General features: G+C 38.6%; 2 protein-coding genes and 1 pseudogene across 2 annotated transcripts; 1 reads left to right on the top strand and 2 right to left on the bottom strand.

Annotated features, from left to right (window-relative positions):
• The first annotated feature begins 34,156 nt into the window (after positions 1 to 34,156).
• On the top strand, positions 34,157 to 35,093 carry LOC124108024 (olfactory receptor 7D4-like; annotated as a pseudogene).
• A 7,510-nt stretch (positions 35,094 to 42,603) lies between these two features.
• Positions 42,604 to 43,551, bottom strand: LOC124108022 (olfactory receptor 7D4-like). Its single transcript, XM_046466382.1, has one exon. The coding sequence runs from the start codon at positions 43,549 to 43,551 to the stop codon at positions 42,604 to 42,606; it is 948 nt and encodes a 315-aa protein (XP_046322338.1).
• Positions 43,552 to 55,379: 11,828 nt separating this feature from the next.
• Positions 55,380 to 56,318, bottom strand: LOC124108023 (olfactory receptor 7D4-like). The gene has a single exon (XM_046466383.1). It carries the CDS (start codon positions 56,316 to 56,318, stop codon positions 55,380 to 55,382), a length of 939 nt encoding a protein of 312 aa, XP_046322339.1.
• Between the last annotated feature and the right edge of the window lie 1,443 nt (positions 56,319 to 57,761).

Here is a 57,761-nt window from a genome sequence, read left to right as displayed (position 1 = left end):
CTCTCAACACTCATCATCCTGGCCTTCAGCTCTGACTCTCGACTCCACACCCCCATGTACTTCTTCCTCTCCAACCTGTCCTTGGCTGACATCTGCTTCATCTCCACCACAGTCCCAAAGATGCTCATGAACATCCAAACTCACAGCAGAGCCATCTCCTATGTGGGCTGCCTGACACAGATGTCCATTTTTATCATTTTTGGATGTATGGGTGACATACTTCTGGACCGTGATGGCCTATGACTGGTTTGTGGCCATCCGTCACCCCCTGCAATACTCAGTCATCATGAACCCTCACCTGTGTGGCTTTTTAGTTTTGGTGTCTGTTTTGTTTAGCCTTTTGGAATCCCAGCTCCACAATTTGATTGTCTTACACTTTGTCTACTTTAAAGATGTGGAAATTTCTAATTTCTTTTGTGATGCTTCTCAAATACTGAATGTTTCTTGTTCTGATACCTTTACCAAAAATGCAATCATGTATTTTGTTGGTGCCATCTCAGGATTCCTTCCTCTCTCAGGGATCTTTTACTCATACTACAAATTTGTTTCCTCTGTTCTTAGAATCCCATCATCAAGTGGGAAGTACAAAGCCTTCTCCACCTGTGGGTCTCACCTGGCAGTTGTTTGTTTATTTTATGGAACAGTGGTTGGATTGTACATTGCTTCTACTGTATCACAATCGCCCAGAAAGATTTCTGTGTTCTCACTGATGTATGCTGTGGTCATTCCTATGCTGAATCCTTTTATCTACAGCCTGAGGAACAGGGACATTAATAATGCTCTGTGGAGGCTGCACAGCAGGACAGTGTAATTCCAGGCATGCAGCTTTCATTTGGAACATGTGTTGGAAAAAGCAGCAATGGTAAACATCTAGATTTCCATGTAAATTATACCTCATTGTGATAACATTATTTTTGTAGTTTGATGATTTTATTTCTTCATCATGTTTCTTAGTAGAATCATGTTTTCCTGGGCTAGGAGAAGGAGGATGTGTTTTTTTTTAATGGGTACAAAGTTTCAGTTTGGGAAGATGAAAAATGTCTGGAGATTGTTGATGATGATGTTTGCATGAAAGAGTGGATGCAATTAATGCCACCCAACTCTGCACTTCAACATGAGTAAAAGGAAAAATCAGTAAAATAGAGGAAGGATAATGGGGGAGAGAAGAGGGGAGGGAAAGGGCTAGGACAGGGGACTAAAGTGGAACAAACAGATTTCATGCATGAATGATTTTGTCAAAATGAATTCAACTACTCTGTGTAATTATTATGCTCTAATCATTTTTAAAGTCAACACAATAAAAAGTGGAAAGTACACACAAGTATACTCTTGAGTATAGGAAGAGCCAAAAAATGACTGTAGATTTTCATTTCTCCCCTCCACTATTATGAGAAAGTCCTTTATACATTTCAATATTGTGGCTCAATTTGACAGATTGTGAATTCCTGAGCCCCCAAGCTCATATGATAGTAAAAAGGTAGATTTGACTGCTTCCTTGTAGTTTGAAGATTTCAGTCGACTGCACTCCATACCTGTGACTCTTCAACCATAGTTTTCTGTATCAGAAAGCTCCTGTCTGTCCCTATATTCAAGTCAATTGTTCAGATGGAGGCTGAGCCTTCATTAGGCACCTGTCATGGGGTGGATGTCAGAATCACAGTTCGTGTTTGTGGCCCAGCAGAGAAGTATCACAACTCATTCAGTGCCCAGTTGATGATGAATGGAGAAAGGCTGTAGGAACCATTGTTTTTAGTCATGAAGACTAACAGAAGTTTAGGCATTGAGATGGGAAGACACCAATATGCCAAGTTTCAGCTGTTATGAGTTGTGTGAATATGGGTACTTGGTTATGTTGGGGGTCCTAAAAATCTCATTTAATGTTTCCATTTCCTTCCACACTTGGAACACTATCCATGATGGCAGAGTATGGGTTCCTGTAAACTGTTTCCCAATTACTGTAAAAAGATTATGAAAATGAGGCCAAGGAGAAAGAGAAGAGTACCCACAATACTATGAACAGATAGTGAGGGATACCTAAATGTCAGTATCAGAAATGTGTTCTTTGTATCTTGCATCATTTCATCCACATAATCTAACATTTCGCTCTTATGTTATATTATAATCATCAAAACCATCATCATCATCATCATCATCATCATCATCATCATCATCATCCATGAAAGAAAGAAGCACCACATTTTTATGTAGCTAATACCAGGTAGTCTGCTAGAAAATAGAAAAGCCATTTTGGTGTGTCTGACTATAGATACAGGGCATGTTGACAGGAGAATACTGGAATGTTGCCCACTGGACAACCCAACCAGCAATTTCACTTGCCTCTTTCTCCATAAAGAAATCCCTTTCTCATTGTGTCCTTCCTTTTTGTGATTACTGGTACACCAAAAGGGACAAAAGTGGTTGGTACCTTCTGAGTCAACTATAGGAATGACAGAAATAGATTCCAGGCTAAGACCACAGACAGAGAAGATAAGCAATGAGCAGCACTCATTGCTCTTTCCACTACTCCAGGACAACCTCACTGTGGTCCACATACCCCTCCATTTTCACAACCAGCCCACTCAATATAAAAAAAAGACATTATAGGGAGGATTTTACAACATTCCTACTCAAAACTGGAATTTAGAATTTAGACATACCTGTGATTTAGAATTTTGGACCTTAGCTTTAAAATGTTGATACTTGAAAGCAATGAAAAAGTTTAGTGCATCACATGCAGAGTCTGAGAATTCGTTGTCAGAACTAAGAATAAACACAAAATCTAACAGGTGTCTAAGAATCCCTCCTCTTGAGCCTCTCAGAGGACCCAGACCTGCGGCCCATCCTCTTTGGACTGTTCATGTCCATGTACCTGGTCACAGTGCTTGGGAACCTGCTCATCATCCTGGCCGTCAGCTCTGACTCCCACCTCCACACCCCCATGTACTTTTTCCTCTCCAACCTATCCTTGGCTGACATTGGTGTCATCTCCACCACAGTCCCAAAGGTGACTGTGGACATACAAACTCACAGCAGACCCATCTCCAGATGTCTTTTTTATCAGTTTGGATGCATGGATGGTAGCCTTCTGACTGTTATGGCCTTTGCTCAGTGTGGCCAACTGCATTTCCAGCCTACTATGAATTCATGCCTCTGTGTTTTATTAATTTTAGGGTCACTTATTTTAAGCAGCATGAATGAATTGCACTATAATCTCCCTGGTTTTAACATGTGGAAATTTCTAATTTCTTCCACAACCCTTCTCAATTTTCAATCTTCCCAGTTCTGACATCTTTAGTGATAACTCTGTCCTGTGTTTTTTTTTTTTTTTTTTTTTTTTTTTGATGCCATCTCTGGATATCTTTCCCTTCTCCAAAAACTTTTCCTCCATTCAGATGATCCCATCATCAGAACAGAGGGGGAAAAAACCCTGAGGGTCTGAACTCTCCATTGTTCACTTATTTTATTTTATGGAACAGGCCTTGGAGTGTACTTTGATTTAGCTGTATTATGTTCTCCCAGAAAGGGTGAGATGACCTCAATGATATACACAGTGGTCACTCCCATGCTGAACCCCTTCATCTACAGCCTGAGGAACAGGGACATTTTAAGTGCCTGGAGGAGGCTGCACAGCAGGATGGTCTAATCTCAGGACTGGTGCATTCATTTGGAATGTAAGCTAGAAAACACAGCAGGGATGAATTTAAAACATGTAAATTCTGTCTATTTGGACCATTTTTTTATCATTTTATGGCTTTTCTTCCTTATCATATTTCATAGTAAAATGGTGGTTACCAGAGACATGAGGCATGAGGTGTGAAGAGTTTTTAAATGGATATAAAGTTTCAGTTTAGAAAAATGCAAAATTCTGGAAATGAATGATTGCTATGGTCTTATAATGATATGAATGTAATTAATGCCACTTAAGTGTGCATTTAGCAATGATTAAAATGGTAAGTTTTTGTTATGCATATTTACCACAATATAATTTAAATGAAAGTAGATGAATCATAATAAAAGAAATAAAACTTGTAAATAGGAAACATCCTTCTCCTAGGAAGATACCCAAAATATTTTTGGATGTACATTTTCTCTTCTGTTTCTTATTTCACTTGTATCAAGAAGTCCTTGGAGATTTAGAAAACATGGAATAATTTGACTAATTATGAGCCCTGTGCATGGAGCCCTAAGGTCATATAATAGTCAATAGTCATCCTATGTCTGCAGCTCTTCAGTTCAATGGCTCCAGTCCAGTTGGCTTCATAACAGTGACAGATCCTCCATGGTTTTCTGCACCAGGAAGCTCGTATCTATGACCGTATTCATATCAATCCTGAGCAGGGAGCCTGAGGCCTCTCTGGGTACCAGGCAGAGGAGGGGCATTGGATTTTCTTTGTCATGAATCAGCATAGACTCAGCACTACCCAGTAAGTGCTGGGGAGAGGATGGATGGTGGAAGGACTCTCTGTAGTCATCTTTTCCCAACATTAAGACAACATGACAGTGTGGGGTAGATAGATATGAAAATAAAAATATGCAGAATATCAGCTACTTTAACTTTGAAGTTTATGTACCTGACAGTGGGGGAGGCGCCAGAAAATCTCATTCAAACTTTTGATTTCCTTGCACACTGGTTCTATGCGTGGAAGTAGAAATTGGGTCCTGTGAACTTTTTCCTAAGCATTTCAAATGGTTTATGAAGGTGATGAGGGGGAAGAGATTGGCAATAATCGTATCATGAACGACAGTTTCCCAAAAGGGAGTCTCTATGTTTGGTGTAGCATGTTTCATTTCATGTACACAGTCTTCTGCAACTCAGAAGCTCCACCAACATTATTATTTTACCAAAATGGAAAGACAGTGATTTTATGTAACTTCATAATTTGTGTTTAGATGTAAAATGATGAAGCCATGATTAAATTGAGCTAAGTATCACAGACAACAATCATTTACCCAGAATACTCTTGGAAGGTTTTCCTTATAACAACCCACACAGCTATTTCAAATACCAAGAAAAATCCCCGATACTCACTGTGCTCTTCGAATTAAGGTTCCAGGTGGATCACACAGGTCAGCAGTGGTTGGCCCCAGCTGCCTCCATTATAGACAAGATGGCTGAGCTCACAGGCAAAGGTTAATGATATAAAACTAAAGTGTGGATTTTTTAACTCTTATCCCAAACCGCTGTCTTCTCTACTGGAGCCCACTGGAAATATCTCTCCTGTACAAGAGGAAATATCTTAGTAATTATGCAGGGGCTCATACTAGACGTACCTCGGGAATAGTTTTGAACAGTACATCTTAACCACAGTAAGTTGTGTTTGATGAGGACCAGTTTTTATTTAATCAGAAAATGTTCCTGATTAATAGAACACCTGGAATGCACATCAACTATTGGAATTCAAAAAACTGTCTGCCACCCACATATTATATGGAAATCCTGATTTGCATGATATGGACTCAGGCACAAGATTTTGGAAAGCTGGTCATAAAAATAAATTGACAAATTAATTGTTATCCCTCAGGTAATGGTGTGCATCAGCTAAGGCTTTTGAGGTTAAGGAATGTGCTTCACATGTTGATCTAAACTACTAAATTTCAGGGGCAATAATGTGTTGTATTTGGCTTGAATGAACATTGGGTTTTTTTTCAGGTAAGTCTTAAAGAAAAGTGCAAATGGATATTGAAATCAAAACTAACATGAAAATATTGACAAAAATATACCCACTGAATTTATGGAAGCAGTTTCTTTGGGGGAACAGGTACACAGAAAATGGAATCATGCAGAGATAGTAAGACCCACATTTCATACATAATAATTTAAATCCTTGTAAAATATTGGTTGTGGAGCACATATTACTAAATGTTTATTTTTAATATGGGTAGTAGTTATTGTTAATAGACATAGAAAATAATACTAATAGGGCATTTTCAGAATGCCACCAAATATTCTAAGGCTGTGATTTTCAACCCTGGTATAAGACAAAATGACCAAGATCTTCACTAGCTGATATTATAATCAAACTGATTTTAATCCAGTACCAGGGCATCTTGGTATTTCAAAAGATTCACAAGTAAATATTATAAATGAGACCAAAAACTGCTACTTCATGTGATTTAAAAAATATTTTAAAGCATTTCAAAATTAACACATAAGCTAGGAAATTATTTTCCCCAGTTTAGATGTGACTAAATGGTCCAGATGTGTTTAAATAATTTCCTAGAGTTTTCTGTTGTGTTTTTCCCAAATAAATGACAGTGTGACCTGACAAAGGAATGAATCTGAGCTGAGCTGCCTTCACATAGCTGATGTAGGAGAATTATAATCCATTTACCAGGAAATGTTGATATGAAAATCTACTAAATGGTATTAGAAGTATCATACTCAAACTTGGGTTCTCTGTGTTCCCTAAAGCTAAAGTCCTCAAACGTATGTAAAAGGGTTTATGATCAGAAGAACAAAGAAGCAGTGTACCTAAGCCACTATAAAGTGTTTAGAAAGCAAGGAATAGATTTCTTTAGTAGATATTTGAGGGAAGACATATAGAGTTGACACAAATAAACATATACACAACAAGAAAATTCAAAAGCGCTAATATTTCATTAGCAGTGGATCATTGATGGGGCAATGTGCCCTAAGGCTGATGATATTGGTTATGTACATTCACCTTAAACATATTAATCAAAATTAGAGTCCAACACAAATAATAATTCAAGCTATCTATTATATTAGTGTTGAAACACATACAAAATTTGAGTGAGGACTTCATTCACAGAGGAGGGGAAATAGAATGAACGAGAAGCAGAAAAACTCAGGGGAAATAAGTGGTTGCCGCGACCCCCTCGCCAGCAAGGAAGACACGACACAGGATTCTTCTTTCAGCAGTTTATTCAGGCCTTAACTCTAGTCTTCTCTCAAGCGCTCTCTCTAGCCGCACCCACACACAGCCTAATAAAGCTTGCTCAAGTCCAATCCAAAGCTGCCACGTGGGGTTTTCTCATTGGGTACTGAGGGACAGCGCGCCAACTCTCCCAAATAAGGAGTTGTTTACCAAGATCCACAACGGAGACCGGCACCATCTTCTAATGGTGGCAAAGGTCTACAACACAGCTCACCACAAGTAGTGCATAATATTCTCTGATATAAATGATTAGTGTACCAAAATAAGTAAAAAAAAGAAAGAAAAGGTGGAGGGAAGGAATTCCATGAAAATAGAAGAGGTATCAGAGAGTAGAGGAAGGGGATTGATGGGGAGAAAGGAAGGACTGGGAAAAGGAGGAGCCAGGGACTAAGCCAGACCAAGCTCTCCTTCCTGCATATGCGAATATACCACCATGAATCTCACTTTTCCTTATATCCACAAGACAAACATATGTGTGGTGTTTAAATATTCTAGGCTAATGTACTGGGTAACACTGTGTTCATGCTTGCATGTATTTATTGGTCTCCCTTTTCCAACACATTTTTCTTTTTCAAAAGGTGCCCAAGCAAAACTGAACTGAAAAATCTAACACGTGTCTCAGAATTCCATCTCAAGGAACTGTCAGAGGACCCAGAGCTGCATCCTGTCCTATTTGGACTGTTCCTGTCCATGTACCTGGTCACAGTGCTTGGGAACCTGCTCATCATCCTGGCCATCAACTCTGACTCTCCCCTCCACACCCCTATGTACCTCTTCCTCTCCAACCTGTCCTTGGCTGACATTGGTTTCATCTCCACCACGGTCCCAAACATGATTGTGGGCATCCAGACTCAGAGCAGAGTCACCTCCTATGTAGGCTGCCTGACACAGATGTCTTTTTTTCTCATTTTCGGGTACATGGATGATATGCTTCTGACTGTGATGGCCTATGACCGCTTTGTGGCCATCTGTCACCCCCTCCATTACCAAGTCATCATGAACCCTCCCCTCTGTGGCTTTTTAGTTCTGGTGTCTCCTTTGCTTAGCCTTTTGGAATCCCAGCTCCACAATTTGATTGCCTTATACTTTACCTACTTCAAAAATGTGGAAATTGCTAATTTCTTCTGTCAACCTTCTCAGATCCTTAGTCTTTTCTGTTTTGATACCTTTACTAAAAATATTGTCATGTATACTGTTGGTGCCATCTATGGCTTTCTTCCTTTTCTCTTAGTATAAAATTGTTTCCTCCATTCTGAGGATCCCATCCTCCAGTGGAAAGTACAAAGCCTTCTCCACCTGTGGTCTCACCTGGCAGTTGTTGGCTTATTTTATGGACCCACCATTGGAGTGTACCTTGCTTCAGCTGTATCAGACTCTCCTAGAAAGTTTGCTGTGTTCTCCGTGATGTACACTGTGGTCACCCACATGCTGAACCCCTTCATCTACAGCCTGAGGAACAAGGACATTAAAACTGTCCTGATGAAGCTACAGAGCAGGCCATTCTAGTCTCATTATCGCTTTCTTTCTTTCTGTAGTTCAGGTTGGAAAAACCAACCATATAGACCTACATTCTCCTTTATGTGACTCTAGGAGTGTGATGGCTTTCATTTCACTCCATGTTTCATATGTAGATATTGCTTCCTTTGGTTTGTGTTTAATTGAATTTTATGAGTATTGAGAAACATTTTTGTCATCATCAACCTTTGTAATTTCTGAACAACACTGGCCTCCAAATGAAATGTTAAACTCTCTTTCTTAGCCAGGGTCAGGGTGTGGCACCAGGATTAAACCCAGTGTCTTTTAACAAATTGCAGTTGTAAAAGATAAGCACTGAATTTTTAAATGATAACAAAAAAGGGGGAAAGGATTTTGCACTGTGTAAACACAAACGTGTTACCATCTGCCAGCATCCAGAGCAAAAGGATTCTTAGAGTCCAAATAAAATATTTGGAATTACATCAACCTTGAAATTAAATGATGATGATGCTGACAACCACCATGATAATAACAATGATATCTTCCCTTAATGAGTTCTTACCATCTTCAAAAGTGCCACAAGTAGGACTGGAGTTTTGGGCTCAGTGGTAGAAAGCTTGCCTGGCATATGTGAGGCCCTGGGTTTAATCCTCAGCACCACTCATAAGTAAATTAATTAAATAAAGGTCCATTGACAACTTAAAAAAAATAAAGTGTTACAACTATCATTAAAAATGAAAACATTAAGCCTTTAGATGAGTACCAAGTTCTAGCACACAGCTAATAAATTCAGGAACTGGTTAAAAAAATCAAATTTTCTGTTTGTAAAGCCCATAAATTGAATCTATTAAGGTGAGAATGAAAGTTTAAATAATCAGTTTTTAACAAGGCACTGAAGACTGTTTTAATCAATATATTCTACCACATCTTCTCAGCACCCTCTTGGTTAAGTGAGTCTTTTTCCCTCATAAATTTACAGTTGAATAAGTTAAATAGAATGTGTTTTCTACCATATTCAAAGTCACACTCTTTTTATTAGGTTACCTTTAAACACCTGAAATGTTTACTTTTAAAAATGTACTCTTTAAAGTGATAAGAGGAATGAATATCTTTTGATAGGAAACCCTTTGCCTGGTCTTTGACAAAATTATCTGCTATCAACCTGGCCCTGGAAGATAAGCACTGTGGTGGCCCTTAACTTGCTGCTGAAGAATCTGGGGGTTAGGAAGGATCCCTGAAGAAAGCCAGGTCAGGGAGCAAGATGGTGGCAAAGGTCTCCAGCCCTTGGCTCCCCATAGACACACGAGTATGAACAGCTGTGCCCTAAACTACCTTTGAGAGAGTAGTTGGGTCAGAGGATGTGACACCCATTCTGGGGGTAGTAATGAGTGGAGCTCTGAGATAGCAATGGCCTCAAGTTTTCAGGCAATATCTGGGGAGTTGAGGGTCTTCCAGTCCCAGATATTTCTGTGTGTGTGTGTGTGTGTGTGTGTGTGTGTGTGTGTTTCTCTTTTAAATTCAGGCATGGGTTGTTACAGTACTCTCAGACTTAAATTGAATTTCCTGAGATATTTCTACAATCTTTTCCCATCTTTAGATTTCTTAGGGCTTTCCAGTCCTGGACATTTTAATAAGGTGTTTCTGGTTTTATTTATTTATTTTTTGGTTTTGTTTTTGTATTTTTCCCTGATGGACAAAGTAGGACTTAAGTAAAGAGTGGTCTGTGGCAATCGTCCCTCCTCAGAGCTACCTGGCTGAGAGACCTCCATGTTGTGGAAGTGAAGTCAGTTCGTCCTTAACTGTTGTGAATAATGCTTTAACACATGCCTACTCAAGTTTCATATGGAGGGCAGGGTGCTTCTGGAGGACTGAGAGAGAATGTGAAGAAGGCCAGATGGCAGGTATTGAGAGGTGGATGGGGTGGAAGAATCTATTGGCTAAGACATTTAGAATGACTGTGCCATAGGACAAAAGAATGCTGTTTTTCACTTGAAGTCATTTCATAGAGGGTGACAGGGACAGGACACTCACATCACAGCCAAGGAAAAATTTACAGTATGTGGCATGTTAAACTGAGGGTGGTCATATTCATATAGGTAAAATGTGGCATGTAATTTGTTCTTATCCCAATTTCCTCCTATGATGACTACCTGAAGAAAAATTAAAACCAGAACTTCTTGCATTCTTTATTAGATATCTCCAATTTATAAAAAAGCATGTCTTCATTATTGTATATATTTACTTTTATAGAACTGTTTAAAATCTATATTTCATTCTATAACTCTTAATCTTGGGAGGAAATAATTCCATTCTTAATTATATTAAAAACAAATAAGCTCACATTTCTTCTCTCAAGAATTTATGGAGCATACTATAGAAAGTCAAGCAATCTAGGGAGGAATTGAAATACTGGATGTATGTCTATAAAATATAAATATTTAGTATTTTAATAGGATATTGTGATGGCTAATTTTATATATAAAATTGGTGGGCTATTGGTGTCTAGATTTTTGATTGATCATCATCTTGGGTATATGTGTCTGTACGTGTCTAATTATTTTAGTTGAGTTTATCATTTTAGTTGATAGACTCAGTAAAGCAGATTGCCTTGCCCCATATTGGTCTGTTTTCTGTTGCCATAACAAAATATCTGAGGCAGAGTAAGTTATACAGAAAAAAAAGATTTATTTAGCTAACACTTTTGAAGGCTGAACCTCTAAACAGTCTGGCACTGCCTGAAGTGAGAGCCTCAGGACAAATGGGATTACAATTGTGCAAACACCTGTGAGGCAGAGAACCCATGGCAGGGCAGGAAGCCAGAAAATGAGGAGGGGCTAATCGTATTCTTGTATAAGAAACCTGAAATATGATCCCACTTATCACATCTCACAGGGATATATTTAAAACAAGCTTTATTGCTTCAGCACATCTTGAAATGTTACAATTGTTGACAAATCTCAACATACATTTTTCCCTCTGTTACAATCACTCAGTGTTCAATTGAGAAATAAAAGTACATCTAATTATTATAATGGAGTGAATTGCATACGGGCAATGAGCTGGATAGTTACTACAGGACAAAGGCAAAAGGGGACACTGAGTCACAGAGACAGTAACTGAAGGAGCCTGTCAATCACTGAGGGCTCAGGAGCAGGAAGGTAGTGAGCACACCCTAGATCTCCAGCCTCATAACCCTCTGAAATGTAATGAGGTGTCAGAGCCAACAAACTGAAAAATGATGTGCCCATGAGGTAGAATTCCTAGGTCTAGGTGTTACTACTCATGGCTTCTCCCACATACATTCCATGGAGCAGCTCAGGTCCTGATGTAGACTTTTCAACTGTGGAACCTCCTTAGTGCATTTTTAATGTCCTTGTTACTCAGGCTGTAGATAAAGGGATTCAACTTGGGGGTGACAATTGTGTACATCACTGAGGAGGCCACACCTTTTCTGAGAGAATGTGAAACAGCTGACCCAAGGTACACCCCAACACTTGTTCCATAAAATAAGCCAACAACTGAGATGTGAGAGCCACAAGTGGAGAAGGCTTTGTACTTCCCCCCTGAGGATGGGATTCGCAGAATGGAGGAAACAATTTTGTAGTAAGAGAAGAGTATTACTGACATAGGGAAAAAACCAAATATGGCACCAAAAAAACATGTGACTAGGTTTTTGATGAAGGGTTCAGAATAGTCAAGATTAAGGATTTGAGCAGGTTCACAGCAGAAATTATAAATTTCCACACTATTGAAGTAAGCAAATTGCAAGACAATGAAATTATGTAACTGGGAGTCCAAAAGGCTAAGTAAAAAAGACACAAAATCAAGAAGCCACAGAGGCGAGGGTTCATGATTACTGGATAATGCAGGGGGTGAAAGATAGCCACAAACCAGTCATAGGCCATTACAGTCAGAAGCAGATCATCCATATATCCAAAAACAATGAGGCAAGACATCTGTGTCAGGCAGCTCACATAGGAGATGGCTCTGCACTGAGTTTGAATGTTCACCAGCATCTTTGGGACTGTAGTGGAAATTAAGCAGATGTCATCCAAGGACAGATTAGAAAGGAAGAAGTACATGGGGGTGTGGAGGTGGGTGTCAGAGCTGACAGCCAGGATGATAAGCAGGTTCCCAAGCACTGTGACCAGGTACATGGACAGGAACAGTCCAAAGAGGAGAGGCTGCAGGTCTGGGTCCTCTGAGAGTGCTATGAGATGGAATTCTGATATCTGTGTTAAATTTTGTGGTTCTGTATTGCTTGGGCACCTTTTGCAAAAAGAAAAAAAAGTAAAATTGTTGGGGGAAAAAAGAAGTAAATTAACACGCACCCAGTACTCCATATATATTTTGAACTCATATTCACAATTTAAGTGTTCACACTTCAGTTTTGTAAACCCTCAGTAATGTTTCTCAGTTGGGACAAACCCAAACTTTCAACTATCCCAATTCATGGTTTCTGTGTTATTCACTTTCTTGTTTGCACACCTACTTTGGAGAGACTTAAGTTGAACACTGAAAACCAAGAACATCAGTGATAACAAATCCATGCTCACATTGCAATATGACCTATTCTTTTGAGAAAATAATAGAGAAAAAGTAAGAGTTCCCACTTCCAGAAAAACAAACAAAAACCAACATCACTGTAAAGGAATTTAATAAGCATTGAAATTTACCTTATTCTTACCTTAAACCAAAGTGCAGTATCTATGTACTTGAAATGCACAATATTACAAAATCTACAAGAGTTAGACTGCATTATTATAATGCTATTAGAGTTGACATTTATAAATCAGAATACATAGTTATGTGCCAGTAACTCCCAGAAGGTTTTCTTCTTTGTTAGGTTTCTGATTTCCTTCCTTTATTCAAGTGCTCACTCAAATTTTGATAGTCTTTTAAGAAGTATTTAATATAAAAGTCTTATCTCTGATGGTAATGAGCTTCAACTTTACATAAATAGTGTTTGGTTAAATGCACATAATCTTATGATGTTTCTGACCAAATGTGATCTTAGTGTGGCACTGCACCAGTCAAGGATCAAAAAGTAACGAAATTTGAAGAAACACTTTTTAAATTATTTTATTTATTCTTAATTTTATATTTAATTTTAGTTTGTTTTTGTTAACTTCCTATAAACTCAGTAGTACATACGCTATTAAGACCACTCAAGGCTTTTTATACTTTTGAAATGCACTAGCTTATATCAACACCCAGATTCCAATCTTTCTGTGAAGTGCATACCTCTACTTCAGATGGGTTAGAAGACACACAGCATGACCCAAGGAAACGATGTCATTTAATTTGTCCATTTATTCTTAGGATAATTCTTTCAAAATCCTGTGCCTTTTTCCTTATTTAACAAGTTAGAATTCCCCCAAACAACGTGAATGGAGAATAATTGAATTACAAGCATAGATATATACTCGCTTTTACTATTAATCACCTACAGTTGTTACCCCTCCAAATTATCAGTCATTATACAATACATACCCTTATTCTTAATATGCACCATCAAAAATACTCCTGAATTCCCCATGAAAAAGGAAGAGAGGTATACGGAATAGGAGAAGGGGACTGAGGGGGAGGGAGGGAGGATAGGAAAGGGAAGAACAGTGGAATGAAACTGACCAAACTTTCTTATGTCCGTATATGAATATACGCTGTGAAGTTTGCCTTGATGTATATCCATATTGCATGAAATTTCAAAAAAAAAATAAGCATTTGGGAGAATAACCAATAGCTGAAGGAGAATTATAGGAAGGGAAGAGGGGAGAGAAGGGGAAGTATTGGAACAAGCTATATCCTGTGCTTGTGTAACTACATCAAAATGAACCCCCATATTATACAACTGTGAATAAAATCTTAATGTACTCCACAAAAATATTCTTGTCTTTTCCTCTTTAAAACTTATTATTGTATTTTTTAATCCATGTCAGTTTAATTTTATATGTGTTTTAAAGTAAGGTTTGAAGTTCATTTTTCCTACACATCTATTCAATTGTTCCAGAAGCATTAAATGCAAAGGAAAAAAATCTTTTCTCCATTGAATTTTATTGGTACCACCACTGAAAATGAATTGATCATACCTGTCTGGGTCTATTTTTTTTTAATTCCTGATTTCCATCTAGTAACAATTCTTCCAAGATAAATCAAAGAGAAATTTCATCCTGCATGGGTGATAATATTCCCATTTGGCTCCAATACGAGGGACCTTGCCATGGGATGGGAGGTAAAGAGTCAACACTCAGTCCCTCATCACTGACCTGATACTATATGAAGAATGAGGGTAACTTTCTCCACACCTCTTTTCTCGGTATGGAGAATAACACTCATCTCCAAAACACTCATGCTACATATCTAAGTTTGGAAACTAATACGTATTTAATCATCATGGGTTCTGTTCAAAAAGTGAAGAATTCAACAATTAAACAGTGAATTTGTGGATAAATACAACTGTCAAAGTTACTGAATCTTTGGAATGATGCAAAACTCCAACATAGGTCTTACCCCAAGACTTAAGGCTTACCTGGCCACTAATATTTATGCATATTTTTTTCTTATTTTATTGCATGAAAAGTCTCTGCCAGAATTTTTTATTGGTGCATTAAAGTTGTACATATTTATGGGATTTGTTGTTGCATATTTGTACATGCTCACAGAATAAATTTGCCCAATAAATGTCAATGCACCTAAATGGAATCATAGGGCCCAGGTGACCATGGCACAGACACAGACAATAGCTATTGTGACCTGTCTCTAGTTCTGTGGCACATTCTTAAAAGAGATGAAAGTGCAGGAAGGGAAATACAAGAACACTGGATCCACACTGAGTAGGCCAAGTACTGTGGACCAGAAAAGGGTCTCTTTAATATTTAACAGAGACTTTTCCCTTTTTATGTCCCCTTTTGTGCTAAACAAGGTATAGGTTCTGGGGAAATGGAAATCAGATTAATCATTCCTCTATAGATGTCGGCATGTATTTACACAAGAAAAATAAAAAGTCTTGTTACAAAAATAGGAAAACTGTACCATCAGGTCACAGAATCTTTTACTTAAGTGGTGTGATGATTTAACATTATCATTACTACCAATAATAACATGGAATTTTTATTTTTCCCAATTTTATGCATTCAGTACATATTAAACACACAGGGAGCATCAATTATCTGCTTGATCCTTACTCAACACAGTTGTCTCAAGTATAAATAAACTGAGTATCTGACAACCTTCTTTTTCATGGAAATAGTTTAAGCAACAGGATATAAAATTAAGTCCCCAGGCTCTGGGTAACATGGACTAATCTTTTTCATTGTTTCACGACCATCTGGAAGTTTTTAGCAGAGGTACAGAGGTCTCCATCAGAGGCTCATATCTGGTACCTATTTCAACTCTTTCCAGTTTCCTGAGTAATAATGAAGCCATTATTAATCTGACTCAAAGACTCCTTTATAGGTTAAGTGGTCTGATTATAAGAATGTGGGAAGATGTGGACAGCTGCAAGGTCATCCTGGAGTGGTAAAGAGAGCAGTCTGTGCTGAATGATGGTGTGTCTTTTCTTTCTATGATCTTTTCCTATGATCTCAGCCATTGTTCCCATAATCACTGCTTCTGGTGACACCTGCTGATCTGTTTTGTGACTTACCAGATACCCCCAAATGTAAGTGCACCCTGAGGGGCAGGTCTCATGCTGGAGTAACAGGCAAGTTAAATGATGGTTGACTTAAGGGTGCAACCTGTGAGGATTCTCCTTCCCAGAGTCCCTGTTCCATAACCAGACAGCTCAATTCCAACATAAACTCAGAGTTTATAAGCTAAAAGCCTAGCATGAGTTTCATAAAAATTCTGTTCTCTTATCTTCTCTGTAAAATGAACATGAGGTGCTTCTAATCTGAGAAGGACTATGCAGGAAAATGGAAATAATCTACATAGAATGTATAGCCCAGAGCCTGGCACTCAGGAAGCTATAAATAATGTTTCTTGCTACTATGAACACTATCCTCATCCTCCTCATCACCTTCATAAGCCTTTTAGAAAACTAAGGAAGCAGTTTAATGGGAGCTATCTTCTGCTATTGTGGAAGAGATGTTTATGGTAAATAGAAGAAGTTTGAGAGGAAAGTAAAACTTTGAATGAGATTTCTAGGACATTTGACACAACTGAGAACATAAACTTTACAGTCCTCACACCTAAGATTTTTTTTACATACATGACAATAGTGGAATATGATTTTTCACATCATTATTCTTCTATCTGGCTACCCCAAATGAATGTTTGCTGTGATTATGAGGAAACAATTCTTTGGACAGACCATCCTCCATCCTTTATCTCCTTCAGTACTTACTGCATCTCTGATGGATCATGGCAGAACCGTGAAAATCCAAGGTTCATCTATTCTCTGATACCCATTGAAGACTCCAGCTCCATCCACAGGATTGATGCCAGTGCAGTTTCACATAGGATTTCTCTGATGCCACCAATCATGGGAGGAGGCACAGGTATGGAGGCCACTGAACTTGGAAACATGAAGCTGAAGGGATGAAGGCACAGGCTCATTATTGATGGTTATAACGTTGGAGGCCCAATGCACAGAGCTGATTATTAGCCAAATTGGTCCAGTTTGTCACTAACACTAAGGACTTTCTCATAGTAATGGGGAAAATAGAAAGTAATATGTCCACAGAAGTTTGGAGGCTCTTCTTTCACACAGGAGGAAGCTCGTCTTTAAAAAAAATTAATTATTATTTTTAGGTTGTTATTTCCAGTTTTACTATGGTAAAATTAAAATTCCCAAACAATTTACAACTTTCACCATCATCTTGCACATGGTACAGTGGTATTAACTACCCTCACACTGTGGTGTATTCATCAACATCCATCTCCAGAAATTTCTCATCTTACCAAACAGAAACATTCTACCTATTGGAAAAAATTCCCCATTCACTGGGCATGGTGGCAAATGTCTATAATCCCAGTGGCTGGGGAGACTAAGGCAGGAGGATTGCAGTTCAAAGCCAGCTTCAGAAACTTAGGGAGGCCCTGTCTCCAAATAAAATATAAAAAGAGCTGGGGATGTGGCTCTGAATTTAAGCACCCCTGTGTTTAATCCCTGGAACTAAAAAATAATAATAAAATTCCCCATTCAGCTGCCCCAAAATTAGCTTCAAGTGTTCTACTATAAAATAAAATGATAAATTAAAATCATTATAGCACATATAAAAATAATGTGACCACAGAGGCAAGATATCAAGGTATAGATGTTTAGTTTTGCTGTCTTTTCTACCCTACAATTAAATTTTTTCTCAGGTCATTAGAGTGGACTAATGGGGCACAATTTTATTTGTAATCCTGTTAGTTAAAATAATAAATTATTACTCATCTGAAGTAGCTAATGCATGGACAGCCTACACACCACAATAACAGAAGAATGGATGGAGAAAACATGGTTGTTGTTATTATTAATAGTATTATTATTATTATTATTGGTATTATTCAGCTACAAAAAAAGAATGAAATTCTGTCATTTGTAGGAAACCGGGTGGAATGAGAAGTTATCACACTAGCAGAAATAAGTCAAATCCAGAAAGACAAACATTGTCTGTTTTCTGTAATCTGTGGAAACTTTAAAAATGACCTAAAAGAAGAGGGACTATCAGGGACTGGACCAAAGACCAGGGGCAAGGGAGGGAAGGGAGAATGGGAAAGATTAGAAGGGAAGGAGGATCCACACACAACATATGGATGTGTGGAAAAGTCACAGGTAAACCCATCAATATGAACAATCAACACAAGTTCATCAAAAAGCATGTGTGTATATTTATATACACACATATACATTTATGTGTGTGTATAGACATTAATATGTATGTATGTATGTATATACACACACACACACACACACATATTTCTAGCTTTAGTTACAATTACAGTAATAGCTATAGGTTGGATCTGAAATGTCCCCCAAAGGCTTTGTCCCCAAAGGTGATGCTGTGGAAGGTGGTGAAGAATTTAGGAGGTGGAACCTAGTTGAAGGAAGTAGGTCACTTGGAGTGAGTTGTATTTGAAGGACATAAGATATTCTTGGTCACTTTATCTTCTCTTCTCTTCTCTCTCTCTCTCTCTCTCTCTCTCTCTCTCTCTCTCTCTCTCTCCAGCTGCAACTCCACCCCCACACACACCCTCTCTGCCATGTTCTGCCTCACCATAGGCCCCAAATAGCAGCACAAAGAGACCATGAATTGTAACCTCTGAAACATAAGACACAATAAATCTTTCTTCATTTTACATAGTTTTCCTCAGGAGTTTTGTCACAGTGGTAGAAGGCTGACTAACGCACAGTGCTGAGGGCCCATTTGCTTCTTCTTTTCAACACTTTTCTTCTTAAAATGATATCCAAGTAATTCCCCATGGTGTATATATACCAAATTTTCTTTATCCATTGATCTGTTGAAGAGATGCTAAATACAACAAGGGGGGGAGGAAGAATAGAAGTTTAGTGGATTAGACAAAGGGGAATGAAAGGAAGGGAGGGGAATGGGAATAGAAAAGACAGTGGAGTGAATCAAGTAACTTTCCTATGTTCACGTATGAATATACCATCAGTGAAAGTCCACATCATTTATAAGCACAAGAATGGAATCCTAATTAGAATAAGTTCTGCTCCAATGTGTGTATAATATGTCAAAATACACTCTACTGTCATGAATATCTAAAAAGAACAAATAACAAAAGGTATCTGAGCAATATAGAATCACAAGATAGAAACATGGATGTAATACTTCCATCTTCTAGGTCTCCAAAAGATCACAAAGTGCAGCCCATCTTCTTCAAACTGTTGCTGACCATGTACCTGGTCACAGTGCTTGGGAACGTGCTCATCATCCTGGCCATCAGTTCTGACCCCAACCTCCACACCCCCATGTACTTCTTCCTCTCCAACCTGTCCTTGGCTGACATCAGTTTCATCTCCACCACAGTCCCAAAGATGATTGTGAACATCCAAATTCACATCAGAGTCATCTCCTATGTGGGCTGCCTGACTCAGATGTCCTCTGCCTGACTCAGATGTCCCTGTTCACTATTTTTGGAGGTATGGATGGTATGCTTCTGACTGTGATGGCTTATGACCCATTGTCCCTCTGTCTCCCCCTGCATAACCCAGTAATCATGCACCCTCACCTCTATGGCTTCTTAATATTAATGCCTTTTCTGGTTAACCTTTTGGACTGCCACCTGCACAGTTTGATCACCTTAAACTTTCCCTACTTTAAGGATGTGGAAATTGCTAATTCCTCTGTGACTCTTCTCAGCTCCTCAATATGGCTTGTTCTGATACTTTCACCAGTAATAAAGTCATGTGTTTTCTTGCTGCCATTTCTGGATTTTGTCCCATCTCAGGGATCCTTTTCTCTTACTATAAAATTATTTCCTCCATTCTGAGGATCCCATCCTCAGGGGGGAAGTACAGAGCCTTCTCCACCTGTGGGTCTCACCTGGCGGTTTGTCTATTTTATGGGACAGACCTTGAAGGGTACCTTGGATCAGCTGTCTCACATTCTCCTAGGAAGGGTGCAGTGGCCTCTGTGATGTACTCTGTGGTCACCCCCAGGCTGAACCACTTCATCTACAGCCTGAGGAACAGGGACATTAAAAGTGCCCTTTGGAGGCTGCTCAGGAAGACAATTTAATCTCAGGATCACAGCATTCACTTGGAAGACAGAATACAAAATGTTTAAAATCACCATCTAGACCTGAAAATTCTCCCTCCTTGGTCACATTACTCTTGTAGTTCAGTAGTCTTAATCCATCATTACGTTTCATCATAGAAGAGTGGTAGCCAGAATTGGGGGAGGGAGTATTGGGAAGTTTTTCAAATGTGTGAAAATTTTTAATTTAGGAATCAAAAAAAAAAAGTCTGGAAAGTGGATGATGGTGGTTGTTGTATAAAATGTAAATGCAATTAATAAAACTGAACTGTGTACTTGAAATGGTAGAAAAGTTCATATTATTTATTTTTTACCACAGTAAACAATGGAAATGGAATACAAGTGGACCTTTTTAAAAAAAAATGAAAGAAATTAAAATAGCACGCAGTCCACATGAACTTCCTCATGAGAAGAGGAAGAGCCCCAAACCTTTTGTGGACATTTCATTCTCTCTTCTTATTCCTCCACTAGGCAGTCCTGAGAGGACGGGATAACTTGGAACAATTTGGTGAGTTATAAGCTCTGTGCATGCAGTCTTCAGGTCAGGGTAGTCAATAGTCTGCCTATGCCTCCAGCTGTTCAGCTTGGTGGCTCTGTACGTGCACCTCCTCATTCCAAGGTTGTTCACATTCAGAAGCTCTTATCTAACACTGTATTCATATCAATCCTGAACATGGCGCCTGTGCCTTCATTGGGCAACTAGGAAGGAGGTGATGTTGGGTCTACACTCCTTAATAATGACTCAGCAGTTATGCAAGGTAACTCAGTAAATGCGGTGGGAGATGCTCAATGGAGGAAAATCAATCAAAATTGCTTATTGTTTTTTTTTAATTTAAAAAATTTGTTCTAATTATTTATACATGACAGTAGAATGAATTTTGACAAATTATACATGGATGGAGTAGAAGTTCTCATTCTTCAAGTTGTATATGATGTAGAGTTACACCAGTTGTGTAATCACATAGGCACATAGGGTAATAATGTCTGATTCATTCTACTATTGTTTCTATCTATATACTCCCTCCCCTCCCTTCATTCCTCCTCTCTGTCTAATCCAAAGTACCTCTGTTCTTCCCTAGTGTCTCCCCTTATTGGGAATTAGCATCTGCATATAGGAGAAAACATTTGGCCTTTGGTTCTTTGGGATTCGCTTATTTCATTTTACTTGATATTCTCCAGCTCCATCCATTTACCAGCACATGCCATCATTTTATTCTTCTTTAAGGCTGAGTAATATTACATTGTGTATATACCACATATTCTTTATCCATTCATCTGTTGAAGTGCACCTAGGTTGTTTCCATGATTCAGCTATTGTAACTTGAGCCTCCATAAACATTGATATGGGCATGTCACTGTCGTAGGCTGATTTTAAGTACTTTGGGTATAAACTGAGGAGAGGGATAACTGGGTCAAATGGTTGTTCCATTTTAAGTTTTTTAAAGAATCTCCATACTGCTTTACAGAGTGGTTGCACCAACTGGCAGTCCCACCAGCAATGTATGAGTGCCTTTTCCCTCACATCCTCATCAATGCTTACTATTGCTTGTATTCTTGATGATTGTCATTCTGACTGGAGTGAGATGGAATCTAATGTAGTTTTGACTTGCATTTCTCTAATTGCTAGAGATGTTGAGCATTTTTTTCATATATTTGCTCATAGATTGTATTTCTTCTTCTGTGAAGTGTCTATTCAGTTCCTTAGCACATTTTTCTATCGGGTCATTTGTGGGGTTTTTTTGGTGTTAAGAGATTACTGCTCTATCTGAGGTGCATGTAGTAAAGATTTTCTCCCATTCAATAGGCTCCCTGTTCATGTTATTGTTTCCTTTGCTGTGAAGAAACTTTTTAGTTTGATTCCATCACATTTGTTGATTAAGGGTTTTTTTGTTTGCTTGTTTGTTTGTTTTTGTTTTTGTTTTTTGTGATACCGGGGATTGAACTCAGGGGCACTCGGCCACTGAGCAACATCCCCAGCCCTATTTTGTATTTTATTTAGAGACAGGGTATCACTTAATTGCTTAACACCTCACTTTTACTGAGGCTGGTTTTGAACTTGAGATCATCCTGCCTCAGCCTCCTAAGACACTGGGATGAAATACAGGCATGGACCATTGCTCCAGGCTTGATTCTTGGTTTTACTTCTTGCACTTTAGGAGTCTTGTTAAGAAAGTCGGTTCCTAAGCCCACATGGTGAAGATTTGGGCCTATTTTTTTCTTCTATTAGGCACAGGGTCTTTGTTCTATTGCCTAAGTCTTGATCCACTTTGAGTTGAATTTTGTGCAGGGTGAGAGGGATTTAATTTCATTTTGCTACATGTGGATTTCCAGATTTCCCACAATCATTTGTTAAAGAGGCCATCTTTTCCCAAATGTATGTTTTGGTGCCTTTGTCTAGTATGAGAAAACTGTATTTATGTGGATTTGTCTCTGTCTTCTATTCTGTACCATTTTTGTCTACATATCAGTTTTGGTGTCAATACCATGACATTTTTGTTACTATGGCTCCGTAGTAAAATTTAAGTTCTGCTTAAATGCCTCCTTCTTCACCTTTCTTGCTAAGGATTGCTTTGGCTATTCTGAGTCTTGTATTTTTTCAAATGAATTTCATGATTGCTTTTTCTAGTTCTATGAAGAATGTCATTGGGATTTTAATAGAAATTGCATTAAATCTGCATAGGTCTTCTGATAGCATGACCATTTTTACAAAGTTAATTCTGCCTATCCAAGAGCATGGGAGATCTTTCCATCTTCTAACATTTTCCTCAGTTTCTTTCTCTAGTGTTCTATAGTTTCCATTGTAGAGGTCTTTCACCACTTTTGTTAGATTGATTCCCAAATATATTTTTTTGAGGCTACTGTGAATGGGGTGGTTTTCCTGATTCCTCTTTCAGCAGATTCATCACTGATGTATAGGAATGCATTTGATTTATGGGTGTTAATTTTGTTTACTCTTCATCAGGACAAACATTGCAGTTTGGGTAGCAAGATGGTAGGTTACTGATTTGCAGAAGTTCAGGTATGGGGACAGTGAAATCTATAATCTTGGAGGAAGTTTCATAAATCTCATTCAAAGTTTTGGTTCCCCTCCATGGATTCTCCATCCCAAAGACATCTTATTTATGTTAACATAACATAAAATCAGTCCCTCTAAATTGTTCCCTTAACTTCCAAAATAATACTGAAGGTCATGCTGAAGATGATGAGAATGAAAGTAACTGTAACATCACAAACCATAATTAAGACTTTCCTCATGCCTGGGCCTGAGCTGTTTTCTAAGTAGTGTGCATCATTTCATACGTACATTTTTTCCTATATCATGAGCACCTATGTTATTGCTATTTTACAGCAAAGTAAGGAGCATGATTTTTTTTTGTAACTTGTACCAGGTCATTATGCAGTGAGCAGGGAAGACCTGTTTTTTGTTTTGTTTTGTTTTTCAGCCTGTCTTATTAGAGACATGGCACATCTTTCCAAGAGAATCTTAGAGGTTTCTCTTCTTGATAACCACTTCCTCCCCCATCACTCTAGGAAGAGACCCACTAATCATGTGATCTTCCCTGTGGGCATCCTTGGATTAACCACAGACATGCTCTGTGTTTGGCACCGATTGCATCAACTGTATTAAGGACAGCTGGAATCACAGGCAAAAAAATCACAATCACAAAATGAATAGACACTAGGTCAGTATAGAATTCTCTTGCCCTCACTCCAGGGAATTCTTTCACCTGTCCACATCCAGTATCAGTATTATAAGGATCTGACTTAATCTCAGAAGTAGGCATAGGAGGCAAAGCAAGACGTTCACTGGTTGAGTGAGATTCACCAGCTTTCATCTCCCTATAGACACAACCAGTTGCATAGATAGTCACACAGCATATTACATTCCTAAGAGCTGGGGAAATCAAGTGAGAGTGCTTAGTGCCTACTTTTAGTATAAAAAATGAAAAGACATATAGAAGAAGTTAGGAGGCAACTAGCTGCCTATGTCATCCCTCTCCCAACTCCAAGCAGCCCAGTGCATACAGACATGCCTCCCATGGGGGAGGGAGGGAGAGTAAATGGCTTAGACTTGAAATCCAGTACCAGGCTTGTCATGGGACATCCAGTGCTAGGAAGAGCCCTGCTTCATTTACCATCATGCCAATAACCATGGAGTGAGCTGCTGAAATTCATGGACCAGGTGGCAAAGAGACTTCCATCAACATTGTTCCTCCAAGCTCAGGTGACAGAAGGGAGCAGGGGTCCATACAATGGGGAGCCAGGCACAGAAGTTGGTACAGGGCTTTGTCTTGGAGGTCAGCTCTGGTGATACCTAGCATCCAGTAAAAACGGAAGACCTGTACACAGGCTAGACCTCCCGGAGCCTCTGAACTGGACCCAGTATCAGGCAAAGATAAGTGAACCAGTGGGTCAGACTCAGTCTAGGCAGAATCATTTTCACCCTTGGATTGGGTCTGGGGCATACCTGCCCTCCTACCAACACTGTACAGGTCTCTGTAGCCATGAGACTGAAGTGTGACCAGTTTAACATCAGCCTAGTTGGCCAAGACACTGACTTCACCAACACAACGTCAATTTTAGGAAGCATAATGTGGTGTAAGACTGCCATCCTCTGGGTAGTAAGCACAAAGCTTTACCCTAATACTTGTACTACACTGGTAAACCTAACACAGTGTTAAGAGCTTTCAGGAAAATGTAACTTCACTAAACAGTCCAAATAAGGTGCCGGTCAGGTGTGGTGGTGCATGCCTATAATACCAGAGACTGGGGAGGCTGGGGCAGGAGGATCACAAAGTTCAAATTCAGCCTCAGGAAGGCAACTTAGGAAGGCTGTAGACAATTTAGCGAGACCCTGTCTCTAAATAAAACATAAAGCAGGCTGGAGATGTGGATCAGTGATTAAGCGACTCTGGGTTCAACCCCTGGTACTACTACTACTAATAATAATAAGAAGAAGAATAATAATGTGCCAGAAATCAACCACATAGCAATTAGTGTGGGAAAACTCTCAAGAGAATTTAAATAAAGGAAACTCAGAGAACTTGAAGAAAGTATGGAGAAATGATTGAATATTATCACAGAGAAACTTAACAAAGAGATTGAACAGTTTTTAAAAAAATCAAACAGAAATCCTTGATCTGAAAAATGTAGTTAGTGCCAGGCATGTAGTTAGTGCACACTTGTAATCCCACCAGCTTGGGAGGCTGAGACAGGAGGATCACAATTCAAAGCCAGCCTCAGCAACTTACCAAGGCCCTAAGCAACTTGGCAAGACTCTGACTCTAAATAAAATACAAAAAATGGCTGAGGATGTGCCACATGGTTAAGTATCCCTGTGTTCAATCCTCAGTATCAAAAAGAAGGAAGGAAGGAAGGAAGGAAGGAAGGAAGGAAGGAAGGAAGGAAGGAAGGAAGGAAGGAAAGAAGGAAGGAAGGAAGAGACAAGAAAAAGATACTTAGCAAAAATAAAAATGCAATAGAAAGCATCAATAGGAGTACAGATCAAAGAGAAGAAATACTTAGTAATCTTGAAGACAGGCCATGTGAAAATACAGTTGGAGGAGAAAACGAGATGAAGAAAAACTGTAGGAATTTTTAGACAGTATTAAGTGAGCAAATATTAAGGTTATTGAATTGGAAGAGTCTTGAAATACCAAAGGGGTAGAAATCATATACAAAGATAAAATAACAGAAATCTACCTGAAGCTAAAGAAGGATACACAGATCCAGGTCAAAGATCACCGGTCAGATTGAACTCAACCGAGTCTACCCTTTGAGACCTCTTATAATCAGGTTCTCAAAGGGCAAATCCCACCTGATCTCACCTACGTGTGGAATCCAGAAAAGTGGAAGTCACAGAAGCAGACAATTCCAACACACCTAGTGTCTAATATCCTAGCTGATAAAGAGTAGGTTGGTTATTAAATGGTGAGAGGCAGGAGCTAGAGAGTGTGCTCAGCTCAAAGCACAGGCAGGTACAAGATTCCAGGCAGAAAGGAGGAAGATGTTTACCAGGTGCATTTTTATAACACAGTGAACAGCAATGTATTACTGAATATTGGAAAGAGGATATTTATGTTCTCATCACAAAAAAACTAAAAGAATGTGATATGATAAATAAGTTAACATACCTAATATACCAATTTTATAAAATACATGTATTTCAAAAATCATGTTTATTTAATAAATATTTGCAATTTAATAATAAATAATTTAAAGTTAGAATATACTTTTAAAATAATTTAGGAGATTATGAAGAAAAATATTACCATGCATGCAGTTTTAAAATCCCTAAACTTTAATCTTTTTAAAGAATTTTTTAGTTGTGGATGGACCTTTATTTTATTTATTTAAATGCGGTGATGATAATCAAACCCAGTGCCTCACACATGCTAGGCAAGCACTCTACCACTGAGCCACCACACCAGCTCCTTGTGTTTTATTTTGTTATGGCATTGGGGGTTGAACCCATATGTCTATGTATACTGATATATTTCAGGGTTCACCAGTGAGCTTCACTCCTAGCCCTTTTTATTTTTATTTTGAAACAGGGTCTCATTAAGTTGCTTACCGCCTCACTAAGTTACTGAGACTGGCCTCAAACTTGTGATCCTCCTGCCTTAGCCTCCTGAGGCACTGGGATTTTAGGTTTGTGCCACCAGGCCCAGCTAAAATCTAATCTTTGTCAAGTGCTTTTACTATAGCTGAAATACCCAAAAATACATTTACAAATAGACTTGTCTTTTTATCATCCAGTTGCAAACCCAGAAGGAAATGTCAGTGTCCGTTATCACAAAAGATGATGCTAAGGGGCTGGGGTTATGGCTCTGTGGTAGAGTGCTTGCCCAGCACATATGAAGCACTGGGTTCAATCCCCAGGACCACATAAAAATGAAATAAAGATATTGTGCCTACCTGCAACTAAAAAACAAATATTAAAAAAGATGATGCTAAATAAAAACTTATTGTACTAAACTTGAAACACTTCACCCATAGGAAGCCTATTTACTATTTTCTCAGCCAAGTTAATCATAGTATCTAATATTCTAGCTGATAAAGAGTAGAAACAGCAAATAAATGAAGGGATGTCAAAGTGAGAAAAGCACAGGGACCTGCCACATGTGGTCACTATGGAAATGAGCAGGGAAACTCACCAGGACCCTAACTAGCAGGAAGGGAACTGAAAAATGATAAATGCACCCACCCTCAGAAAGTCTCAATGGAATTAAAGCATTTTACTTAAAGCTGAAATGCTTTAAAAAAGACATAGATTTAATTTACATGAAACAACTTGGTTGTTTCAAAGAACAACAATAAAATGAGATATAACAGTTAAAAATAAAGCTCATTCAAGATGATGAGAAAGGGAAGGTCACCTTGGTCAGTGGGTTAAGGACAAGACAACATAAGCTAGTCATGATTCTCCCAGGGATTTAAATCCTCTTCCTTTTCATAACAACTGTTTGCACTACTTAGCACATGAATAATTCTAACTCACATCAGTAGAAATCAAAAAGAATTTGATAGCTTTAGAGCCAGCAACAAATGTGTGTGTGTGTGTGTGTGTGTGTGTGTGTTTTAGAAGAGGGATGCACATTCTCAGACAGAAAAATAAAGATTCACCTTTAAAATTATACGCACTGTTGATTTTAAAATTATATGTAATGTTGATTTGACTGAACATGAAGCATTAGGAAATTAGAGCTTATAAACATGCAAAGAACTGTTGCCAAAAAACTTTCAGAAAAATACATAAGATGAACAAGCAAATGGAGATATAACTTTATGAAGTCAAATATGAGTACATCATTAGTTCTTTAGATGTGTAGGTGAGGTTTGAAAGCAAGAGCATCTCTGAGGACACAGATTTGTGTGGGTCTCTCCTCATCCATTTAACAAATCCTACAGTAGTTGCTCTGAACTTTCACTGTGGAGAAATAAGATTTACCTGGAGGGCTTACTAGACACAAAGAGCTTCCTGACCCTGGAGTTTCTGATTGCATAGATTGGGGTGGAGGCCAAGAATATGCACTCTAACAAGCTCCCAGGTGATTCTGACCCTGCTCATCTGGTGACAATGAGTTGAGATCCATTGTTTGCTGTGTCCCTAGAGCTTGAGTCTAGTTAAAGTTGTCCTGCATTGTTGACTTCTGCTGGTCCCCTAATCCCAATCCTGTTGGTTGCAGTACTCTTTCAGATGGCCCCATGGAAGCCCCTGCTGCCCTGGCTCTTCCACAAGGGTTTCCCAGAAGACGCAGGGAGACCGTCCATTCAGGGGATTCCCAGCCTCTCTTGTTAGGTTCAAAGACACTGAGCCCTGGGACTCTGGAAGCTGACTTAAACTTTTCAGGACCTTACAAAATCCTCAGAGCACCTCATCCAATTCACTGTTCTAACAGCTTCCTGGTCTTTATACAGTTCTGCTCCCACAGGGTAGAAAGGGAAGCTTTCTGCCAATTCCTTCTCCCTAAAGACAGCTGTTGGAGGAAAATTTGGTTCTCCAATTGTTTGTCTCCTTTCTCGGGTCTGCTCAACTGCTTGCAGTCAACAAGCTCCTTTGCCTGGAGATTTAAATAGAGTTCTTATCTGTCTCCAAAACCGTCTCCCAGGGCCCATTAGGCTGCTGCTCTGACTGTGCTCTTCCCTTCGCAGAGTTTAATTTCACAGACAGGAGTTTCTCCCTGGGGGCTGTGTTAGTGCCTCAGGGACTCCCTTAGGCTTGCCTCTGAGAGTCCTGCTGGACTGACATGAAGTCATCACTCATGACTTTGCCACTGCACATTCCAGAGTCAGAAGACTGAAAATGCCCTTCCTCATGGTGGGGATACACATGGTCCCAGTAGACCTCAGGGCAAACTGCTGTGTCAGAAATGAAGACTTCCTGTGAGTTAGGTGAGGAGAGAGTGAGCACAGGGAAAGGGGATTATCAAGTGACAGAAACCTCTCAATACATGAAGCACTTACCAAAGAGATGGGATGGAAAACCCAGGAGGGGATTTGTAAGAGGCAGTCACTAACTGAATAATTACACAATAATAAGTGGTGCTCACTGCTATGTTAGATGGGTATGGAGACTAATGTGGTCTTTGGGGACTTTCTTTGAGAGTCATGTAAGTCAGAGAGCATGAGGGGGTCCTGAGAATGAGAACAGCAGGGACATGGGAAGGATTCAGGCCGGGATACATTCTTTATCACTGCCATTCTGACAGGAGTGAGATGAAATTTTAGAGTAGTTTTAAGTTGCATTTCTCTAATCACTAGAGAGGTTGAACATTTTTCCATATATTTGTTGATCAATGCATATCTTCTTCTGTTCATTTCTGTAGCCCATTTACAGATTGGGGTGTATTTTTTTTGGTATTAAGGCTTTTGAGTTATTTATATATACTGGAAATTAGTGCTCTATCTGATGTGCATCTGGTAAAGATTTTCTCCTACTCTGTTGGCTCTCTGTTCGTGTTATTCATTGTTTCCTTCGCTGAAAAGAAGCTTTTAGTTTGAATCATCCCATTTATTGATTCTTGATAGTATTTCTTGTACTTTAGTGGTCTTATGTTTAGATGGTTGTTATTAAAAATAAGAGATTATTTTGGTGAGGATATTGAGGGAAGGGTACTCTTGGGTAGGGATATTGTGGGTGGTGATATAAATTAATACAACCATTATGAAAACAATAAAAAAATTCTTCAAAAGAATTAAAAAGAAAACTACTGTATGATCCAGTGATCCCAAGACAATGTATATGCCTGAAAAAATAAAATCCATACTTTTAAAAGGTATTTTCACTCCATGTTTTAATGCATGAACAACTGCTAAGCTTGAATATCCATCAACAGATGAGGGGATAAAGCAAATGTGGCATGCATACATAATGAAATACTATTCCAGCATGAACAAAAAGAAATGTTGTCATTCAAAACATGGGTGACCCTGGAGAACAGTATATCATGTGAAGTAAATAAGGCAAGAAGGATAAATACCTCGTGATTTCATTTGTATGTAGAATTTTAAAAACTTGATCTGATAAACATAGCAGAATGGACTTTACCCAAGATAAGGAAAGTTGGGAGACCAATGTGTGGATGGAAAATTTGTCAAAGAATTCCAATTCCAGGTGGATGAGAGAAATAAATTAAAGAGATCAATTGTATATAGGAGTAACTATAGTGAATGACTATGCATCATTATTTTTAATGAGTAATGGATGTCAGTGTAATTTACCACAAGAACAATAACAATAGGAAGGAATGCATGTGTCAACTTTTCAGATGTTGTAATTTTACAATTTATAATACTTTAAAATATGTGCATACTTTAAACATATACAATTTAATCTATCATTTTAAAAATAAATAAATTTGAAAATAAATTAAGAAAAGTAATCACCAAGAAAGGACTTCTTTGCCTCCACAACATGGTGCACACAAAATGGCCCATGAAACCTTCAGTGCATGTTTCAAGAGAGGCAAGTCACAGAGAGATGGTTCCTGGTGCTACCAGCACAAGGGTAGGGTCCTTAGAGGATCCTGGTTCCAGGTTCTTGATGTGAGCAAAGAATTGAATGAAGTGCGAGAGGTTGGCAGGGAGACAGGGGTTACTGAGAGCAAAGGAGAACACTCTGGGAGAGCTGGGGGCTGAGCTGCCAGGGAACTCCAGGCCCAGGCCACACAGTGGAGCTGGCTTTTGTTGGGCTGTGCTGGTTCTCCCCCTTCTCCCCTGGTGGATCTGGGGTTGACTGGCATCTTGATTGACAGCTGAATTCTATATAATTTCTTTTCTGCTGCCCATGCGTAAGTTTCTTTCCCCCATAGCAAATGCACAGGGGGAAGCAATCTGCAATGCTAATGACATGTTAACTAGCAACAAGTTCACTTAATTTGAGAACTTGGTCTACTGTGTATCTCCAAGATTGGGGACTTTCCCTTCATAGTCCCAAATTCCCCTGGTGGTAGTCTACTTTCTTCCTTTGAACCATAAGATGATCCAGTGTCCCCTCATAGGAAGGAGCTTGAGGTGGGGTGTTGTGAGGTCCCTGGGAGGAACCCAGAGCCCTAAGTGGGTGGTCTCTTCCCAACCCTTATCTCCCACCTAACACTGGGGTGTGCTCCTTCTGGACATGAGACTTCTCTTTGAGAACTTCTGGTGACCTTCAATTCAAACCAGAAGGGGAAACAGTTTCCCCTTAGAGAAAATAAAGCTATCTCTTTCCAGTGCTTCCTACATAGAAAAGAAAGTGAATGAAAATTTTCCATTCTGCTATCCTCTTTTTACCCCAAGGGAGCTGAAATGTTTAGAGACCAGAAAGACAATAGCACAATTTATCTAATCAGGAGCTCTGAGAATTCAGCACTTGAGATGCCCAAGGTTTAAACCTGCCCCTGATGCTCCTCAGCTACAGTTCTCTGTTTCAGCTTCCTTCCTGGTCTTCCTCAGGACAGAATGTGGAGAGGGCAAACTTCAGCAACAGACATCTGAGGGAGCTGGTGTGTCCCAGTGAAGACATCAGAGTCAGAAGGAGAGGAGGACGTGGGAACTGAGCACTGTCTCTGCGAGGAAGACTCTAGAAATTACCAGTTTTACTTAGTTTTTGAATCTATAGTCCCTGTACCTTGAAGGATCTTGAGTTTTCACTGACACCTCATCTCAGTTTTAATTCTGTCTCCTTCCCTTTAGAATCTAGAGCATGTGTCCAATCGGAGTTAGACTCTGGAGAGTCTCCTGTTCTTCTCCACTCTTTCCCATAAACTGTGGTCTCCTGCATCTAATTATTTAATTATTAACAATGCACCAGAGATCATTATGCAGAAGGTATGGTCTACTTTGTTTCTAGTTTAATTGGATCTTTCTGGTCTATTTGCTATTTTTATGGTCAAATTTGATTTACTGATAGTCCTCCATACTGAGGTGTTTGTCATTTAATCTTCCTGTCCCCAATAGCACCTACCAATAATGTGATTATTTCTAACATTCAACATACACTCCAATTTCATTTTCTCATGTTAACAATCCCTTAAAATACTCTGGAAAATATTAAAAGATTGAACTTCAAGGAGAATGCATTGGCACATCCAATAATTTAACAAAAGTGTTCTCGTGTTTTAATGAAACTGCTCCTATTGACTGTGATTTGAAAATAACTGTGATTTATTTATTGTGTTAGGAAATTGTCCTTGGTTTCTTTGTATACTGACAAGATCATCCCTGGCTCCTAGTAGAGTGATGACAGTTAAATTCTCTCAAATGCATTTTTCTGTTATGACTATAATTTATATTCATTTGCTTATTTTTTTCTGATGAATTATGTTAACCAACATCCTTCTGTGACTGGGCTTTCCTTCCTACTACTGATATTAACTGTTAGCTCTCTGTTTGCTTTTTTAAATCATTACTAAGGTCTGCAAATTTTCCTTAAAACCCAATGTTGTTTACATACATAGGCATGTGGAAATCTTGAGGATTCTTTTTTCAATATAGTTGATTTTTTAGCCTCAACTGTTTTAACACCTGAAACCTGTGGTTTAATTTCTTTATCACCCACAAAGTGACAGGACCATGTGAGTCTCTGGAAAGACCCATGATAAGCCCCAACATTCACACCATCAGACTCACAAGTGAACAGAAATTTTGATATAGGAAGGACATCATTGGGGAACATAGGCAGCTCTACTGTGGGCCTCACACACTCCACCCTCCTGCCCCCACCCCACCCTCCCCTGATATACCAGCCCCATGGAAAGGGCAGCTGCAAATTCTGTCCTCTCAGCCTAGAACAGTTCTTCTTTCTTCAGTTCCTCTGGTGACAATGACCCATCCTTATTCTCTCTGTCCAAATATTTCTGTTTCAGGGAGGTATATCTTACCCACCTTTCAGGCTAAACTGTTTCTCCAGGAACCCTACCTTAACCTAATGAGCACCTTCGGGCACTCACAATAACCACCTTTGTCTATTGTGTGGAATGTAAACATTGATCTGTGAGAATTAAATTTGCTTTGTATTTTTCTAGGGTGACTCTGTTTCAGTAACCCTGAATATCTTATCCCAGTGCATCTATTGGGTGTTGCCCATGAGCTCTGCTGCTCTGTGCACTCCATCCCCACTTGAGAGCACGGTCACCTGAACACACTCATCTGGCCTTTAATTTGAATTTAATGGCAGTGAGCTTCTGTTTCCTCCTTTTATCTGTGCAGTCTACATGCTTTTTCCTCTTCTAGGAAGAACTCACAGAGCAGGAATTCTCTGAAAGAAGCAGCTTCAGGGATCACCATTAATTAGAAGTGCTGCATGCAGTCAGCAGAGGTAACATACCTGCTGTATTTATGATCATCCGAATCCCCAGAATGCTGGCCTTGGTGGCTGCCAGAGTCTAAAAGGGAAATTGGTAAATGAGAGCCTTGAGGACAGATTTGTTGTGATTCTGTGAGTAAAACCTCACACGTGTGATTATGTCACAGGAACTACATTAGGAAAAGTACCAGCAACTCTTCATCTGATTTGCTTTTCAATCCTCCTCTTAGAGAATTTTAATATTCCTACTGTAGAGTTTAGTATTTGTGTCAAAGAGAATTTAAATAAATTTCTAAAAGTCACACAGATGAAAAATGAGTGAGCCAAAATTTTGTTCTAGGAAGTCTGACTCAAGGACTCAATTTCTAACTCATACTCTCATGCTATAATTTGGAACTGCATATGTCTAACATAATTATCATACAAGACGAGTACAATAATAGCATTAACAGTAGTGAATTCTCTTCTTTATTGAGATCCCACTATGTAAAAAAGCATATCAACAAAAAATTGGGTTGCTTAGATAAATTCATGTAGATGGGGGACTAAAACTACAAGAAGATGGTAAATGAGATCTTATTGTTAATTTTTTTAAATGCTGGTCAGTGATACACATTTAAAATGGACACAACTACCCCTTATCTCGGTGAATCAATGTGATGAGAAATTCTCCTGGAGAGTGAAGGATGTCCATCCAAAGGTGATATTGTAGAGCGGTCACCTCTGGAGTGGCCTGTTGTGTTCTGAACTCAGCATGCATCTCTTTCTTAAGCAGAAAATCCATGGATATGGAAGCGGAAGACCACACAGGAGTATGGGAATTCATCCTCCTGGGCCTCCCGGATGATCCACAATTGCAGCCCCTTTTCTTTGGCCTGTTCCTTTCCATGTACCTGGTCTCATCCTGGGGAACCTGCTCATCATCCTGGCCGTCAGCTCTGACCCCCACCTCCACACCCCCATGTACTTCTCCCTCTCCAACCTGTCCTTTGTGGACATCTGTTTCACTTCCACTACTGTCCCTAAGATGCTGGTGAATATCCAGGCACACGGTAAAGATATCTCTTATAGAGGCTGCCTTACTCAGGTGTATTTTTTATGATTTTTACTGGTATGGATAATTTCCTTCTGACCGCGATGGCCTTTGACCACTTTGTGGCCATCTGCCACCCCCTGAACTACACGGTCATCATGAACCCCTGGCTCTGTGTCCTCCTGGTGCTGCTGTCTTGGCTCATCATGTTCTGGGTGTCCTTGCTTCACATTCTACTCCTGAAGTGACTGACCTTCTCCAGTGGCACTGCAGTCCCTCATCTCTTCTGCGAACTATCTCAGCTTCTCAAAGCAACCAGCTCTGACACCCTCTTCAATATCATCTTACTGCATGTGGTGACTGCCCTGCTGAGTATCTTCCCTGCCACTGGGATCCTCTACTCCTACTCTCAGATCGTCTCCTCCTTACTGAGGATGTCCTCCTCTGTGGGCAAGTCTAAAGCCTTCTCCACCTGTGGGTCCCACCTCTGTGTGGTGTCCTTATTCTATGGAATAGGCCTTGGGGTTCACCTCAGTTCTGCCATGACCCATCCTTCTCAGGGAAACATGATCGCCTCCATGACGTACACAGTGCTCACCCCCATGCTGAACCCCTTCATCTACAGCCTGAGGAACAAGGATGTGAAGGGGGCCCTGGGGAGACTCCTTAGCAGAGTAGCCTCTTGTCCTTGATGGATCAGTGACCTCAGAAATAAGAGCATGTCGTGTCCTCTGAGGCAAATATGAATTTTAATATTCTGGCTTTTCCTCTCTAAAAGGTGTGCATAATTGCTGATGTTCACAAAGGAACTCACTTTGCATTTTATTGTTTTATACTTTTCTTTTATAAACAGCCTTGGGAATTCCTTTTTAACTTCTTTTTTTCTTTTACAAGATCAATGTAATTAAAAATTCAGAATGTTTTGTTACAGATATTCCTATGATTTCTCACTTGAAGTAAAGAACTTGTATCGAGTATTGACATGGTTTCCTGAAAGTATCGTATTTATCAAAATTTTATTTCACAGATCTTCATCCTTTGTTTGCAAAAAATCATCAAAATAAAGCACTTAGCATGTGAGGACTGCTTGTCACTCCACATGGGTGACTTCAATCATGAGAGTATTTCCCAGAGCTTTCTCTGCCTTTTACTTCAACTCTCCAAGGAGACTGAGTCTCCTTGGAGAGTTGAAGTAAAAGGCAGAGAAATTCCTGTAATCCTCTTGGTGTCCCACTTCTTCTAAGAAGAATGATTAGACTGTCACCACCAGAGCTAGAATGCACCTTTGGCAGGGATCCCTTCATGTGTCTCCCAGTGGTCCAGTGTCCCAGGAACCCAGGTCACTGCTGCATTGCTTGTGATCCCTGCTCTTTTGCTTTCTGTCTCTCTCTCCTCACTCCAACCTTCTCTCCTTGTCTCCCCACTTCTGACTCTTTGTTATTGTTCTTTAATTTCTACAACTGTAGCTTGCTCCATTCCTGCCTGTGACTGAGTGTGGTCCTGGTGTGTGTACACCAGCTATCATTCATCCACAGATAGCTTTTGGGTGATCTCTCCCTATGGCTCTTTGGCATAGTGCTGGGTGGATATCCATGCCATCTTTATTTGTCTGGGCAATGTCATGTGCCACCTAACAACCCTCTCGTCAAGGGCAGATGAGGCTCCCACAGCATGAGAGCACCTTGTGGTGTCATAGCCATGCTTGTTTGTGTAGGAGTGCTCTGCAATGTTTGCACAAGATACATTGCAGGGTTGTTCAGCAGGTGTGGCTGTGTTACTTTCCATACTTTGGTTAATGTATCTAGGAGTGGAACTACTACATATTGTGGTAACTGTATATTAGACATTTTGAGCCACAGCCAGACTGTCTCATAATCCCTGCCACATTTTACATGCTAACATAAATGTTAATGGAAATACTAACATATTCACACCCTGCTCATACTAGTTATTGTAAGTCTGTCACAAGCAGAGCCTCCGTGGGTGTGAAGTATACCTCTCTCATTGTGTGTTGTTTTATTTCTTTCTCTCTAACTGGCCATGTGGTCATCGGTAGTGTAGAAAACTTCTGTGCAAAAAAGTTTTTGTTTACTTTGTAATTTTATACTTTTTTCAAACTTGAAAAGTTCAATGTATAATATTGGTCATGGCCCTGATCAACTAAGTGTTTTGTAAATGTTTCCCCATTCTGTATGATGTCTTAATGTTTTTTCAGTGTTCAATTTATCGATATTACCTACAGGCATCATGATATACGGTAGATCTCTCTGTTGTTAGTCCTCCTGTATAAGTGAAATTTTGTGTGCTTTGTCAAGGCCTACCCCATTCCCCACAACATGGTTACCAGAGCCACATTTTATTGTTTGGAAGAGCTCTAGTTTTAAAAATCCACATGTGTGTTAGCTTGCATGGTGTTTGTCTTTCTAGGTCGGCCTCTTTCTCTTAATATAATATCATACAGGTTCATCCAATGTTGTAGCTAATGATAGGAGTCCCTCCTTTTTAAGCATGAGTAGCATTCCAAATTGAATACACACCACATTTCCTTATCTATTCATTCGATGCTAGACACTGAGGTTGATTCTGTATTTTGAGCATTGTGGATAATGCTGCTGTGCTTGGCAAAATGATTTTAGATGATTTGGATTTAGAATTGCTGGATCATATGCTAGTTCTATATATTTTTTGTTTGTTTTGGGGGGATCTCAATACCACTTTCCATAATGGATAAATAATTTACATTTTCATGAGCAGTGTGCCAGGGTGCCCCTTTATCCACATCCTCAGGGCACTAGTTGTCTTTTATGTTAGTAGCCATTTTAACATGAGTGAGGGGTCATCTCCTCGTGGTTTGAATTGGCATTATCCTGATGGTTAAGATGATGAGCATTTTTGTATACTTATTAACTATTTTATGCCTTTTTTTGAGAAGTGTCTATTCAGGTTCTTTGCCCTTTTTTTGTTTGCTTGGTTTTTTGTTTGTTTTTGTACGAGGAATTGAAACTTGGTGGGGGACTTCACAACTAAGCCACATCCCCAGCCCTTTTTAATCTTTTTTTTTTTTTTTTTGAGACAGGATCTCACTGAATTGCTGAAGGCCTTGCTAATTTGCTGAGGCAGGCCTTGAACTTGGAACCTTCTGCCTCAGCCTCCACAGCTGCTGGGATTACAGGCATGTACCATCACTCCCAGTTTTCTTTGCCAACTTTTAATCAAGTTATTTGTTTTATTACTATTGAATTATATGAGGACCCTATTTTGAATATTTCCCTCTCACCTATTGTATGGTTTCCAAATATATTATCTTAATTTTAAGTAGTGTCCTCACTCTGGAGATTATTTCTTTTGCTTTGGGGAAGGTATTTAGTGTGATACAACCTCATTGTTCTATGTTTGCTCTGCTGCCTGTGCTTTGAGGTTTATTTCAAGACAATTGTTGCCCAAGCAAATATCATGGAGCTTTCTCTTATGTTCTTTTCTAGTACTTACAAGCTTCAGGTCTTACATTTAAATTGTTAATTCATTTTAAGTCAAAGTGTGTGTGTGTGTGTGTGTGTGTGTGTGTATGTGATTTTGAGTTGGTAGAATTTTTTAGTTGATTTATGTGTATGGTTGATTTCATTTTTCTGATATCCAGTTTTGCTAGCATAATTAACTGAAGAGATTCTTTTGTGCAATGTGTGTCCATTTCAAATTGTCAAAATCAGTTGGCCATTAATTGATCCACACATCTGTGGACTTGTTTTTGGCTCTCTGTAGTTTCCCACTGTTATTTGTGTCTGATTTTATGCCACAACTGTGCTCCATTATCATGATGATGTGTTTTGAGGCATGGATTTTTTTCACTTTGATGAAGTTCAGCATAACTATTTTTTATTTTGTTACTGTGGGTTCAATGTCATGTCTGAGAAACTGTTGTAGAATCTAATGTAATGAAGGTATTTTATTCTGAGAGATTTATGATTTTCACTGTTACATTAAAAATGTTTAACCATTTTTGAGTCAATTTTTGTGTGCTGTGTGGGCTAGGAGTAAAAATTCTTCCCTCTGCACTGAACTTGTTCTTGGAAGAGGTCATTAGATAAGTCTGTGAATCACATCATTGCATCCAATAGCTACCACATATACATATTCTCAATGATACATTGAGGAGTCTCCAGGAAAGATCATATGAGCCTTAATAATATTTTAAAGGTTGGAATTATATTAAGTATCTTTTCTGAGCACAATGGTATAAAATTAGTAGAATTTTTCATACGCATTTTTTATGCTATGGTATAAAAATTAGGAGAATCTTGGGAAAACTCACAAATATGTAGTACTAACAAACATACTCTTGAACAACCAATGCATCAGGAGTAAATGAAAAAAAAAATTCCCCTTTGAATTGCTTAACAAATCTTTAGCTAGAATAAGAAAGACCAAAGTGAGAAGGCTCAAGTGAATAAAATCAGAGAGGAAAAAGGAATCATTAAACCCAAAACCAGAATGACCAAAAATCATAGAAGGCTGTCATGAATAATTATATGCCAACATATATTTTAGCCTAAAAAAAAGGATAAATTCCTAGACAAACACAACTTATCAAGATTGAATTATGGATAAAAAGATAATTTGAATAGACCAATAATTACTAAAAAGATAGATTTGGTATTTTTTAAGAAAAGACCAGGAAATGATTTGATGGCTTCACTGATCAATTCCACTAAATGCATAAAGAAGAACAAGTACCAAATCTCCTCAAACTGTTCACAATTAGATACTCAAACTATGAAATGATGAAATCGTGTAATTTATAACATTATTAATGAAACTGGAAGATTATATTTTGTGAAATAAGCCAGCCACACAAAGACAAAGGCTGCATGGTCTGATTCATATGAAGAGTCTAAAACAGTTATTCTCACAGAAATAGAGTGCAGAATAAATGGTTCCCAGAGACTGGGAAAAGTAGTGGAGAGGGTAGAGCTTGGTCAGTGGGAACAGTCAGTTAGAGAGGAGGAATAATTCCTCATGTTTTACAACACACTGAAGTGGCTACAGTTGACAATGATGTATATTTCAAAACAGCTAGAAGGGAAGACGTTGAATGTTCTCACATGCAAAGAAATGATAAATGGTTGAAGTGATGGATTTTTAATTACCTTTATTTGATCATTGCATAATGTATTCATGTGTCAAAATGTCACATTGTACCCAGTAGGTATATACAATTCTGTTAAGAGAAATGAGCCAGGTGTACACCTTACCCATGTGTGGAATCTTAATATGTCTGACTCATAGAATCACAGAGTTAAATGGTGGCTACTGGAGTTGTAAGGTGGGGAATTGGATAGATGTTAGTGAAAGGAAAAAAATTTCAGTTAGAAGAAATAACTCCATAATCTATTGTACATTATGATGTTTATAGTTAATTATAAAAATCTGAATACTTTACGAGTGGAAAATAACACACAGAATTAAGCAATTTTTTATAATTTTTATTAGTTCTTTTTAATTATACATAATATTGGGATTCATTTTGACATAAAAACATGGAATATAATTTGTTCTAATTCAATCTCCAGTATTTCCCTTTCACTCTTCTCCTCTCTCCCCCATTCCCTTTCCTCTACTGATATATCTGGAGCAAATATCTGTAGATATTTACATACAGCAAATAGCTGTATCTAAAACATACAGCTCATAAAGAAGCTGTGGAAAGGGATGAGCAGATTCTGCTGTGTTGCCAAAAGTCAAGCCTGGGAAACATTCCTTGCCAAAAGGTGAGGATATTACCAGCCTTGACTCTGGGATCTGACTAATAGTTATCAGCTGTTCCAGACAATGGGCTTCCTGGGTGCAGCAGGATAATAGCAGGATGTTCCTAGCACTGCAACAGTAGGATAGTGGCAAAAAATGTTTCTAGTTCTGTAACTTCTTAGTGCACACACACACACACACACACAAAGCTTCTTGATAACTCGCAAGCCTTGAATAATTTATAATACCCTTATAGTTTAACTCCCTGATCATGAGACCTGATATAATAGACTTGAGGAGTTAGTTCTGGGTCATTCTTCCTCCTTCAGAGTGCAATGTCCCACCTGGCCCTAGCTTTACTTGAAAATATCTCTGTGTTTTCATTGTCTCTGTGTTTTTCTCCATCTCCTGTCACCTCTACTTGAGATCTTTTGTTGATGCTGCATGGGTTGCAACAAGGAGCATGCATCCAAAATATATACAAGTCAAAAACAGAAATACAAACTGTGCAATTACAAAACAGTAAAGGGTTGAAAAGATAGTTCTCCACTGAAAGTCTATGAATTGCTACATATTGTAAACAATCTCATGAAAAGATGCTCAATTAGTTGTAGGGAAGTGAAAATCAAATGATATATCACTTCATATCCACTGGAAGGCTATATTTAAAAAATGGAAAATGTCAAATATTAGCAATAATGTGAAGACATTATCATCTGATACCCTGCAATAAATGTGAAATATGCCAGCCACTAAGAAACACAATGAGGTGATTTCTCAGAAATTTACAGATATAATCATCATATAGCCCAGTAATTTCACCCCTAGGTAAATCCTCTAAATGATTGAAAACAAATGCTTAAATAAACATCAATGCATGTTAATGGCAGCATTATTCATAATATGCAAAAGATGGAAATCGCCCAAGTATTCACCAGTGGTTGAATACTTCTGTGTATAATATAGTAGATTACTATGATAAAGAAGGAAGGAATCAAATGAACATTGACCAATGCAATAATTAGAAAGAAGGAAAGATGAAAAAAGAAAGGAAGGGAGGAAGAGAGGATAACAGAGTATATAGCCATATCTCAGACTCACCCTGGGCATTATATCAATGTGAGCCAAATGATCAAACTCTCTTTCAAAGATAGTTTTCAGCTTCCAAGTTGAGAATCTAGTCAATGTCTTATAAAATGTAGTGTCCAAGTTAGAAGTGTGAGCTCAGTGTCCGTTTGCAAGGTTATAGTCCATCTTAATCTCAGTATCTTCTGAGAATGGAGTGAATGACAGAAAATATCTCAGAGAAATGTTTTCAAGGTTTCAAACATCATACATCTACAAGCAATAAGCACAGTCTTTCTATGGCAATCAATTTGCCTTTACTACTGTAGGATTGTCATTCTATTTCATCCAGTGAAAATGAGAAAACAATCAAGTTAAGGAGAACAGCATTAACATTAACAGCTAATTTTTCAGTTATATTTTATTTTAATGGGCACATAGTAAGTATATACATTTATGGGGAGAATTGTGATCTTTTCTATATTTTATTGAAGCATTGTCATAATGGTGAGATTCATTGTTACGTATTTGTACATACACAGAGTATAGCAATATAACTTGGCCAATATCATTCCCCAGGATTTCTCTTTTCCCTCCTGTCTTCTGTCCCCTGGGTCCCTTTCCTCAGAATTAAAGTCATCATACTTCAGTGATACATGGCTGTTTATAGCAGCCTAACACACAATAGACAAATTATGGAACCAGTCTATGTGTCCATCAATGGATCAATGGATAAAGAAAATGAGATATTTAGGGACAATAGAGTTTTATTGAGCCATAAAGAAGAATGAAATCATGTCATTTGCAGGAAAAATGGGTGGAACTTGAGAAATTTATGTTAAGGGAAATAAGTTACACTCAGAAATTCAAGGGCTGAAGGTTTTCCCTCATCTATGGAAGCTAAAGGTTAAAAAAAAAAGGAAAAGAAAGATTGGGGGAATTTCATGAAAACGGAAGAGAGAACAAGGTGATGTTTTTATACATGCATACATTGTGGGATGATCAAACAAGGATAATATCCTTTACCTTAATATTTATCATTTCTTTGTAGTGATATCACTTATGTCATTAAGAAGATAAATTTTGAGTAATCCATGTCTGCACATAATATGATAAGTGCTTTAAACATCAAGGTAGAAATACTAGGATTAGTTGTAACAAACTGATAAAAGATGAAACTTTAAGGACTAAATATAAGTAAGAAATATCCAAAAGGAATTACTTACAGTTGTTGAGGAGAAACAAAACAAAATCATATATACAAGTGTCACTCTCAATTGCCTCTGAATAAAAAAATGAAGCATGTGTCTTAGGAAAGAAAAAGATCTAAGATGTTGAAACTCAGCATTTGCCTTAGGAGCATGATGTCCACTTTGCACCGAGGTCACTGTTCTATTAATGACAAGAGGCTGCTCTGCTGAGGAGTCTCCCCAGGGCCCCCTTCACATCCTTGTTCCTCAGGCTGTAGATGAAGGGGTTCAGCATGGGGGTGACCACAGTGTACATCACTGAGGCAATTGTGCTTCCTTGGGAAGATTGGGTCAGAATAAAGCTGAGGTATTCCACAAGACTTGTCCCATAGTACAAGGAGACCACACAGAGGTGAGACCCACAGGTGGAAAAGGCTTTATACTTACTCCCATTGGAAGACATCCTCATTAAAGAGGAGACAATCTGAGAATAAGAGTAGAGGATCCCAGTGACAGGAAACACACCCAGCAGGGCAGTTGCTACATACAGGATGATCAGGATGATGTTGTTGATGTGGGTATCAGAGCTGGACACCTTGAGAAGGGAAGGCAGGTCACAGAAGAAATTTGGGATTTCTGTGTGTACAGAGAAGGTCAAACACATTATCAGTAAAAGATGAAGCAGAGAGACCCAGAAAATGATGAACCAAGATGTCAGAACCAAGAGGACACACAGCCTGGGGTTCATGATGACCGTATAGTTCAGGGGGTGGCAGATGGCCACAAAGTGGTCATAGGCCATCACGGTAGGAAGGAATTTATCCATACCAGCAAAAATCATAAAAAAATACACCCGAGTAAGGCAGCCTGTATAAGAGATGTCTTTACTGTGTGGCTGGATGTTCACCAGCATCTTAGGGACCATAGTGGAGGTGAAACAGATGTCCACAAATGACAGGTTGAAGAGGAAGAAGTACATGGGGGTGTGGAGGTAGGAGTCAGAGCTGACAGCCAGGATGATGAGCAGCTTCCCAAGCACTGTGACCAGGTACATTAGCAGGAACAGTCCAAAGAGAAGGGGCTGCAGGTCTGGGTCCTCCGAGAGGCCCAGGAGGAGGAACTGTGATATTCCTGTGTGGTTCTCTGCTTCCATGTCATTCATATATCTGCTGCAGATGGGGCAAGAGCAGAGCTCCAGGAACACCCAGGTGGCAGTTGTCACTTTACCTTTTCACCCTTGGATGGAGTACCTTTATCCCTGTTGATTCCCTGCCAAAGACAATGATCCATTCAAGTAATGGGCAATACATTTCCATTTTAAGTGTGTATAGTTATTCCCATTTTCATTACTTTAACATGAATCTCTCTTTTATCATTAGGATACTACTTTGGGTTTGAGAGGAGGGTATGTGCAACATCTCTGTGCGAGAGCAGGAGGAGAAGATAGAGCATGTGTGGTCCAAGGCAGAGCCTGCTTCCATCTTCCTGAGTCCCCATCATATTGGTAAATTTGGGATCATTTGTGGCCCTCTGGTTTCACAGTTTGGGCTTATCACATGTTTTTCCAGGGACTTACCTGGTGTCTGTCACATTTTAGGTGCTGGGCAAATACAAGGGTTGGGTGTATAATAAATGTGAGGACCAACATCTCAACCTTATCATCAAAAGAATCTCCTGGCTTGCCACCTTCCCACGTATAGACAAAAACTAGTAAAATTAAATAAGTGCCTTTATATGTCTTTTTAAGATCTGGGATGGAGCTCAGGGGTAGAGCTCTTACCCCACATGTGAAAGCCCTGGGTCCAATTTCTAGCACCACACAACATAGACACAAAAAGTATAGCACACCATGAGCAATTGACATCAGTTCTAGAAATGGAAGCCAGTTTGACATCGGGTGTTTGTAACACGATTAACCACAGAAACAGGACAATGAAGATACATTTAACCATAAGAACAAAAGAAAAGATGAATTTGGGAAAATTTAATATCCACTACTGTGTTTAGATGCCAGGGATGAGGCTGTCAGCAAACAAGGAAATCAAGGATACTTTTCTAACCCAATAAAGAATGTTTGTTTGTGAACCACAGGCAGCAGGAGAGCTTGTATTAAAACACTAGAGTATTTGTGTTAAATTCATGAACATGACAAGAGATTTAAATCATTTGCTATTTTCCTGAACATTTAAAGGGAATGGTAATATGAAGAAAGTAAATTAGATCGAGGATTGAACCTCAGAAATAACTGTTGTTTGTAGATGTTATCGTAGGCAGGAAGGTGAAATGATAACAACAATAATGAAGTAAGGGCTATGAGCAAATGGAATCTTTCAGGAAAAATAGAAATATAACAAAAGTTCAAATTTAAAACAAAACATTACCTCATGCATAATAGATGTTTGATGAGAAGATAACAAATAAATAACTGGGTGCAGGAAATCTGACAGGAGCCTACAATTTCTAGTAGAGTGGAGAAGAGTTGAAAACTCTCCAGAGAATAATTCTCAAGAGAGAAATGCTCTAGATTCCAAAGAGGAGAGAAGGAAACTGAATAAAAGCTGAGAAAGAGAGGTGTGGAAGCAAAGCTTCTCTGAGGCACACCAGCTCTCTCCGATGGTTGTCACTGACGCTGTCTCCTCTCCATGATCTGTCCCCAGGAAGACCACTGACTTTTCATGGAGGCTGATATCAAAGAATCAGAGGTGAGGGGCAACGGGAGCATATTTACAGTTTCCGCTGTCTCAAGGATTGAATTCCCAGAGCTCCTCATTAATTAAATTATGTTATAGTCCTACATCTCTTCCAACAATCCATGTCCCTCTGTGTGAAGAGAAGATAGTAGAATGGAACGTTTCCATAAAATTTGTGTTTGCATAGGCATCAGTAGAGGGAGATGAATATAATTCCTTCAAGTAGAAACTCTTTTCTCTTTGATTTGATTGAAAAGCCACAAGGTAATCTACTAAGGAAAGTTTAATGCCTAAGAGGACACATCCCAAGAAGCATCCCTCTATGATATGTCTCCCTTGAAATAGCTTTGCAGATTTTATGGATCTTTTAGAGTACATGATGTTAGGAGACAAAGAGATCCTTTTTCTTTTTCCATTTTGTCTTAATTTTGCAGTTTACATATTTATTTTGTTGAATTGACAGATAAAGTGTTATATATTTGTTGCGTTCAATGTGATGTTTTGAGGTACATATACACCATGGAACTGTTAAATAATAATGTAGCATTACCTTATACAGTTACCATTTTTGTGGTGAGAACATTTAATGTGGCAGGGACCACAAAACACAGTTTGGCTATTGCTCAAAATGTTAAACACAATTACCATAATATCAAGCAATTCTATTCCTAGATGTATTAACTAAAGTATTGAAAGTATCACAGCCATGCCCTGCTGGACAACTGTCAAATGCATCTTTAGGCATATCAACGCTGTGCAAACATCAGAGTGCAGCTACACAAATGAGTGTGACAATGACACCCAAAGTGCAATAATGTTCTGGGAGCATTATATGCACAGTCTGCCATAGACTGGAGATCTGTGCCCATACTAATAAACATGTGAAAATATCCACACAGGAAGCCAGAGTCATAACTGACAGGAAGATGAGCAGGTTCCCAAGCAGCGTGACCAGGTACATGGACAGGGAGAGTCCAAAGCAAAAGGGCCATAGTTGTGCATCATCAAAGAGGCCCAGGGGGACAAATTCCAATAGTCCTGTGTGGTTTTCTGCTTCCAAGTCACTCATTTTTCTGCTTAAGAAAAAGACACATGCTGAGTTCAAAACACAGCATGCAGGCTACTCCAGAAGTGACCCCTCTATAATATCATGCTTGTATGGACGTCCTTCACTCTCCAGGAGAGCTTCTCATAACACTGATTCACCGAGACAAGGGGTAGTCTGTGTCCATTTTAAATGTGAATCACTTACCAGCATTTAAAACAATTATCAATAAGTCTCATCATCTCCTCACTGGTTTTATTCCCCTAACTATGTGAATTTTTCAAAGCAAACAAATTTGATATGCCTTTTTATATAGTGAGATTTCAATAAACAACTTACCTACTGTTAATGCTCTTATTGTACTCCTTTTATGTGATAATTATGTTAGACATATGCAGCTACAAATTATAGCATGAGAGTATGAGTTAGAAATTGAGTCCTTGAGTCAGACTTCCTAGAACAAAATTTTGGTTCACCCATTTTTCATCTGTGTGACTTTTAAGAATTTATTTCAACTCTCTTTGACACAAACACTCAACTCTACAGTAGGAATATTAAATATTCTCTAAAAAGAGGATTGAACAGCAAAATCAGATGAGAAGGTGCTGGTACTTTTCCTAATGAATTTCCTGTGACATAATCATAGATGTGAGGTTTTACTCATAGCATCTCAACAAATCTGTCCTCAAGGCTCTCATTTATCAATTTCCCTTTTAGGCTCTGGCAGCCACCAAGGCCAGCATTCTGAGGATTCGGATGATCACAAATATAGCAGGTAAGTTACCTCTGCTGACTGAATGCAGCACTTCTAAGTAATGGTAATCCCCGAGGCTGCTTCTTTCAGAGAATTCCTGCTCTGTGAGTTCTTCCTAGAAGAGTAAAAAGCATGTAGAGTACACAGGTAAAAGGAGGAAACAGAAGGTCACTGCCATTAAAATCAAATTCAAGGATAGGTGAGAGTGTTCAGGTGACCTTGCTCTCTAGTGGGGAGGGAGTGCACAGAACAGCAGAGCTCGTGGGCAACACCCAACAGATGCATTGGGATAAGATATTAAAAAAAAAAAAAGATATTCAGGGTTACTGAAGCCGAGTCACCCTAGAAAAATCTAAAGCAAATTTAATTCTCACAGATCAATGTTTACATTCCACTCAATAGACAAAGGGCGGTTATTGTGAGTGCCTGAGAGTGCTAATTGGGTTGAGGGACTCACATGGGTCCTGTCACCTTGTGGGTGATAAAGAAATAAAACCACAGTTTCCATGTGTAACAACAGTTGAGGCTAAAAAATCAACTATATTGCAAAAAGAATCCTCAAGAATTTCACCTGCCTATGTATGTAAACAACATTGGGTTTTAAGGATAATTTTCAGACCTTAGTAATGATTTTAAAAAGCAAACTGATAACTAACAGTTAATATCAGTAGTAGGAAGGAAAGCCCAGTCACATAAGAATGTTGGTTAACATAATTCACCAGAAAAAATGGGAAATTAATATAAATTATAATCATAATAAAAATGCAGTTAAAAAGAATATAACTGTCATCACTGAGATGAGGGCCAGGGATGATCCTGTCAGTAAACAAAGAAACCAAGGGCCATTTCCTAACCCAATAGACAGAAGTTATTTTCCAACTCCAATCAAGAGGACCAGCTTCATTAAACACTGGAGCAGTTGTGTTAGGTTTTTGGACATGACAATACATTCTCCTCCAAGTTCAAATTTTCCAGAGTATTTCAAGGGACTGTTAACACAAGAAGCCGAACTTGAAGTCAGTGTCAAATGGCAGAAATAATACATTATTGGTAGGTGCTGTTATGGACATGGAGATGAAATGACAACCACCTCAGTATGGAGTTACAGGAAGGACGATCAGTAAAACAAATCTGAGCGTAAAAATATGGAATAGATCAGAAGAATCCAATTTAATTAGAAAGAAAACAAACAATGCCTTCTGCATGATAGATCTCTGGGGTACAATCAAGAATTAAACAGTTAGACTCAGGAAACCTGACAGGAGACCACAGATTATGGGAAAGAGTGGAGAAGAACTGGAGACTCTCCAGAATCTAGCTCTGATGGGAAAGATGCTCTAGATTCTAAAGAGAAGGAGACAGAACATAAACTGGGAGAGAGGTGTCAATGAAAGCTAAAGCTCCTTCAAGTTACAGGGACTACAGATTCAAAAACTAAGTAAAACTGGGTCATTTCTAGAGTGTTCCTCATAAAGGCAGTGCTCAGTGCCCACATCCTTCTCTCCTTCTGACTCTACCAGCCTCCCTGGGGCACACCAATTCTCTCAGATGGCTGTCCCTGAATCTTTCCTTCTGTCCCAAGAAAGACCACTTGGGTTTTGACTGAGGCTGGATCAGAGAATTGTAGCTGAGGAGCATCAGGGGCAGGTTTAAACTTTGGGCATCTCAAGTGCTGAATTCTCAGAACTCATGATTAAATAAATTGTGCTATTGTCTTTCTGGTCTCTAAACATTTAAGCTCCCTTGGGATAAAAAGAGGATAGCAGAATGAAAAATTTTCTTTTGATTACTTTTCTATTAAGGAAGCACTGGGATGAGATAGCTTTATTTTCTCTAAGGAGTAACTGTTTCCCCTTCTGGTTTGTATTGAAGGTCACCAGATGTTCTGAAAGGGAAGTCTCATGTCCAAAGGAGCACATCCCAGTGTTAGGTGGGAGATAAGGGTTGGGAAGAGACCACCCACTTAGGGCTCTGGGTTCCTCCCAGGGCCCTCACAACACCCCACCTCAAGCTCCTTCCTATGAGGGGACACTGGATCATCTTGTGGTTCAAAGAAGGAAGCTAGACTACCACCAGGGAAATTTGGGACTATGAAGGGAAAGTCCCCAATCTTGGAGATACACAGTAGACCAAGTTCTCAAATTTAGTGAACTTGTTGCTAGTTAACATATCATTAGCATTGCAGATTGATTCTCCCTGTGCATTTGCTGGGGGCGGGGGGGAGAAACTTATGTATGAGCAGCAGAAAAGAAATTATATAGAATTCAGCTGTCAATCAAGATGCCAGTCAACCCCAGATCCACCAGGGGAGAAGGGGGAGAACCAGCACAGCCCAACAAAAGCCAGCTCCACTGTGTGGCCTGGGCCTGGAGTTACCTGGCAGCTCAGCCCCCAGCTCTCCCAGAGTGTTCTCCTTTGCTCTCAGGAACCCCTGTCTCCCTGCCAACCTCTCGCACTTCACTCAATTCTTTGCTCACATCAAGAAGCTGGAACCTGGATCCTCTAGGGACTCCTTGTGCTGGTAGCACCAGGAACGGTCTTTCTGTGACTTGCCTCTCTTGAAACATGCACTGGAGGTTTCATGGACCATTTTGTGTGCACCATGTTGTGGAGGCAAAGAAGTCCTTTCTTGGTGATTACTTTTCCTAATTATTTTCAGATTTATTTATTTCTAAAATGATAGATTAAATTGTATATGTTTAAAGTGTGCACATATTTTTAAAATATTTATTTTTCAATTGAAGTTAGACACAAAGCTGTAATTTTATTTATTTTTTTTATTTTTATGTGGTGCTGAGGATTGAACCAGTGCCTCACACGTGTGAGGCAAGCACACTACCACGGAGGTATAGCCCCAGCCCCATAACATTTCTTTTAATTCATGCTGGAATAGTATTACATTACATATGCATGCCACGTTTTCTTCATCCCCTCATCTGTTGATGGATATTCATGTGGATTTTACAGCTTGGCTGTTGTTATTGGATCAAAACATGGTGTGAAAATACCAAAAGATACTGATTTTATTTCTTCAGGCATACACTTTGTCCTGGGATCAGTGGATCATACGGTAGTTCTATTTTTACTTTTTTGAAGGACCTTCTTATTGTTTTCTGTAGTAGTTGTAGTAATTTATAGTTGTACTAATTCATAATTTTACTAATTAATATTCCCACCCATGATATACAAGCATTTCCATTCCTCAATAATTATCTCTTATCTTTAACAATTTAATCACAACTATTCTAACATGTGAGAAACCAATACAGTGGTTTTATACAGCAAAGAAATAATACAACAAGTGGGGAAACAACCTATGGAATAGGTTTGGAGGCTATTTATTGGACAATAGGTGAATATTCAAGTTACGTGGAACATACTAATAAGAGAATAAACTTTATTAAAAATGGACAAAGGAATTGAATAGACATTTCTCAAAAGAAGGCAATAGCTAACAAGTATATGAAAAAAATGCTCATTTTCTTTCATCACCAGGGTAATTAATTTAAAATCACAATGAGCTATCACTTCTCACCTGTTAGAATTTGTCTTATTATAAACACAGAAGAAGTGATGACGAGTGTATAAGAAGAGGGATACTGCTGAACACTGTTGGAGAAAATAGAAAAAAAAGTATGGAGGTTCCCCCAAAATATTACAGTACTGCCATGTGATCTAGCAAATTCCCTACTGTGTACATATCCAAATGACCCAAATTCAGTGTTCAAAATATGTGCCCGATCCCATTATTATGATAGCATTATTCACAATAAGCAAGGTGTAGACTCAACCTAAGCATTCATCATCACAAACATACATGAACCAGGAATAAGAAGACGGAAAACCTGTCATTACCTTCCACTTGGGTGAACATGTATGACATTATGATAAGAGAAATGAGCCAGGCATAGAGGAACACATACCAGGTTAAATCTCCAATACTAAAACAAACAAACAAACCCCAAAATACCCACAAAAGTTATATTGTACATCATGATGAGTATAGTTAATATCAATAAGTTATATACTTCAAAAAAATGGAAAACCATCATACAGAATAGACAAAGCAATATTGACCAAGAAGAGTGATGCTGATCACAATACCTGATCTCAAATTATACTATAGAGTTATAGTAAGAAAAATAGTATAAAACTAGCAACAAACAGACAGAAAGACCAATGGAATAGAATAGAAGACATATATACAGGCATCTGATACTTGAGAAAGGTGTCAAAACATATGTTTAAAAGATCGCCTTTTTAATGTTCATCATTGTTAGCAGTTAGAGAAATACAAATCAAAACCACTCTAAGATTTCATCTCACTCCAGTCAGAACAGTAACTATTATGCATACAAACAACAGTAAGTGTTGGAAAGGATGTGGGGAAAAGGACACTCATACACAGCTGGTGGACTGCAAACTGGTACAGCCAATATGGAAAGCAGTATGGAGATTTCTTGGAAAATTAGGAATAGAACCACCATTTGACCCAGCTATCCCTCCCTAGGTCTATACACAAAAGACTTAAAAACAGCATACTACAGGGACACAGCCACATCAATGTTTATAGCAGCACAGTTCACAATAGCTAAACTGTGGGACCAACCTAGATGCCCTTCAGTAGATGAATGGATAAAAACAATGCGGCATGTATACACAATGGAATATTACCCAGCAATAAAAGAGAATAAAATCATGGCATTTTCAGGTAGATGGGTGGAGTTAGAGAAGATAATGCTAAGTGAAGTTAGCCAATCTCAAATAACCAAATGCCAAATGTTTTTTTCTGATATAAGGAGGTAGAATCATAGTGGCATAAGGAGAGGGAGCATGGGAGGAATAGATGAACTCTAGGCAGAGGGGTTGGAGGGGAAGGGTGGGGGAATGGGGTTAGAAATGATGGTGGAAAGTGATGATCATTATTGTCCAAAGAACATGTTTGAAGACATGAATTAGTAGGAATATACTTTGCATACAACCAGAGATATGAAAAATTGTGCTCTATATGTGTAATAAGAATTGTAATGCATTCTGCTATCATATATAAATTTTTAAAAAGATAGCCTTTTAAAAATATGGTGCTAGGAACTTGGATATGCATATTCAGAAGAATGGAACCAGATCCCTGTCTTTCCCCTTGCATAAAAGTCACATCAAAGTAACAAAAGACCTAGGAATTAGACCAGAAACTCTGCAACTACTAGAAGAAAACATAGGGTCAACATTCCAACATAATGCCACAGGCATTCACTGTACCAGGCAAGACCCCTAAAACCCAAGAAATAAAACTAGGAATGATTAAGTGGAATGGCATCAAGTTAAAAAGTTTTTTGCTCAGCCAAGGAAACAATTAGGACTGTGAAGAAAGAGCCTACATAGAGGATAAACTCTTTGCCAGGTATTTCTCTGACTAGGGATTGATAACTAGAATATATAAAAAATTCAAACAACTTAACACCAAAAAATACACCATAAACTAATTAAAATGGGCAAAAGAACAGACACATCATAAGATAAAAAAGACAAATGACCAAAAAATGTGTGCAAAAATGTTCAATATCCCTAGCAGTCAGGAAAATACAAATAAAAACTACACAGATTGCATGTCATTCCAGTTAGAATGGTAATCACCCAAAACATAAATAATAACAAAGGATGGCAAAGATTTGTAGAAAAAGTACACTCACACATTGGTGGTGGGGCTGGAAATTAGTACAGCCACTCTGGAAAGCAGTATAGAGATTCCTCACACAACTGGGAATGAAACAACATACCCAGCTGTTCCAATCTTTGGCATATATCTCAAAGATCCTAAAATCAGCAAACTATAGGGACACAGCTACATCAGTGTTTAGAGCATCACAATTCACAATAACCAAGTTATGGAGCCAGTCCGGGTAGCTACCCACAGATGGGTGGATAAAGAAATTGCAGTATACATACACAATGGCATTCTAATCAGCCCTAAAGAATAATGAAATTATGACATTTGTTGGTAAGTGGATGGAAATGGAGAACATCGTGGTAAGTAAAGTAAGCCAAACTCAGACCATCAATGTTGAATGCTTTCTTTCATATGTGGAATTTAGAATACAATAAAGAAAAAAAGGGGGATCCCATAAAAATAGAAAGATAAGTGGAGTAGAGGAAGGGCTTTGAGAGGGAGAGAGAAGGATGGAAAAAGGGAGAAAGTGGAATAAAATTGACTATGTTATGCTGTGTGTGTGTGTATACATATGTGAGTGTATATATATATATATATATATATATATATATATATATATATATATGTGAATACATCACAGTGAATTCCACCTTTATGTGTATCTATGAAGCACCAATTCAGAAAACAATGAATAAAGAGAATAAAGACCAGGAGTAGAGGAAGGGGAAGAGGGAGAGGGGGGAGGGGAGGGAAAAGGAAGTACTGGGAACTGAATGGGAGATATTTATATTCCATGCTTGTATGTCAGAATAAAATATAGTTATGATGTGTAACTATAATACTCTAATAAAAAAACATTAAACATACAAAAGAATTTTATTTGGAAATACTAAAATCAGTTACCATTTGTTGAGTTATTACCAAAGGCTAGGCAATATTCTATACCTATAATATATATGCCCTTATTTCTCATCAAATCTCCTGTTTAAGTTTTGTTTAGTTCCTCTCAACAGTGTTTATAGTTTTTTTTTTTTTAAATTGCAGTAGAAAACATGATACAATACAATTTTCTGTGCAACATATTGTAAAAATATTATATGGATCATGAATATTGATATTTGTACTCAAAAACCCATTATTTTTGTCTGGTTTTATTTATCATATATCAAAAGATGGATATTGAAATTCCCCCAAAAACAATGGGGAAAATTATAAAACACTTATCCAGATAAAGTGTCCAGAAAAAAAATCATAGGTCAGAAACACAAGCACAAACTATATAATTACCAAATGAAAAGACTTGAAAAGAAGTTTTTCCACTGACAATATTTAAACTTCCAACAAACTTCTAGAGAGATGCTAATACATCACAGGGAAATGGAAATTAAAGGTAGAATGAGACAGCACTTTAGAACACATTGGGAGCTATTTGGTTTATAGGATGAAAATAACAGGTGTGGGCAAGGATATGATGAAATCTGGATCTTTAAATGTTAGAATATAAAATGTACCAGGTAATATTAAAAATAGTTTGAGAATGCCTCAAAAAGTTAAATACCCAATTATCATGTGACCCCATGGTCCTACTTGTGTATATATATATATAGGCCAAATTATTTAAAAACAATATTGTCGTGTGTTGCTTAACTTAACAATGAGGGTAGATCTGAGAAAGACATTATAAGGACATTTATTTTTTGTACAAACATCAGGTGTTCTCACAAAAACTCAGATGGATACAAAACTTTGGGGTAATATCATGCAATGGGACCACCGTCATACAAATATGGGGTCTGTCATTATCTGAAATGTCATTATGCAGCACTTACCTGTATTCAAACAAAAATGTGTGCGTGCTATCCACGGGATCCCTATTGTTAAGAACTGAACCAAGGAAGTTACCCCAATGGTCATCATTGGATACATGGATAAACAATTTGTGGTGCATACTTACACTGAAATATTAGTCATGAAAAGGAAGAAGAGAAAATTAACATTAATCAGTAAAACAGCCAAAAGGAATGAAGAAAGGAAGCAATGTGGGAAGGAAGGAAATATGGAAGAAGGGGGAGAAAACGGGGTATCACAAAGAATGAAGCAATGTCTCAGTGTTCTCCTAGGCATTTTATCATCATGATTCATAGGACCAAGCCAGCTTTCAAAGATTCCCAGATTCCAGGTTCCTTGTCCAAAATCTAATCACTGTTGTTACAAAAGGTAGCACAACAATATCAGAAGTCTGTACTCAGTTTCAGGGTCCCATAATACCCCATTCTAATCCAAGTCTCTTTCATTCAGAAACTATGTGAAAGACAGAAAATGTCTCAAAGAAATCTTTTCAGAATGAATAAAGTCACACAAGTCAAGTGACAACCACAGTCGTGAAATGATAATCATTTTCCTTTGACTTGTATGACTTCATACCAGTTCCTTCAGGAAGAAGAGGTTAAGCACTTTAAGGTAAAGAAGCTTCACATTCAACAGGAAAATGTGGGTGCAATGAGTGTCGGCATGTGCCATGATAAGGGCTTTAAATATCAGATTAGAATGCTCAGGACAAAAACTGACCCAAGTAGAAGGCATCTTTAGATTAAGAACCCCATAGATTAAAGACATCTGGGGGGAGAAAACTTACAAAGGATGTACTGATGAAGTGGTTGAGGAGAAACCAATACAAACTCTTATACAAGCAAAGTCAAAGGTGTTTCTGGAATGGAAATAGGAAGAAGCGTGTTTTTCAGGGGAGAAAAGAGTCATGCTATGTAAACTCACAGCCTTTGCCTCAGAGACCCAAGCATCCACATAGTTCTGAGATCAATGTCCCTCAAGGACCAGAGGTTGCTCTGCTGAGGAGTCTCCCCAGGGCCCCCTTCACATCCTTGTTCCTCAGGCTGTAGATGAAGGGGTTCAGCATGGGGGTGACCACAGTGTACATCACTGAAATGACTGTGTTCTTGTTGGAAGAATGGGTCACAGCAGAACTGAGGTAAACCCCAAGTGCTGTTCCATAGAACAAGGAGACCACACAGAGGTGGGACCCACAGGTGGAAAATGCCTTAGACTTGCTCACAGAGGAGGACATCTTCATTAAGGAGGAGACAATCTGAGAGTAGGAGAAGAGGATCCCAGTGACGGGAAACACGCAGAGGAGTGCTGTTGCTACAAGCAAGACGATGTTATTGATGAGGGTATCAGAACTGGCCACCTTGAGAACCTGTGCTAATTCACAGAAGAAATGTGGGATTTCAGTGCCTACAGAGAAGCTCAGCCTCTTCATCAGTAGAATGTGAAGCAGGGAACTGCAGAAGATGATGAGCCAACACGTCAGAACCAGGAGGACACAGAAGTGAGAGTTCATGATGATCATGTAATTCAGGGGGTGGCAGATGGCCACAAAGCGGTCATAGGCCATCACGGTCAGTAGGAAATTATCCATTCCAGCAAAAAACATAAAAAAATACACCTGAGTGAGGCACTCTGTGTAAGAGATGTCTTTCCTCTGTGCCTGGATGTTCACCAGCATCTTAGGAACCGTGGTGGAGGTGAAACAGATGTCCACAAAGGACAGGTTGGAGAGGAAGAAGTACATGGGGGTGTAGAGGTGGGAGTCACAGAAGATGGCCAGGATGATGAGCAGGTTCCCAAGCACTGTGACCAGGTACATGGACAGGAAGATGCCAAACAGGATAGGCTGCAGGTCTGGATCCTCTGACAGTCCCAGGAGGAGGAACTGTGATAGGACTGTGTGGTTCTCCACTTCCATGAAGCTGTCTATTCTCCTTGAGAAATCAACAAAAGTTAAAAACAAACAAGCAAAGTTAAAAAGTCAATCAAATAAAAACAATACAACTGGATATCAAGTAATCCTCCCTTCACAATGTCACCCTCAGGTGGACGTCCTTTGGCATGCCTGATTCCTTCCCATAATGATTCATGTGGCTAAATGGTAACTCACTTCACTTTTGCATGTCTATAACAATCCAGACTTTCTTTAATTCAGCAGAAATCTCTCATTTTATGTCTACTCACCTGTTTTAATTCCCTTTTTAAAATTTAAAATGAAATAACTTAAAATGAGATAATTTTGTTTTGTTATGACCCATCCAGAATATTTGAACAAATTTCATATTTTCCTTGATGATCCCCATGTTTCCTTAATTGAAATAGCTCTATAATAATAATAAAGCATGGACTTAGAAGTAATAACAACATTTATTCTATGACTTAGTAATTCCTAATAGTGTGATTGCTAAGTCACTACCTATTTTAAACTAAAGATACTATTATTATTATTATTATTATTATTTCTTGTTTTTAAATTAAAAAATTCCTATTCAGTGGAATTCAGAATAAGTGATACCTGTTGTTATTATTTTTATTATTCTACTTTATGATAATTTTTTTTGTATAAGTAGCTCTCTCAACAAGCAGAATAGAGCTTGATCTGCAAAATTCTTGAGTTCTTGAGTCGGACTTCCTGAAGTAGATTTTTGCCTATCCATCTTATTATGTATGACCTTGAGAAAGTCATCTAAATTCTATTAGTTATGAATGCTTCATCTCTCCAGTAGTAGTAGTAAATATTTCCTACAAGATAGGACCAATAAAGAAATGTAATGACATGATGATATAATTGTTCTATTGTGGTTCCTGAGACATTTGATGAATACTTAAATGTGAACTTCTATTCTTAACATCACAATACATTTTTCCTGTATGGATATCATTTAGCAACATCCCCTTAAGTCAGGCAGCAATCAGGATGAAATGATGATCATCATAAATACAACAAACCTGCCAGGCACAGTGGCACACACCTGTCATGCCAGTGGCTCAGGCAGCTGAGGCAGGAGGATCACAGGTTCGAAGCCAGCCCCAGCAGCTTAGCAAGGCCCTGAGCAGCTTAGTAAGACCCTTTCTCAAAATAAATAATAAGAAGGGCTGGAGGTGTGGCTCAGTGGTTAAGTGTCCCTGAAAACAAAAATAAATAAATAAATAAATTAAAATGCAACAAAATTTAAAAAATAAAATTACACACCCAAAAAATATAATAGTTATTACCTTAGGATCACTGTACAGCATTCCTAATTAATGAAGATCCTCATGGCTCCTACTTTCAGAGAATGCCTGTCTGGCGAACTCTTCCAACATGAGGAATAAGAATGTGGACCACATAGATAGGAGGAGAAAATAATACTCAATTAAA

The sequence above is a fragment of the Marmota monax genome, unplaced genomic scaffold (genome assembly GCF_021218885.2).
Source record: "Marmota monax isolate L192 unplaced genomic scaffold, Marmota_monax_Labrador192_F-V1.1 WCK01_AAM20220418_F8-fsc01549, whole genome shotgun sequence".
NCBI lineage: Eukaryota > Metazoa > Chordata > Mammalia > Rodentia > Sciuridae > Marmota > Marmota monax.
Note: the sequence above shows the minus strand (reverse complement) of the source record. Positions and strands in the feature narration are given on the sequence as shown.

Bases quoted from the DNA above. Each gene is read 5' to 3' on its own strand.
- LOC124108022 (XM_046466382.1), bottom strand. From the start codon at position 43,551: ATGGAAGCAGAGAACCACACAGGAATATCACAGTTCCTCCTCCTGGGC.
- LOC124108023 (XM_046466383.1), bottom strand. From the start codon at position 56,318: ATGGAAGTGGAGAACCACACAGTCCTATCACAGTTCCTCCTCCTGGGA.